At 33.3% G+C, this 72,089-nt stretch overlaps 1 protein-coding gene and 1 non-coding gene across 4 annotated transcripts; both read left to right on the top strand.

The window, feature by feature from the left end:
• The first annotated feature begins 15,119 nt into the window (after positions 1 to 15,119).
• Positions 15,120 to 20,054, top strand: LOC107903634 (transcription initiation factor TFIID subunit 15). 3 transcript variants are annotated; one of them, XM_016829737.2, is made up of 8 exons: positions 15,120 to 15,636; positions 15,944 to 16,099; positions 16,189 to 16,535; positions 16,659 to 16,850; positions 17,225 to 17,308; positions 18,860 to 18,941; positions 19,029 to 19,155; positions 19,573 to 20,054. In XM_016829737.2, exons 2-8 carry the CDS (start codon positions 15,980 to 15,982, stop codon positions 19,770 to 19,772), a joined length of 1,152 nt encoding a protein of 383 aa, XP_016685226.1. In that variant the 5' UTR covers positions 15,120 to 15,636; positions 15,944 to 15,979; the 3' UTR covers positions 19,773 to 20,054. The 3 variants fall into 3 exon arrangements, with proteins under 3 accessions (XP_016685226.1, XP_016685227.1, XP_016685228.1); XM_016829738.2 differs by having other exon boundaries at positions 15,395 to 15,636; positions 15,927 to 16,099; XM_016829739.2 differs by having other exon boundaries at positions 15,395 to 15,636; positions 15,957 to 16,099.
• A 40,946-nt stretch (positions 20,055 to 61,000) lies between these two features.
• On the top strand, positions 61,001 to 61,107 carry LOC121207572 (small nucleolar RNA R71). The gene has a single exon (XR_005902654.1). It is a non-coding gene; the product is annotated as a small nucleolar RNA R71 (small nucleolar RNA).
• The last annotated feature ends 10,982 nt before the right edge of the window (positions 61,108 to 72,089 follow it).

Here is a 72,089-nt window from a genome sequence, read left to right on the forward strand (position 1 = left end):
ATAGCATAAGTCTTTGCAGGCGCTCTGCCCTCGGACCTTAGTGCAGCATCTCTTGGTGCACCTCTGTTGGTAGCCCCACTCCCAGGGTTTTTTTGTGGTCTACCCCTCAAAGGAGCACTACTATCTCTCACATCTTACTTTTTCTCTTTGTCATCTAGCTCGAGACAATCTCGGATGAAGTGGTCTAGTGACCCACATTTGAAACACCCTCTTTTTTTACCTCGAAACTTGCCGAAATGGCGCCTACCATATTGCGAACATTCTGGTCTATTTGGCCGAGCACTGCTAACACTCGTGACAGAAGTGGTCTGTGCTCTAGAAGTCGTGTTCTGCTGGTTCTTATTCCTATTCGAGAACCCCACCGAAGCATTCAATCAGGTAGTCGGTTCCTTAGATTTCTTAGATGAGGACTGATGTGATTTTTCCATCTGTCTTTTTCTTGAGTCACGCGATTTAATAGCTACTTTTCTCCTCTCTTTAACCAACTCTTCTGCTTTGCATGCCCTCTCAACGAGTACCACAAATTTCCTTAACTCTAAGATACTAACAAATACTTGGATATCCTCATTTAGACCATTCTTAAACCTCTTACACATGGTGGCTTTTATGGATACGCACTTCCGTGCATACTTGATGAGTTTCACAAACTCACATTGATATTTCACCACTGTCTTACTGCCTTTCTTCAACTCTAGAAATCTCTTCCTTTTCTGGTCTATAAACCTCTAGTTAATGTACTTATTTCAGAACTCTTCCTGGAAGAATTCCCAAGTTACTCTCTCTCGGTACAACTGACACGAGAGTATTCCACTATTGGTAGGCCGAGTCTCGTAGGAGTAACACCGCACACTTCACGCACTCTTCATGTGTGCACGACAGTTCATCAAATACCCTGATGGTATTCTCTAACCAAAACTCTGCTCTCTCCGGGTCGTCATCTATGTTAGCTTGGAATTCCTCTGCCCCATGCTTCCATATCTTGTCTACCGGAGGCTTCTCCCTCCTAAACACGTCCGCTCCTAGCGGAGCTACAAGAGCATACTGAGGAATCGGAGAAGGTGGGGGAGGTGGAGTGTTCGGTTTCGCACGAACAAACTCCGTTTACCAAGCATCCATCATTCGGAGGTAGGCTTATCTAGCCTCTCTGCCTTGGCCCATAGTCACGGGCTCACTCTCAACTGGCGTAGTCCCTTCAGCGGGAGCCGATGCATTACTTTCCACATCATCCGCTGTAGCTCTATTCGGATCCATTTACTATATAAAAATACAATTTATAATCGTCAAGAGTCGTCACACTATCAATATACAATTATGGTATGTATTAGCAAGACTCGTACTCATGCTAGGTTAGTCTAAGAACCGACTAAACCATAGCTCTGAAACCACTAAATGTAACACCTCACACTCGTACCCTACACTAGGACAGAATACGAGGTGTTACCTAACTCGGTCACATACATTCATACGTTTCTTAGTCATCAAAATTTAGTCAAATTTAAAAATTTCCACTCTAAATTGAAAACTCCATAATAAAGCTATTAGGCTTTAAACGTTCGTTTAAGATCATTCAGGAATAATTCGGGTCTTACCACGAACCTTGAAAAATGTCACTAGCCACAAGGGCACACACCTGTGTGGGAGGGGCAACACGCCCGTGTGACCAATTCGACATGGTCGTTCTGTTGGCCCATGTGACTCACACGACCAAAGCAATACAGGGACACGCTCGTGTCTCTCACACGTGTGGAATTAATTCTAAATTCACACCTACAAGGGTTTTTATACGGCTTGGCACATGTCCGTGTCCCTGCCCCGTGTCCTTTACACGGCCATGACACTTCCGTGTCTTAGCCCGTGTGCAAAAACCTGGACATTCTATTTCTGATGTCAGTGATTCTCAAGGGTCACACGGCCAAGGCACACGTCCGTGTGCTAGGCCGTGCTTTTCACATAGTTGAGACACACGGCTGTGTCTTTGCCCGTACTACCATGCATATTGACTTGCAAATTTTATGTACAGAGGACACACGGCCGGATTACAAGCCCACGTGGCAGACCGTGTGTCACACACGTTCGTATGCCTACCCGTGTGGATAAAATATGGCTATTTACCAAGCCTTTTTGCCACCCTTATTTACATAACCTGCATAAAATCAATCTATACCAAAACAATGGCAGATCACATAGCCAAACTAACCACGATGGACAACATTTTATTTGTGCGTTTTACTCATCCATGAAAATAATATCTTCTCTATAAATATCAAAATGAACATTGACCATTATCCATGGTCTCATACAAAATAAATATATTTACCCCAAGCCAACACATTTTGCTATTTCTCAATGACACAAAACATTAAATTCTAGCCCTATACATGCCATACACAAAAAATAAGAAATCTAACTATACCGAGTGCTTCGAACGATAGTGTGATCATGGCCTCCGACGTCTGTTGATCCTCGAGCTATTTAGGCGACACTATAAGAAAATAGAGAAGAGAGGGAGTAAGCATAAAGTTTAGTAAGAAGTCTGCAAACACACAGCAATGACTATACCATTCATCAACATGCTCTTAATATAAATAGGCATAAACACAACTTACTCATCACAATACAATACTCATCATATAATATATATATATTGAACTCATGTCTCACATAGGCTGAATAGGTACCTGTATCACTCACAACACGGTTATACTTTTCTCTTGATTTTAAATTGTAACTCTCACCGTTGAACCATTCAGAACACTAACGGATATTCAATGAGCCTCAACATGGGGTAGTATGTCGATGCCATGTCCCAGACATGGTCTTACACTAGCTCAACTCGTAGTCGATGCATGTCCCAGACATGTCTTACACTAGCTCACAATAACCCATACGTCATGGCATGAATATCCGATTTATTTCTTATGGTTCAAATGGGAATTCTACTATCTAAATTATCATCTTACATTCACATTTTCAAAATCATGTAATTCATGCTAAATTAACTCATCACATATAATGACAATGTAGTTGTATTATTTGCATACAACTTACCTCGGTTACAAAATATGGTGTCTAGTCGGTCTAATCAATTTGCTTGGCCTTCCTCCGGTCTAAGTTTGAAGTTTGAACTTCTTGGTCTATAATAACTAAAATTCAAAAATTTAATCACTTTATCGATCTAGGCACTCAATAATCTATACTTGGGTAAAATGACCATTTTGCCCCTAGACTTTTACAAAACGACTATTTTACCCCTAGGTCCGAAAATCGATTTTTATATACTTTCCTCATATGAAAAGCCTAGCCGAACCCCTTTTTCTCTTATAGCAAATCCAAAATTTCCACTATCTTAGACATTTATCATCAAATTTTCAACTTATGCAATATAGTCTCTATTAGGGTTTTCATGAGAAATCCCTTCACAAAAGTTGTTTATTACACATCTAATACTCACATTCTACCATAAAATTTTAGAAAAATACACATATTCTTTCATGGAAAAACCTTAAAATCTTAACCATTTTGTAAAATAGTCCCTTTAATAGAAAGCTTATGTTTCAAGGGGTCCAAAAATGTAAAAAAATCATAACAAAGAGTATGTAAATCACTTACTTGCAAGAGGAACAAGTTGCTAAAATTTTTGAAGTTCAAAACCCTTTAAAATGGCTAAAAAATCGGTGGTAGTGAAGAAGATGAAAATGTGATATCATCTTTTTCTTATTTTATTTCTATTTTAGTCAAATTAGCCACTAAACCCACCAAATTCAAACTTTTCGACCAAATTGTCTCCAATGGCTGGAAATGCACTATCTTAGGGTATAATTGTCTTTTAAAGACCCCTAATTTAGGTTCTCTAGCTATTTGGCACCTTTAGCTATTAAAATAGGACTTTTGCATTTTATGCGATTTAGTCCTTTTTCGAAATTAAGCCCTCAAACGCTAAAATTACTTTACCAAATTTTTCATACACCCTTATAATCATGCTATAACTTCCAAAAAATTAATAAAATAATTTTTCCAACTTTAAATTTGTGGTCTCAAATCCACTGTTCCGACTAAGCCCAAAATTAGGTTGTTACATACAAACTATACTGCCACAGTAAACGAAAATACAAGTGTATGTTTGACACTTTTCCAAGATATAGCTCCTCCAAGTAATAGATAAATATAGCTTGATGTAGATTTGTTACTATCTTGGCATCTAGTGAAATCAAAATCAAAATACCCTATGACCTCCAAAAGATCTAATATCTTATAAGTAAGCATGTAATCTTTTGTTCTCTAAAGATATCTCATAACCCTTTTGGTTGCTATCCAATGGTCTATACCAGGGTTACTTAAATATCTACCTAGCATCCCAATAATGTACGCAATGTCTGGACCCGTACATACTTGAGCATACATTAAACTCCCAACAGCTGATGCATAGGGAATCATTTGCATTTCCTGAATTTCAAGGTTACTTTTAGGGCATTGAGTAAGACTAAATTTGTCTCCTTTAGCGATAGAGGTGTCACTTGGTTTACAACTCTGTATGACAAACCTTTTGAGTATTTTATCAATATAGCTCTTTTGTGATAATCCAAGAATACCTCGAGATCGATCTCGATGTATCTGAATTCCTAAAACAAAAGAGGCGTCCTCAAGATCTTTCATCTCAAAATGCTTAGATAAAAATCTCTTGGTTTCATGCAATAAGCCTATATCATTAGCAGCAAGCAAAATGTCATCAACATATAAAACCAGAAATATGTACTTCCTCCTATTGAATTTGTGATACACGCAATCATCAACAATATTCATCTCAAAATCGAATGAAATAATTATTTGATGAAACTTGTGGTACCATTGACGAGAAGCTTGTTTGAGTCCATAGATGGATTTTTTCAATTTGTAAACCATATTCTTTGAGTCTTCCGACTCAAAATTTTCTGGTTTCACCATATAAATTTTTTCTTCAATGTTGTTATTAAGAAATTCAATCTTAACATCCATCTGATGTAACTCAAGATCAAAATGAGCAACAAGCGCCATGATTATCCTTAAGGAGTCTTTCGATGAAACTGGAGAGAAAGTCTCTGTACAATCAATACCTTCTTTCTGAGTATATCCTTTAGCTACAAGACGCGCCTTATATCTCTCCACATTACCATTGCATCCCTCTTGGTTTTAAATATTCATTTACAACCAATTGGTTTTACACCTTCAGGTAATGGGACAAGTTCCTAAACTTTATTGTCTTGCACAGATTTATACTCACCTTTCATGGTATCAATCCACTTTTAAGAATTAGAACTTTTCATGGCTTGATGAAAGTTGATTGGATCATCTTCCATCATTCCATTATCATCCTCATGTTCTTAGAGAAATATAATATAATCATTTGGAATAGCATTTCTCATTTCTCTTGTGGACCTCTTTAATGACACTTATTCTTGAGATTGTTGAGTTTGTTCTTCTGGAACAATTACCTCATTTTGAATGGGGAGTGGTTTAACATTGTCTTGTAGAGGTTCTGGATTCACTTCTTGATCAATGATAGGTATAAGAACCTGAACATCATCAAAAGTGATAGTAAGAACTGAGTTAGAATCCAATTCCTCCTCAAAAGCAATGTCTCTAACCTTATTTTTCCCCCCAAACTCAACATCCTAAAAAATGTTGCAGTTCCCGTCTCAAAAATATTTCTTATTATGGGATCATAAAATTTATAGCCCGTAGATCGCTCAGAATAGCCAATAAAGTAGTTGCTTACTATTTTGGAGTCCAATTTCTTTTCATGTGGTTTATAAGGCCTTGCTTCAGCTAGATATCCCCAAATGTGAAAGTGCTTTAAACTAGGTTTTTGACTTGTCCAAACTCATAAGGTGTTTTTGCAACTGCTTTATTAGGTATTGTAACGCCTCAATTTTCGGGAATTCTGTGAATGTTGGCAAAATTTCATGCTTTGATTTTGTCATTTGTGAGTGAAATTATGAAATAGGACCTATGTGAAAATGTTTGAAAATGCTATAGGCTAATTTGTAGTGGCCAAATAAATAGTAGTGCAAAATAGGAGGATTTGCATGTCAAACCTCCCATTTTATAAGAAGTGGCCGGCCATCATGTTGTTGAAGACAATATGTGCACTTGATATCCATAATTTATGGTACAAATTGATAAAAAATTGATAATGGGTTAGGTAAATGTTCCATGTTGGGCATGATAAGCATTATGAGCATTTTTTTTATTGACATTATGGCATAGGTATGGCACAAATAATATAGGTTATTTTGTGTCATAAAATGTTGGGTAATAAAATAACAAAAGGATGAAAAGAACAAAGTTTTGTCCATCTTTGTTCATCATAGCCGAAAGTCAGAGAAGAGAAAGGAGAGGAGAAAGCTCTTGAGTATTCGGTCACTAGGAGGAGGAAAATTGAAGGTAAGTTCTTGGTACCTTGCTTCTATTTTGAGGTTCATGAGTTCTTCTTGATTCTATCTTAACTCTTGAAGCATATTTTGGTTTTTAGTTGTGTTGTGAGCATTTAGTCATGAATTAAAATGAAGGAAATGGTTGTTGTTTCATGTTCTTTTGATGAAAAATGGAAGATAGGTGAAGTTGAGCCAAACAAATGAGCATGCATGTGCCTTAGATGCTAAAGGGAAAAATCTGCTAACATGTTGTGCTTTAAAATAATGAAATGGAGATTATACTTAAGTAAAACCATAGATATGTGATGATTGATTGGTGATATACATGTTTAAATAACATGCATGCAAGTTATGTGTGAAAGAGTGATTTGGTAATAAATCTGCTTGGGACAGCAGCAGTAACGTGACTTTGGAAAATCACCATAAATTGTGAGACATCTAGAAGGTGAATAAATTATTTAATTAAAGATTAATGAGTCTAGTTTCAAATGAAATAAATGAGAACATATTTTGAATTCTGTACAATGAGAAATTTGATTCGTAATGAAGAGTAGTCAGATTAGTCAAACAGTGAAACATGGGAAACTTTAAGAAAAATCTGGTATTGATTGGCCAAACCAAAATTCTGAAAATTTTATGGATAGAAGATATATGAGTCTATTTTCAGGGAAAATTAACGGCACTTGATTTGGAGTTTCGTAGCTCCAGTTATAAATGATTTAGTGACTGTTGCTCAGGAAGATAGCTTGCAGTGAAATTATGATTATGTGGTAAACATTGACAAAAATTTGTTAATGAGTTGCTTTTTGATTTCTTATAAGCTTACTATGATCTGTAGGTGTGGTTGGCCGAATATTGTAAGGGGTTAATACGTAGTTCGTATTTGAATAGTTAGATTAACGTGTTAGTAATCCAATTGTAGGCAGTTCGTGTGTGGATCTCGTCAGCATATCGTCGCAAACAGGTGTGTAACTAACACCCTCTTATAGACTAGATCGGCAAAAGCCGAAAAGCCGGTATTTTGAGATCTTGCGAGTGTGCTAATGCGCATGAGATTAATAGTTTGATGTATATGGTAAATTAAAGTGATAAGACTGCAGAGTGCGCGATTCCGTGCATTTCGATGTTTTTGGGCTTAATGGGCCAAAAACGGGACAATGGGCCAACGGGCCCAAGTTGGTAAGAAAACGCTGTAAGTGTTTCTGATCGTAAGTAAATGGCTATGTTATGTATGAAAACCTTAAGAATAGTGAAATTACTTGAACACCCCTATGTATGCAAAATTACCGTTATACCCCTAGGGTTATATTATAGAGGAAGCGTCCTGGTGGCTATGCCACAAATATCTGATCTGGTGGCTCTGCCACATATATCTGTCCTGGTGGCTATGCCACAATTATCTGATCTGGTGGCTCTGCCATATATATCTGTTCTGGTGGCTCTGCCACAATATCTGTATCTGGTGACTTCGTCACAATATCTGGCAGCCTCGCTGCGATTTTTGTGGTGTGTAGCGGTTGGGTGGGTCGAGTAGTCTCCCCACATGGTGTAAGGCTGGTACGGGGGTGTTATGGATGAATCTAGGTTGGGTTTCTGCATAAACACGTAATATCTGTTCTGTTCTGTTATGGGCCTATGGGCTTTATTCTGAATTCTGTTCTGGGCTAAGGCCAACTTATTCTATTTCTGTAGTTTGAGCTAATATAGGCTATGGTTGGGTTAATTTACACACTGAGTTTTCCCAAACTCACCCCTTTTATTTCCATCCACGCAGGTAATCCCCAACCATAGTGGGCTTGGAGCTGTGAGGGAATTCAGAGTGGCCACCCGTTCTAAAAGTTTGATTTTCTTCTGGTGAACTGGATATCCTTTTATTTACGTTTGAGGTTTTGAGTTTTTTTTTAAATGTAATAAGGCCGCTTAATTATTCTTGATGGTTTTAATATGTGTTACTAAGATAAGTATTACTTATTTTAACTGTTGAAGTTGGAAAGCTTTAGGGCGCGTTTTCAAAAACAACAATTGATTTCAAAATACCACGATAACAAACAAAGCTTCCGCAATGAAAGTATTTTCCAAAATTAATCACTTTTCCTAAAAAGGACTTAATCAAATCGGTTTCCTAGAAATATACATGAAGTTAAGGTGTGGCAATGGCGGTGTGCATGTCTAGGATTGGATCCGAAGGGAGCTTGGTACTTAAGCAGTCCGATGGACTCACCTCCTCTTTTCCGATTTCCTACCTGGTGCACAGCTTCCATTCACTTTAACCTATACTGAAATTATCTTTTAAAACACTAAGTTTTTCTGGATCAACAATATAAAATGTTTTGAACACTTCGATGTGGCATGTCAGATCCGGCCATAACATCTGGGCCGGGTTTGGGATGTTACAGGTATTCTATTCAAAATGTAAGCTGCTGTCTTTAATGCTTCTCCTTATAGGGACCTAGGCAAGGTAGAATGAGCAATCATGCTCCTTATCATATCCTTAAAAGTTCTGTTTCGTCTTTCAGCTACTCCATTCATACTAGGTGATCCTGGCATGGTGTACTGTGGGAAAACACTACATTCCTCTAGGAATTTTGCAAATGGTCCTGGACATTGTTCACCTGAGCCATCATATCTACCATAGTACTCACCACCATGATCAAATTTGACTTTTTAATCCTTTTGTTGAGTTATTTCTCAACTTCAGCTTTATAAGCTTTGAACATGTCCAAAGACTGAGGTTTCTCATGAATGAGATATAGGTACCCATAACATGAGTAATCGTCTATGAATGTTCTGAAATATTGTTGACCATTCCCGGATGCCATAAGAAATGACCCATAACTATCTGTATGAATTAATTCTAAGACTTTTGAATATCTGTTGGCACCCAATCTCTTGGTTTTGGTCTGTTTTCCCTTAATGCAATTGACACAGACATCAAAGTTTGTGAAGTCAAGGGACTCTAAAATACCATCAGACACAAGGCGTTCAACTCTAACTTTTGAGATATGACCTAAGCGCTTATGCCATAATGATGCTGAATTTTTCTTATTTAATTTGCGTTTAATACCACGTGATTCCACGTGCAAGGTTTCATTATAGGATGCAACTATTTCTAGCAAATAAAGTTTGTTATAAGTATTTAAATAGCCAATTCCAATAATATTTGAATTTAAAGACAAATTAAATTGATTGTTTCTGAATGAACAATAATATCAAAATTCCGTCTAAATGACGGTACAATAAAAGTATCTTTTAAATCCAAATAAAAAACAGTTCCTAATAACAACCTAAAATGCCCAATTGCTTCCACTTCTACCTATTTTCCATTGCCCACAAAGATGTGTCTTTCACCATCACTTAGCTTTCAGTAACTCAGGCAACCCTGCATAGAAACACTTATGTGAGTAGTAGCACCAGAATCTATCCACCAAGTGTTTCTAGGTACTGAAGCTAAATTAATCTCAAAACAGACCAAATTAAGAATTATACCTTTCTTTGCACGCCAAACATGATATTTGGTACAATCTTTCTTTACATGTCCAGACTTGTTACAAAAGAAACAACTCTCCATAGCATATTGTTGTTTCTTTTGAGCTGGACCCTTAGTAGCTTCATTCTGATGTTTTCATTTCTTGCCATTGTCTTTAGAGGCATTGGCCAAATGAGCACTTTCAGACTTATCATGCTTCAACCTTTCTTCCTCTTGCACACAATGAGAAATGAGCTCATTTAGGGTCTATTTCTCCTTTTGACTGTTATAACTAATTTTAAATTGATTAAATTGTGCAGGAAGTGATACCAAAACCATAAGAATGAGCAATTTCTCAGAAAGCTCGATCTTAAGTGCCTTAAGTCTTGAAGCAATATGGAACATCTCCATAATGTACTCCCTTACATTTCCTTAACCCGTCTTCTTCATAGACATCAAAGAAGTCAAAAGTGATGTCATCTCAACCTTATCGTTTTTCAATTTCATCAAGGAAACCTTTGCCCTAAGTAATCTCTTCAGATTCTGTGCCCCTAAAGGGTTCTGGAATACTGTGTTTCATGATCATTAGACTCATGCGATTTGAACGATCCCACCTTTCAACATCCCTCTAACATCAGGGGTGCTTTTCGCAGTGAGAGGTGCAGGTTGTTCTTCCCTTAGTGCAAGGTCTATATCCATACAGTCAAGCACTATAAGTAAGTGTCTTTTCCATTCCTTAAAATTAGTCCCATTAAGCATGGGTATAGAACTTATATTAGCAGATATTGTGGCAGCAAGAAGATGAATTAGCTGAATATAGAACAAAAATAAGTTTAAATCAATATTCATAAGTAAACAATAAATTCAAGATAATGGCTAATCCCATCTCAAGATACCAAACACAACATTAATGTCAAGTCTTTAGACAGTAATATTAATAGTAAGCAGCACTCTTGTTGTAGCAATCAAACACTGACAATAAATTATGTCAAACAATGAATTAATCTTTGGACTAACTTATTGCTTATATAAAATGCCTTATAATTGTCACACATTTATCACCACAGATGTCATTCAAATTTTGCCAATATTAACTTACCTTTGGGTCAATTAACAAACGCAGGAATCACAAAAACATATAATCATCTTAATATTTCAAATAAACTAATCTACACAAAAGAGGTCACTTTAGCGACATTTTGTTTCAACTAATTTATTTAAAATATTAGACATTCTTAATTAAAAGCCAAAATCTAAATTTATTTGTTTCAAAATATTTACCTTAATTTCATATTTCAATCAAATTAAAAGATAACCATATATATTTATATAATTTTCCAAAACTAACTTGCATTAAACCAATTAAAGCATGCATATATTATATATTTATATAAAATAAAATATATATTAAAGAATTAAGCAATGCGTATATGTTAACCCTTTTTTTTAACATCAAAATAAATTCCTTATACCATTAAAAAAATAATAAAAATAGAATGCTTTCAAAGAAAAGGCACAAAGTGACAGAAACATGATTTTGCAAATACAGTAGCACAAATCATGAATAAAGAAAACAATTGAATCGCAAGAAAAAGATTAAAATGCAAAAACTTTTGTAATTGAATTCATCAATTCAAAATTCATTCAAATTAAAAAAATTAAAACAAAACCCTAAAATTTTATGATGAATTCAAGATAATCAAGAACTTAAAAAAATTACTTTAATATAAACCTTCAAAGATCAATATATAAACCCATAAAATTTCATGAATATATTATTCAAAAGAAGAACCTTAATCAATTTTCAATGATTCGATATGACGAGGCTCAGATATCACTTGTTAGATTTGTAAAATAAATCTAAAAATAAAACTAAATAAACCAGGATCTATCATGTCAAATCATCAAGAATAAATCAAGAACAAAACTAGATGCGGAAGCGTACCAGAATCCTTGGATTTCTTAAAGTTTTACCGGATCTTGGAGATTTGATCTTCCAAATTAGAACATAAGAAATTCAGAGAATATTTGCTCTATCTTTCCTAATGATGGGATATTAGAAAAGATATCTTGTGTACAATTTAGGGACCATAACCCTAATATTTATAACATTGGCATATTAGTTCTAATCAATTTCTAATTAGCCCATCATTAATTAGAATTTGATTAGAACTCAATTACTAGAGTATCTACACATATTTGACCCATACTTTATTAATAATTAAAGCCTAATAAAATTCTAACCAAATTAGATCACTTTCAATTTGGGCTAACTTATCATGATAGTAAATAATAACATGTAATTACCCTTATTATATATGTGATGTCCATATTTTCCAACATGAAACTCATTTGCACACCAAGTATAGGTGGGGGGCAAATAGAACATTAAAAATAGTGACTTGATACAAGCTTTGGAGCCTTGTGCTATTGATTCGTTTTTTTGTTCAAGTTATTGTTCGTGTTCCATTTATGTGTTTGAGATATTTCTTACCAAAATTTCACACTAACAATATCAGGGGCGAAGCCAGGGGGGATGGCATGGGCCCAGGCCCCCTTAAAATGTAAATTTGCTCTTTTGACTCTTAAAATTTTTTTAAATTTTAATTTAGTAAAGGTAAAATTACACTTTGGCCCCCCTAAAATTATAAAAATTCGATTTAATCCTTTACAAATTATAAAGATATAAACTATAAAAAAATTAAAATTTTATTCGGCCCCCCCTAAAAATTTGTTTTGGCTTCACCCCTGAACAATATATGAGAAAAGATTGTATGAAACTGTGATTCCAAGTCATCCCTATCCCTTTCTAATAAGAGTATGACAAATCCGATTTTTTCTCTTGATTTTAAGCTTTTTCCTTTGATTTTCAGCTTTTTCCTCTGAAAAAATTCAAATCCAATTAAAAATGCTAAAAATCAAGAGAAAAAAATATGATTTGTCATACATCTATTAGAAAAGGATAAGGATAACCTAAAATCATAGTTTCACATAATCCCTTCTCAACAATATATATTTGATTTGGGTTATCCCTAATAAAAACATTAAAATGGTTGTATTAATTAAGAATGGCATTGAGAAAATCCTACATACTAACGATCAAAATTGGCAAGATAAAACAGCAAAGAAGATTTGATTAGTGATTTTATCATGATCTGCCTTGGAAATTATTATCCCAACATTACAAAATAACATCATCTTCTTATTTCTTAGATCAAGTAGCAGAAGCGGCTTTCAGTGCTTTCTGTCGGACAACCTTAAGAACCTCATACAGTTTGTGGTTGGGAGCCATTGTCTCTTTCACCAAAGCTAAATGGCTAAGCTTTGTCACCCAAGAGTGTAGCAGTGGGTCTTCTCCGAGTCTACCATTTTAATCCCAAGGACCTCTTCCATGGCAACATGGAAGCTAAACACTGAACATATTACAAAGTCAAGGTATCCCACGTTGTTGTCATCTGGGAAAATGTCCTTCACTCCCTCCTCCAACACCTTTATTGTCTCCAACATCTTGTTTATGTCTTTTTCTTGTTCTTCTCCATCAGATTTCAAAACTTTAACCATTGTCTCAAACAACTACACCCAATAAAATATGAAATTAATTAAAATGATAGTGAACATTCATCGTCTTTAAAGATATTTGTGTATATTCGTACCTGCGACTAATGAATGAAGGTAGCCCAGAAGCGAAGTTGTCTCTTTTTGTAGGGATCAGCAGGCAAATTTGGGGGGCCATTTTTCTAAGTTTCATCAACGTATTCAATGATGACAAGCGACTCAACAATGGGATTTCCATTGTGAAGAAGTATTGGAAGCCTTTGGTGAATAGGATTGTGCTTGAACACCAATGGACTTTTGTTAAACATATCTTCTTCAACATACTCGTAGGATATGCCTTTAAGGTTGAGTGCCAGCTCTACCCTTTTTGTGTATGGACTCGCCCATATTCCCAGTAGCAGCACTTTGTTCTGCTTCTCCATCCCACACCTTCTTTAGTTGGACATGGCGTCCATGTGAACAACTCTACTTATTCAGTCCACCTCCCTCTTGCGTTGAACATAGAAATTAAAAAGAAAGTCAACTTGCTGAATAGAATAACGAGTTTATTTAGCCAGTATAATGTGAACTAGATCCAATCTACGTTTCTTCACAAGACTTCATAATCTCGTTGATGTAGGGATTAATCAATTATCTTGGTTATAAACAATGATGTTTAATCTGTCCAGTCAGATCAGTACCAACAGGAGTACCGATTCAGGTAATGGTTTTGAACCGATTAGATCAAGTACGATTCAGGTAATGGTTTTGAACCGATTAGATCAAGTACCATTAAACTATTTTTTTTAAAAATTTAATGATTTCTTAATCAAGTTGGTCAGACCAAAAAACCGATGAACTGATTGATTAAACCATCGGTCTCGTTCTAAAAATATTAGTTATAAGTTATTATATATTTTAGAGGTAAAAGACTAAAAACTGTGTAATTAATGCAATGGAGGAGCACTTAATTTAACCGAACTTATAGACTTAAAATTTTCTTGATCTCTCTCATATTTTAAAAATTTTCTTGAACTCTCTCATATTTTTTGAAAACTATTTATATTATCTTTAGGTCAATATTTGATAGTTTTACATACTTTTCTATTTATTAAAATTATATATATTCATTTTACCTTTTTAACATATTATAATATTATATATTATTATAGATTTAATTTTTTATGTAAGATAAATTACATAATATTTATAATATATTAAAAATTTAGAAAATATACTGAGATTAAACTCAAATTTTCAATGCCATTTTTAAAATCTAGCCCCTACTCAACTTGTCAAATTTTGTACTAGCCTTTAAAATTAGATTAAATTATATCAACAGTCACTTAACTTTGGTTTCAATAATAAAATAGTCATTTAATTTTTAACTCAGGCACCAAACTTCAGAAAAATAACAAGTCAGTCACTAAGGGTCGACTACGACAGTTAATAACAAAATAGATGATTGATTTGTCACTTTTTGATAACGTTAGTGATTAATTTTTTTTTTTAAGTTTAAAGATTGAATTGAAAATTGAGTGATAGGAACCAAAATTGAGTAATTATTTGTGTAATTTAACCTTACAATTACTAGCAATGCAAATGATGACTAAGTCGATTTATGGAATTTCAGCTTTTGTTCCAACTCAAAAGGGGGCTCATGGACTCCCCTTAAAATAGTTAGAAGAGCGAAATTAGTGTGATGTGGTGATTATCTAAAATACTTCTATATCCATAAAAGTTTTGAATTTGCATTAATAGCTCCAAAGAGTATTTTCAGATAAAAGATTTAGTTTCTTTTAATTCTAACAAATTTATCTATTCAGCAATTGTAATATTATTGATGGTTATTTTAGTTAATTCAATATATTATTTGAAATTTAAATTTAAGTTTTTTAATTGTATATAAATTTGATTTCAATATTTACTTTAATATTGGAGTTTTTTCAATTTAAAATTTAATTTTTTTTTATGAATTTTAGTGTTGAATTTAGTATTCAAATATTTATATTTCTTTATTAGAGCATATGTTAAAAAATAGCCGCACCGGAGCGAGAGACGCCACTCTCGGCAGCACCCGTTATAACAAAACGAAGCCCTATCCACAAGTCGCATCGTGAGGAGGAAGACAAAAGAAACCGCCGGTTTCGCTGTCGACGAAATCACCGCTGTCATCACTTTCGCATATTTGATCTTCCAGCACCGCCGCCTGCGCCTCTACTACCAGTGAGAATACCTTGTCTCCTTTCCCTTAATTTCTACGCTTCAGATCTTTATCTATGTTTCCCGATTATCCTAAATTTTAGCGTTTTAAATTTATTTAGTTTAAAATTTCGATTTAGCTTCAATCTTTTCTTTTTCCTCTAAAAAATAAGAAAAAGAATTAAGGTGAGATCTCTCTGTGTTTATTTCATTGTAATATTAATAAAATTTTATAACATTTTCTGTTAATGTCACTATGCAGTATCTATTAAGCATTTTTTTTACATTTATTTCTAATTATAAATTTAGCGAAGCATTTAATTTTGTTTAGAACTTTCGAGAAGGATTTTGATGAGGTGAAGAAACTATGGCAAGCAATTCAGGAAGAGGATACTCAACTAATGGTTCCATCTATGTTTGTAATTTGCCTGAGGGAACTGATGAAAGTATGTTAGCCGAGTATTTTGGAACCATTGGCTTGCTAAAGGTATTCATAAAGCTTTGATGTAAAAACAAAATGTGTGCGGCTGTTTGTGTTATCTGCCACTTATTGTCGTATTTTTGCTGATTTTATAGAAAGATAAGCGAACTGGTCGACCTAAGGTATGGTTATACCGAGATAAAGTGACAAATGAGCCAAAAGGTGATGCGACGGTTACTTATGAGGATCCACATGCTGCGTTAGCTGCTGTTGAATGGTTTAATGACAAGGATTTCCATGGGAGCACAATTGGTGTTTTTATGGCAGAGAGTAAGAGTAGTAATGCTGGTGTAGATGTTCCAACTGCAGCTGCTGATGGTGGTGGATTTGAGGACGATGCAGCAAAGGACATGGATGGGGGTAGTGGAAGGGGTAGAGGTCGGGTTGATTCTTCAGGGAAGATGTGGCAACAGGAGGGAGATTGGCTCTGTCCGAATACAAGGTCTGTGATGTGATATTGGTGAGCTGCTTCTTCTTGCTCTTTTTATAACTTTTCCTTCCAGTTGTCTTTTCCTTTGATTGTTATGTCCATAATTCATATAATATATATTTTTTCTGGTTGCAGTTGTTCCAATGTCAATTTTTCATTTCGTGGTGTGTGCAACCGATGTGGAACTGCTCGACCTGCAGGTGCATCTGGTGGCGGAGGGGCTGGTGGTCGTGGGCGGGGTCGTGGTGCTCCTGATTCTGGAGGTCATGGCCGAGCAGTAGCTGCTACTGGTGGACTTTTTGGCCCAAATGATTGGCCTTTCCCTATGTATGACTTCTAATGCTCAAGTGAAATATTTATTTTTTCTGGTCCTTGTGTGGTCGTAGGGAAGTCAATATTTCCTTTTAGTTTTTCTGTTTATTTGGTATAAAGGAGAGCACTACTGCTTGAACCTGAGATCTCTACCCTAGCATGGCCCCTCTCTTGCTACTTGAGCTAAGCCAAAGGGATGTCTTTAATTTTTTGCTGTATTGTGCAAATTGGTTAGGAGCCACTAGGGATGGTTTTTATGGTGCTTTAAATGTTTTAACATTTCTAACTCTACCAATGTTAAGAAATGCTAGTGTGATTTTATATTTGAATGCAAAGTCATCTTTTGCGCAATGTTATTTATGTCAATTCTTTGAATTTCTGTTTAACAGGTGTGGTAACATCAACTGGGCTAAGCGTATGAAATGCAATATTTGCAACACTAATAAACCTGGTCACAATGAGGGTGGTGTGAGGTATTGATAAGTAATTGATATATTCGAATCTTAGATACAAATTAAGATCTCATGGATATTTTCATTGAAAAATTGATCTTTTGTCTTTGTATTGTTGATTTACTTTTCTAGGCTGGCTTTGTGTAGCTTGATCATTTGCTTCATTTCATTCTAAATGTAAGAGTATCCTTGAGGTGATTTTGACCTTTAATTCATATATGAATAAGTCATCAATCTTACAAGTGTGTCTTTTTTCTCTGATTTACCTTTTGGTTTTGGATGGGCATTTGTATTAACTCGTTTCCTCAATTTCTCTTTTTTCCATGATTTCTCTTTGGTATCTTTTTATCTTTTCTGAGCTATGGTGAGAAGGCTGAGAACCATGTTTCATTGACAGTATTGATATTGTTGCCTTTGCTATTGCCAATCAAGCATGAGACACCCGCTTTTGTTCTTCAACTTTGCCAGTACATATAAAGTTGCTAAAACGTGGCTTTGCTTACTGATCCTTTTTCCAAAAGAAACTTGTACCACACTCCCTTTACTGGAAGGAGATTGAAAATAAAAGAAAATTCCAATACACCAGCTAATTCTTCCATTTTCCTGTACTTCATCTCTTTCATAGTTTAACAATTCTTTTTGCATGATTAGAGGACACACAACGGCTTGGACCACAAACTATTCTTTCCTTTATCATTATTATTTTAAGTATTTCAGTGAAAAATATTTTTCGGACCAAAAATGGCTTGTGCTTTGAGTTTTGTTTGCTGTGCATCAATTTTGCTCCTTGATATGTAGTCAGGCAGTATTTTTCTATTTCTTTTTTTTTTTTCCTCTTGAACTCCTTTTACTACTTTCTTACTATTTATTTGAACCAAATGTCTTGGAACTCTGGTGTCCATCATTTTTCCTTAAATATGTTTGTCAATTATTTTGCTTTGCGATGATACTAAGGGCTTGATATGCTGGTTAGACCCTATTTTATTGGCTTGATTGGGTTTTGTTAGTACAACTGGTATTCAACTTTCTAAAGTTTGTTCCATCATTTTCTCCTTAGCTACCCATTACCGTTATTTGAACTTGTTGAAATTTGTTGTGCAACTGGCTATCTACTGAGCAAGAAGATTCCTAAATTTAGTTAGACATTCACTTCATGTGAGGGAAAACTGAAAATAAATGTAGTTTCCTCTTATTACCTGAATTGCATACATTCTCCTACACATTGCATTATTCCCTTTAAATGGTTTTACCTGATGCTGTACTGATGTTCTGGAGTAATTGCCATTACTGCATAGGCATTCTTGTTGTGTGCTTTCACGGTATTCTTCAACTTGTTAATTAAATTTATTATTAGAGCATTGGATTCATTTCCTCTTCTGTGTTCTTTTCTTTTAATTTTATTCACATCTCATTGATTTGACTCGTTTAATATGCTTTTCGTAGATGGAGTGAAATGCTAGTTTATTTATGTCATTTTACTACAGTATTACTGAGCTTTCACTCCTTCTACCCTTCAACTTTTTCTGCTATTTGCAAAGCATCTTACATTTGCTTTAAACCTGTGGTTAACAGAGGTGGACGTGCTGGTGGTTACAAAGAACTTGATGAAGAAGAGATAGAGGAAACAAGGCGACGTCGACGTGAGGCAGAAGAAGTCAAAATACATCTCTGTTATCATTACTTGAAGCTTAGTTCATTGAATATCTTAATTTGATGGTAATTATTTATGTGTTAATCTCAGGATAATGGTGAGGTGTATGATGAGTTTGGCAATCTCAAGAAAAAGTTCCGAGCAAAAACACAACAAGCTGAAGCTGCTCGAGTGCTACCAGGTTCATGTCGTGCTGGCTGGGAGGTTGATGAACTAGGTATTGGGTTCATTATGTTGACAACTACTTCATTTGGCATTGCATTGTTTTAGATACCGATTGTCATACATGTCAAGGTTATTTAATTAACTGGACAAACTGGAAATGAAAGATATAGGGTCCTCCTAGTTTAGGTTTCTAGGCTCCAGATTAGTTAGACTATATACATATGGGTGGTGACCACATTTCATATCATATTTAGCCCAGATAGGTACTCATTGAAAACTCTTTCATATAGGTGTAGTTCACTGTTATACAACCTAAAGAAAACAACTCTTTTTCTAAATTTTTACCCTGTAAAGAAAAGGTGTTTTTTTTTTCTCGATTTAAATAAAACAAGGTATTTACTTAAATCTTCTGCAGTGTTTTGATGTTTTGGAGTATCATAATGTTGTAGTAAAAGTGGGTATCTGGCAGGTGTAATTGACAGGAATGGAAGAGAAAGAAGCAGAGATAGAGAAAGTAGCAAGAATAGAGAGCATGAAGATAGGGAAAGACGCCGTAGTCGAAGTAAAGAGAGGGATAGGGGAAAGGATCGGAGTCGTGATTATAATTATGAGCGAGATAGAGAGTATCGGCGGGATAGAGACCGAGATCGGAGCAGGTACTTTGACTGAGAAAGGAAGAATCAGTGTGTTGGTAATGTGGGAAGTTGTTGAGTTGAATTGGCATCTCAAGAGTTTGGATTTAGTGTGAGTATGATACTGCAGGAGTTGAGATTTTGAAATTGTTAAACTTGATTTGCAGTGCTGTTTCTAAGCTTTTTCTGGTAGTCTTTTTAACAGAAGAATAGGAATTTAACGTTCTTGAAACTCGGGACTCTACTTTTATCTCTGTATTCAAATGTGTAAAATTTCAAACATTTCTTTATAACATCAAAATGGTTTTTATTACCGTGAGATGGTTTCTCAAGAAATATCAATTTTCTTTAAAGATGTGATTGATGATGTTTGTCATTTTAATAATAAATTAAAAATTATTCAAAAATTAAATGAAATATGTTTAATTCTAAAAATTAATTTAATTTTAATATTTACAGTTTTAATAACGTTACCTGAAATTTAAATTAAATGAGTTTAATTTTAATATTTAAAAAATAATTCATACATAAATGAAACGAACTTTTATTACAACTCAAAACAATTTGTAAATATGAGAATGCATTTTGAATATGTGAACATAGTTTGGAATATGAGTATTTTTTTAAAAATATTTATTTCATTTTAAAAAAGATATTATTTTGTGATAAATTAGTATCAAAAATACAATTTTGAAAAAAAAGAATAAAGAAAAAAAAAGATTTTCTTCCTTTCCAATACTTAACAAACACAAATACTATATTAGATTAGATTTATTATAATAGATATTACAATAAAGGCCTTGTTGTTACGAAACAATATTAAAATTCTATTATATCTACTCAAATAATTTTCATACCAATTTTTGCAATAATTGATATCAGAGCCTAGGTCACTCTCTCTTCTGTGATTAAATTGATAAAAAAAACGACATTCATAATTTATTACTTGTATAAATATGTGTAAATGGATGCATGTATCATATAATTGTTAGTATGCGAATTATTATTTCTACGCAGGTTTTTTAATTTTCTACAATTAGAAAATCTTGCGAGTTGAAAACAAATTAGGAATCTTATAATGAAAACTGAAACAAAGACATTGGACTAGGTGAACGGAAAAGTCGACAACCCTTAAGAAACTTTGGATTTTGCTTTGGCATGTTTTTTATTTATTATTTGATATTTGTTTAATATGAACATTTAAATTTTTAATGTGATCGAAATTTCAAACATCATGAAAAATTAGATTTTGAAAATAAGATCAAGTTCTTTAAGAATTGAAAAGTCGTACACTTTTCAAATCTCAAAGTTGAAATTTAGGGTTTAAAAAAATAAAATTTCCTTATTTGACCCAAATTTGAAACTTCCAATTTTGTGATTTTGGTATGTCTATTAAGTAGACATTTTTTTGGAGTTTTGAACTTAAGAATCATAGATTTTGTCAAAATCATATGTTAGGGCTTCCAAAATCGATTTTAAGGTTTTAAAAAACCCAAAAGTCAACTTCCAAGCATTCTTTCCCATTTGATTTTTTTTTAAAAAAAATTTAGTTTATGATGAAAATAAGTGTTGGTTGAAATCGGACGAATTTATTTGGATGAATGATGGCATGGTCAAGTACTTAGAAAATTTAAAAATCCAAAGTATGTTTTTGGATAAATTTTGTAATTTTTCGTTTTTCTTAGGACGGAACTATGAAATTCTTTGGCTTGTCAGAGTCAATTTTATTTTCAATTGTTAGATAGATATTTTTGATATCAAGTAAAAGTATTGTTCCAAGTAGTATAAAATATTGATCTCACAGAGAACTATTACTAATCGAAATGTCAATCACAAAATATTACTCTAGAATCTATCCAAATTAATCAATAATAAAATTAATTTAAAAGTAAACAAAAATAATCAATGCAAATTAAATCAAATAAACAATCAATAGTAAAATCCTAGGACTACAATTTCATCCACTGCGTTAGCTAATTGATCCATCTCCACCCAATTTATTCTAATAGAGTTTGTTATTAACTTGGGAACTAAATTTCCCTTAATTCTCTTCCGATCAATTAAAGAACTAATTTAATTTAACTATTGTGCTATATTCTTATGCCAATAATGTAGACCAAACTGATTAAGTATATTCCTATCCTAATTACGAATCACGGTTTGACCCATCTTATTAAGACAAAAAGTTATTCATTTTAGACGTAAAACGAAAAGTCATCTTCTAATTTCTTTAGGTAGCTGACTAGGCTATTATAAAAAAAGAATAAGAATGAATAAATAATCTAAACTCCATCAACAATTAAAAAAAGATGGAAATAGATAACATTCAATTAACTAAACATGAAATACATTGTAACCCTAGAAAAGAGATTTAGTTCATGGAGAATTTGAGAAAAATCTTTAAATTAAAACAATAACTAGGCATAATAAAAGGAAACAAGAATGAAGAACGATGGAGAAACTCCATCTTCTCATTGAAATTCATCAATTCTTGATGTGTGAAAGCTTGGGCAGCTCCTCTTTTTTCTTTTCTCCCTCCCCCCTTTTTGTGTAACGCCCCCGTACCCGAGACCATCGCTGGAGTCAAGCACGAAGTGTTACTAAACTTAATTCATCAATTAAACAACTTAAACAACTTATTACCAACCATGCATGACAACCAAACATATGCACATCACCAATATCAAACATAACATAAATAGCTAGATTTATAAGTCAGAATCATTAGCTCACTAAAGACCAATATATTTGGCCAAATAATAATAACACATGTTATAAAATTAGGTTCCTATACATGCCACTCACTTGATAAATCTAGCATATGTGTTTATACTGTCAAGGTGTTGGCTTGATAGTGTGATGCTGCCTCCGACGGTCTCCAACCCTGAGCTAACCTGACAACACTAAAAGAAATGGAAAGGAGGGGGTAAGCTTTATGCTTAGTAAGCTCACATGAAATAATAATAAGCAATTTACTAACATGCTTCCCACAATAAAACTAACTCATTTGTACATTTACACATGTTCTGGTTAAGCTGTTTTCTTGAGTAATAGTCACTAAATCATTTATATTTAGAGTTACGGAACTCCAAATTAAGATCCGTAAATTTTACCAAAAACTAAACTCATATATCTTTTCACCATAAAATTTTCAGAATTTTTAGTCCAGCCAATAAGTACAGTTTATTATTAAAAATCTCCCCTGTTTTTTTGTTTAACAGCTTCGATCTTTCTTCACTAAAATTTATTTATCTCATAGTAAAAAACTCAGATGATGTTCTCGTTTGTTTTTATTAAAAGTAGGCTCATCCAAGATTCTAGGAATATAAATTATACCCCAAAATTATTTTTCTATAATTTTTAACAATTTTTCCAAGTCAAAACAGGGGATCTTGAATTCATTCAGACACTATCTCACAAGAATTCAAATATCACATAATATGGAATTCTTTTGCTTCCCCTGTTTCTTTTATGTGAAAATAGACTTAATAAAATTTAATTACATATTTTATTTGAAATTTAATTCAACTTACACAATTTTTGGTAAATTTTCAAATTCATGTACTGTTGCTGTCCAACACTGTTTTACTACTAAAGTTCACTTTTGCACAATTTCACTTAATCCCTTCCATTTTACCGAGGTTCGCTCAAATATCGAGCATATTACTCATAAATTCAAATAAACATATACTTGCACTTGTTCATCACATAATCACTTTCACATTTATTTTCACTTAATCGATTTCCCGTTAAACTCATCGGAATAATAACAGATACACAATTGCTTGCACATTTTCTCATTTCCACACTTGTAGCCGAAGCTATCTGGTATGCATAGTAGCCTGCACTTAGTACTACACATGCGACCAATTATCTGATACACGTAGTAGCCTGCACTTAGTACTACACACGTGATCGAAGTTATCAGGTACGCATAGTAGCCTGCACTTAGTACAACACATGCGACCAATTATCTGGTACACGTAGTAGCCTGCATTTAGTACTACACACGTGACCTCACAATAGCTCATTGGTATCGTTTCTATTCCGAAGGTTCAACCGGGAAATTCCTCACTTTTTAACATTTTACTAAATTGTCCGTAATCAATTTAAATTCATAATTTACATCAAATAATCATTTGATAGGCAGCCACATTTCATATGATATCAAAATATATTAACATAAAAAGAATCGATAGATTATTTATATAAGAACTTACTTGAAGTGTCGATCTCACTATCCATAGTACCAATTGTCCATTCATAGTATAATAAGACACAACTCAAATAGAAAATTAGCTTTTAAGAATTTACATAACATAAATCACATATTTCATATATCACTTGTCATGTATCATCATTTTCTTGCACTTCATGTAACATTCTTTCATGTCATATTTCCACATCATAAACACCATTCCATCAACTTTTCCAATATATTAAATCATACAATATATGCAATAATAGTAAGAAATATAATTCAAACATAACATTGCATTATTATTATCATACGAACTTACCTCGATACAAAATATTAGCAATCGGGCCTATTCCTTGTAAACTTTGTTTTTCCCTCGATCACGACTTGAATCTCGTTTCTCTTGATCTATAATACCAAATTAATTTATTTAATACATACATTCATCAAAACAGCCTTTAATATGAACTTTGGAAAAATTACCATTTTGCCCCTAAACTTTTGCATAATTACACTTTTGCCCCTAGGCTTGGGAATTAAACTTCATCCCTTATTATTATGTTTTATGACATGCTGATCATTTTTCCCTTCTATGACAACATCAAATTCTCACTCTAACATGCACTTATGACTATTAGGTATTTTTACCGATTAAGCCCTTTTACTCGTTTTCACTAAAAACCGAGTAGCACAAGTTGTCTAAAATAATTTAAAACCTCATATTCTATCATAAAACACCAAAATACACAAATTTCAACTATGGGTATTTTTCCAAATACGAACCCTAGGTTGAATTATTGCTAGCATAAGCTTAATCAAGTTATTGGGATTCCAAAACCGTAAAGAACTTGAAAAACGGGGCTAGAACGGACTTACTATTGAGCTTGGAAAGCTTGAAAACCCTAACCATGGCTTCCCCCATGCTAATTTCGGCCTCCATATGGAGAAGATGACCATTTGTGTTATTTTTCCCATTTTATTTCATTTAATATACAAATGACCAAAATGCCCTTACTACTAAACTTTCAAAAAAATTCCATCCATGTCCAATTTTTGTCCACAAACTTCAAAATGGTCTAATTACCATTTAAGTACCTTTGATTTAAAAACTTATAACAATTACACACTTCTAACACGTAAAACTCAACTTTTGCACTTTTTACAATTTAGTCCTTTTGACCAAATTGAGTGCCCAAACGTCGAAATTTTTGAACGAAATTTTCACGAAATCATTCTGTGAAATCGTAGACCATAAAAATATAATAAAAATAAAATTTTCCTCGTCGAATTTGTGGTCCTGAAACCACTGTTCCGACTAAGCCCAAAATTAGGATGTTACATTTTGTTTCTTTTTTTCCCTTTTTTAACCCCTAAAAATTGTAACGGTTGAAAAACTATCAGGTATGTGTGCCACTCTAATGAAAAATCTTTCCATTGGAGCGAAAAGTTGTTTGTTTGCTTTCATTAGGGCAGAGACATTTTCCATTGGAACGGAAATATTCTTATGTCAAGCTATTATTTCACATGCTTTGTTGGACCTACATTGGATTAAAACACATCGAAGAATATTCCCATTTAACATTATAAATATATAGTTAACTTAAAACATCAATGAAATAAAATTCCAAAAATATAGCAAAATTAAATTATAAAATAAAGTAAAAATCCTAAAATCCTACTAAAATAAGGAATAGATAACTCTAAAAATATTAGAGTTATCACACCTCGAAGTTAGAGTTTTTCTAGTTCCTAGCAAAAGAAAAGGACACTCACTACTATCTACCCTACTTAGATTAGTTATTCCTAATTATTATAAGAAATTGCCTCAATACCTCATATCAAAATTAAGTTCAAGATCTGAAATTCTAAATTTCCTACTTGTAATATCTTGATTTTGGGCCTAGTCGGAATAGCGGTTTCGTGACCACAAAATTTGAGATAGAAATAATTATTTTATGATTATTTTGAGGTCTATGATATGATTTCATGATTGTGTGAAAATTTCATGAAGAAATTTTATGCATAAAGTGCTTAAATTGAAATTAGGGACTGAATCGAATAATTTGTAAAACTTGCATTCTAGAAGTTTCTAGTATGAAATTGTTTTGAAATATTAATTAGGAGGTCTTAAATAGAAATTTTACCAATTTCTAAGTCTATGGAAAAAAATTGGACATGGATGGAATTTTTGGAAAGTTTAGTAGTAAGGGTATTTTGGTCATTTAGGGGTAAAATGAATTAAAATACAAAATTAAAAGCCAATTTTGCTCATCTTTAACCCCATGGCCGAATATAGCAAGGAGAAACCATGGCTAAGGTTTTTCAAGCTTCCAAGCTCGATTGTAAGTCCGTTCTAGCCTCGTTTTTAATGATTTTTACGTTTTTGGAGTCCCGGTAGCTCGATTAAGCTTATGCTAGCAATAATTCAACCCAGGGTTCATATTTGGAAAAATACCCATAGGTGAAATTTGTGTATTTTGGTGTTTTATGATAGAATATGAGGTTTTAAATTATGTTAGACAACTTGTACTACTCGGTTTTAAGTGAAAACGAGCAAAAGGGCTTAATCGGTAAAAATACCTAATAGTCATAAGTACATGTTAGAGTGAGAATTTGATGTTTCCATAGAAGGGAAAAATGATCAGCATGTCATAAAACATAAGAAAATAGGCTGAAGTTTAATTTACGAGCTTTGGGGCAAAAGTGTAAATATGCAAAAGTGTATGGGCAAAACTGTAATTTTGCCAAAATATGATTTTGGGTCAATTTGAATAATGTGAGTCCTAATTAGACTATATTTTAAATGATAGAGCAAGGAAAACTGAAATTCGGGCTAAAATGGAAAAATACCAAGTTGTGGACGAAATGGTAAAAGTAGCCATTTTCGCATACGAGGTAAGTTCATGTGTAAATAATGTAGCATAATTGTTATTTTTAAGTTATTGATGTTAATTATATGATATGCTGATTTTTTTATCGTGAAATATTATGCTCTGTGGTTAATGTTGAGTAATATGCAAATTATGTTTACTACTTGATAAATATGAATTGCTACCGAGTATCGGTTCCGATATTCCATGGAAGACGGCAATGTGAGATCGAGGAAAAAAGCCCGTTTGAACCTTAGGAATAGATTAGGATACAAGTGACATGTCACTAGGATGGTTGAGCATCCGAACTCGTTGAGTTGAGTCCGAGTTCACTTATGGATGCGAATGTCCGAACTCGTTGAGTTGAGTCAGAGTTCGTGAAATGTAACTAGGCATCCGAACTCGTTGAGTTGAGTCCGAGTTCACTTATGGATGCGAACGCCCGAGCTCGTTGAGTTGAGTCCGAGTTCACTTAGGGGCGGGTTACATGATTTCTTAATTACATATGAGGCACTTATGTGCAAATTATCCGTGTATCCGAGTTGTATTCCGATGTGTTCAACGGGTGAAATTTCTAGTGAAATGAAAGAACACTTAAGATGCAAGTGACGTTTTAGTAAGTGTTGTGAAATGGACACTTTGGACAGGTATGTTCTTAACCCTCGAGTTGATAATAGATACAACAACGATAAGGTAGTAAGATGATGAATGATGTTTAGAAATATGATATATGTTTTGGTGATACCATGCTAAAGTTGTTTGGTATATTTGTATTGTTATGTTACTTGTTATTTACATATGAACTTACTAAGCATTTATGCTTACTCCCTCCTCTTTATTTACTGTAGTTTTGAACAAGCCAGCTCGGGAATCGGGACGGGTCGAAGGTTCGATCACACTATCCAAAGGACTTTCATCTGGGTAAATGGCTTGTAAAACTTAAGTATGGCATGTATAGCAATATATTTATTTTGTGTAAATAATTTTATGATATGGCCATGATTGGTTGAGAAAATGTTTGATATTGATAAGTCATGGTGATGGTTAAATTTAGATCATGTTTGATATCATGGAAGTTTAATAGGTTATCTAGTTCATAACAACTCATGAAAAGATGAAATTTGCCTTAAAACAGAATATTGCTCCAGCGATGACATGAATTTGAAAAATCACTAAAAATAGTATAAATGGAATTAAATGATGAGAAAGTTATGAAATTTAAGCTTAATGAGTCTATTTTCATATGGATAAAAAAACAGGCATATAAATTATACTTTATGAGATATTTGAAACCTTGTAAAAAAGGGCCAGAATGATTTCTGGATCCTCTGTTCTGACTTTAAAAATTCATAATAAATTGTACAAAAATAATTAGAAGTCATTCTTTATATTTACAAATTCCTTATTGAGTCTAGTTTTAATAGAAACAAACCTTGTAGTCATTGAAATTCTGTATAGAGATATATCTGATTCGTAATACACAGATGTTAGAGCAGTCGAACCCTGAAACAGGGGAGACTTTAATTAATAAACTGTACTAATTGCCCCAACCAAAAATTCTAGAAAAAATTAGTAAATAGATATATGAGTCTAGATTTAGGGAAAATTTACGGATCTTGATTTCTAGTTTCGTAACTCGAGATATGAATTTTCTTGTAACTGTGACGCGAGTAGCTAGAAAGCTGTGAATGTAGAAACAAAAGATTTGAAGTTCTTATTTTGATAAATTATGTTCGGTAACTCCTCAAGCTCGACTCCGGAGAAGGTTTCGGGCGCGGGGGCGTTACATTTAGTGGTATCAAAGCAGGTTTAGTCGGTTCTCGGACTAACCTAGCATGTATAAAAGTTTAGCTATACATGCCACTGATCTGTGATAGTGCGATGTCTTCCGACACGTATGAGTACCGTCTTATTTAGACAGGGTACTCTCCAACCGAGCTGCGCTGACCATGTTCAATGTTATGCGAAGGTATTTGAGTAATGTTATGATTATGATAAGTCTCGATTCAGAAAAGTATGAATAAAAGTTTATGATACATATGTGATAATATGTGAGATGAAAGTTCATGTTGTGATAAATATCCATATTTGCTTAATGCTCATACGATGTAGTGTATGTGGCTTACTTGATAAGATGAACGGAATAAATAGAAAGTAGTAGAGGTATGAATAAAGGTCATAATATCATGATACGAATGAAAATGTCCTTGTCTTGATTGGACGTTGAATGTTGATGAATGTTAATGATATACAATTTTTTATGAGATAAAGGATTATAATGAAATGAACTTATCTATGTTAAATTGTTGAACTGAATTATATGATTGTAATGATATGTACATGATGATGCACGAAATGAAAGTTGTGATTGTGATGCAAATATCTATGTTTGTTTGGCCTTATATGATGTCATGAGCATGAATTAATTTAATTAAATGAATGGATAAGTAAAGCTATCTAGAAAACATAGAATGTATGCATAAGTATATTGTCTAAATGGGACAATAGGAAAATTGGTGTAAGCCAACATGAATGAATGACATGATTTTGATGATGTTGCTATGATGATGGAAGTTGTGTCATATGTGTATGTATAAGAAAGTCGAGTCAGAGGTCCTACAACCCCTCCCCCTTACCAGAGTGGTACTTATAATGGAATTTCATGAGATTTGTATTGAATAAGTTTTTGGTTGAGAACCCAAAGAGTTCAGTGGTAGAATAATTATAAGTATGATCAGAGATTGAAAATGAGCTGATAAGTAAAGTCAGAGCCAGTAAAGTATCGGATTGACGTAAAGATTATTGGAGTTATGCACTGTCCCAGTTAGAAAAGGAATTCTCCTTGGTAAACCGAATTACTTAGGTGCAAAGTCGAGAAAAGTGTAAATCGAAATTTATTCAGAACTGGCCTTCTTTAGTGAATGGTTTAATATGAAATTTGTGACGGTAGAACTAGTTGGGGAAATGATAATTGAAATGTGAACTATCTGAGTGTGACAGTTATGACTGGACAGATTTAGCAGTCTCTTTTGAGATGTTCTACGTGTTTACCCGTTCTCAGAAATATTTCTATGGCTATTGATCTTTTGAAGAAATTCTTGTTATATGGGAATGTCTTTTAATCTTGGTGTTGGATGAAAGCATTGGTAGTCTGACTGGTTTATAATTTATATTGCTCTATTTCATCGGGTATTCTATTCCATTTCGTCTGATAAGAATATTATGATTCTGTTTCTTCTACTTGATGCTTCATCTGATATATATGTATGGGAAGATATATTGTTCTTGTTATATTTGATTCCAGTGGGATTAAATGATGTTTTCTTTTGGACTTTCTTTCTTTGAAGAATTATCGGGGTATTCTATATTTTCTCTATGAGTTTGGTTTTCGATTCTCCGGTATAGTATAGTATCTTGGATTTCTTTATTCGGTTTCCTTGTTATCTTTGTTCCATAATTTGTCAATTATGACTCATGTTCGAAGTGTGTTCTTCAGCTCGTGCTAATCATGTCAAATATGACTATACTTCTAATTTGATCTTGGTAATGTGGTGATTTTAGTATTGGGATTTTTTTTCTAATTTCTGTGTAAGGATTTGACATCAGTAAAGGCATAGGTGATAAAAGCGCGAGTTTCAGTCGGTATGGTGAATTATTTATTTGAAAGATTTCATGTGACAATTATGTCAAGATTATTTTTCTCAAGTCTGATAATATAATTTCATTTTTGTACTGATAAAAGAGTAAATAGTCTGAATGAGAAGTGTATATTTATTTGAAAGAGTTGGATATTAGTTAAAGTCACTACGAATGATAAGGTTTTCGTCTTGTGAAAGCTGAAAAGTTTATTACATGTTGACAAAGTTTGGATAGATGAGAATATTGGTAACCGAAGCGTCTGAACTAGACTAGTCTACATTGAGTAAAGACTTCCTGACTTTCAGTAATGTACTGTTGTATGAATTGTGATGTGTTTCAAGACAGTGAGGTAATGTGATAGTTTAGAGCTTTCGATGTTACATAAAATCAGAGTTGTTAAAGGGGTTAAAGCCGAGCATTGGAATCTGTCAAAATTATCCTTGCCAGTGTTGATATTGGGATGGAAATGAGAAGGATTATTCTTGAGGCCATATCAGAATTATTTCCATGGCGGAAAGAGGAAAATGTGATGTATCCTATTGTTAAATGTTTGGCGAGATCTATAAATCATATCGGTATTGAATGAATTCCTACTCATCAGATTCATGGAATTTCAGGTCTTTTTGATTGTTTAATTTCTTGGAAAGTCTCCATTAACCAAATTGAGATCTGGTTTTATGTCAAGATGACAAGGGAAACGGAGAAGGGTTGAAAATTTAAGAACAATTAAGAGATGAGCTCTTAAACTTTCAGAATATATGAGAAATTAATGAGATATATTGGAGGTACCGCCTGAGTGAAATTTCTTCAGCACCGAATATGAAATTGAGGAATCTAAGTGAAGACCACTTTTCTAGTAAGATTTTCGGGGACGAAAATCCCTAAAGGGGGGAAGAGTTGTAATATCCTGATTTTGGGCCTAGTCGGAATAGCGGTTTCGTGACCACAAAATCCTAGATAGAAATAATTATTTTATGATTATTTTGAGGTCTATGATATGATTGCATGATTGTGTGAAAATTTCATGAAGAAATTTTATGCATAAAGTGCTTAAATTGAAATTAGAGACTGAATCGAATAATTTGTAAAACTTGCATTCTAGAAGTTTCTAGTATGAAATTGTTTTGAAATATTAATTAGGAGGTCTTAAATAGAAATTTTACCAATTTCTAAGTCTATGGATAAAAATTAGACATGGATGGAATTTTTGGAAAATTTAGTAGTAAGGGCATTTTGGTCATTTAGGGGTAAAATGAATTAAAATACAAAATTAAAAGCCAATTTTGCTCATCTTCAACCCCATGGCCGAATATAGCAAGGAGAAACCATGGCTAGGGTTTTTCTAGCTTCCAAGCTCGATTTTAAGTCCGTTCTAGCCTCGTTTTTAATGATTTTTACATTTTTGGAGTCCCGGTAGCTCGATTAAGCTTATGCTAGCAATAATTCAACCTAGGGTTCATATTTGGAAAAATACCCATAGGTGAAATTTGTGTATTTTGGTGTTTTATGATAGAATATGAGGTTTTAAATTATGTTAGACAACTTGTACTACTCGGTTTTAAGTGAAAACGAGCAAAAGGGCTTAATCGGTAAAAATACCTAATAGTCATAAGTACATGTTAGAGTGAGAATTTGATGTTTCCATAGAAGGGAAAAATGATCAACATGTCATAAAACATAAGAAAATAGGCTGAAGTTTAATTTACGAGCTTTGGGGCAAAAGTGTAAATATGCAAAAGTTTAGGGGCAAAACTGTAATTTTGCCAAAATATGATTTTGGGTCAATTTGAATAATGTGAGTCCTAATTAGACTATATTTTAAATGATAGAGCAAGGAAAACTGAAATTTGGGCTAAAATGGAAAAATACCAAGTTGTGGATGAAACGGTAAAAGTAGCCATTTTCGCATACGAGGTAAGTTCATGTGTAAATAATGTAGCATAATTATAACACCCCAAACCCGGCTCAGACGTTACGACCGAATCCGGCGTGTCACATTAAAGTGTTTTTCGAAAACCATGTTTTCATGGAAAACCCTTCTTGATGTTTAGAAACTTTTACCGTTTAAACTTGAATAAAACCTTAGCCTTATTTTTTTTCCAAAATGTGATGCATTGTAATAATCAAAGCATTGTTAACAACCTTGTAAAATCTTATAGGAAACTTTGAAAACTTGTAAACCTTTGTAGTGGCAGAAACATGTTATTTTAAAAAAACAGTTAAGTATCGAAAAAAAATCAAACCTTCTTTGTCATGGCTTAAAGTGAATGGATACTACGCACCAGGTAGGATTCAAGAAAAGAGGAGGTGAGTCAATTAGACTGCTTAAGTACCTAGCTCTTCCATGATCCAATCCTAGACATGCATACATCCATTGCCACACTTTAAGCTTATTACTTGTCCACGAACAACAAATTAAGTTTAAGTCTAATTAAAATAATTATTTCCTTTGAAAACATTTACGTTGCGGAAGCTTTGCTCGGTTATCGTGATATTTTAAAAATAAGTAACTTTTATAAAACGCGCCCTAGAGCTAACCAATTTAATAACATAAAATATTAAAAATAATAAAAAGAGCGGCCTTATTACAACTTTAACCAGAATAAAAATAATCAAAATAATAAATGAAAAACTTATTTTAAAGAAAAGAAAACTTAATCTTCGTGGCCACTCTGAATCCCGCCCAGCTCCAAGTCCATCGATCTAAGGCTCACCTACAAAGATGGGAAAAAGGGGGGTGAGTTTGGAAAACTCAGTGTGTAAAGTATCCCAACCAGAGCCCAAATCAGTTCAAGCTTTACTGGGCCTAAGCCCTATTCAGAATTTAGTGTTAACTTGGCCTTAGCCCATATCAGTATTAATCTGGGCCATAGCCCCTTACAGTAACAGAGCATACTGGGCCTAGCCCATATTAGCACAATTGGACCCATTTCAATACAGTTGGCCCATAACAAAATAGCCTCATATGATTAATGCATGATAACCCCATCCAACCCTACACTTGCCTCCGTCCATCCCTACACTTCCTGTGGGGAATAAATCACCCACGCCATCCCTACACTTACAGTGTTAGCACCGATTGCGGTACTAACTATAATCCGCAGCAAAGCTGCTTATATCAGAATATGTGGCACAGCCACCAGAACGGGATCTTCCTCCATAACAAAACCCAACCCCATGCAACAGATATACATGTCATGGCATATAACAAACAGAATCAGAATATCATGTATTTCAGTCAAAATTAACCCTAGGGGTATAACGGTCATTTAGCACCTAGGGGTAAAACGATAATTTTCCTACTTAAGGGTATTCTAGTAATTTAAATATTTTAGGGTTTACAAACATATTCTAACCATTAACACATTAACAGAAGCACTTACCGAGCGTTTTTACCGAATTGGGCCCGTTGGCCCACTAACCCGTTTTCGGCCCATTAAGCCCAAATATACCGAAGTGCACGAAATTACTCACTCTGCAATCATACTGCTTGCGATTATCAAAATTAACAACCAAACCACCTCACAAGCGCTCGCACGCTCGCAAGTTCATAAATGCCGGCTTTTCGGCTTTTACCGATCTAGTCTATGAGTGGGTGTCGTTTACACACTTGATTTGTAACAGTACGCTGGCGCGATCCACTCACGAGTTGCCTTTCTGCCGAAATATGGATTAGATCTAGAGATCCAATCCGAATCAGTCTTCACACCCTTCACTGCACGCCCCCTTGTCCACGCTAATGCTTATACAATGAAAAAGAAAAAAAAGCACCAACACCCTTAGTCCAAACGTTAGCCACCCTTAAGGGGTTTCGGCTTTTATCTTAAACCATGAATAACTAACACAAGTGATTCGAATACTTACCAATCGTTGTTCTGCCCAAGAGAGTGCTCTTATCTATGATTCTAATCCCGATCTACCATAGTCAGAAGAGACAGGTTCAAGTAGCCAATGATTCGGCTTCCTACACCTCAGATATGAGTGTTTTCGGCTTTTGAAAGAAAAAGGGAAAAGGATAGAGATTCGGCTATAGCAAGATTCAACTTTTTGAGAAATAATGAAGAAAGGAAAATAAGGGAAAAGATAGAAAGAAAGGAGTATGGGTTCGGCTATGGAGAAAAGAAAATATGAATACAAGAGAGGGGAGAAGAGAGGAGAAACAATGAAGGTCGATCTCAAAAATAACCGTAGATATGAATGGCCCCCAACCTAAATCTATTAGTTACTTAAAAATACCCAAGACTAACACCAAAATTTTAAGAGTTTTTTCGGCATTTAATTGCTTATAGCCGAATTGGTACTCTGCCATAAATCTTATTTCGACATAAATTCCTTCCCAAATTTAAATTCCATACTTTTCTCCTAAATTTCAGCCCCCACCAATTTAAATCCTATCCAACTTCCTTGCACCATCAGCTGTAGTCCACCGCTTGACCGACTCAAGCCATGGCTAGGAGAGTTTCGGTCAAACTCTGACTCTCCCCCACGTGAGCAGCAAAAATCCAAGCCTTCCGTGCGCGAGGTGAGGCTTGAACCCTAAACCTCCGTCTGCCCTTGTGCCTTCGCCCGTGCTGCTGGCCACTGCACCATGCTTCTCTCTACTTATATACGGTCACAATTAATTATAAATCTTACCTCCTAAAGCTCCGGTTACTTGCGAAACAAAAAAGAAATTTTTGCCTGCTGTACATCTCGAACCTACGACCTCTTAACCACACACATACATTGCTTGCCACTGCCCCACAAGCTCTCCTTGTGTCAAACTTCATTCGCAACTTCCTTTAAGGCCTATTCCAACCGCAACCTTCCTTCTTAAAAAAAAACCCAATTTGCGCGCACCGTGCCTTGAACCCAGGCACTTCCCACGGCCTCCTAGCGTGCTTAGCCACTGGGCCAGATGCTTCTTTATGATAAAGCTCAGCCCAAGTTATTAATAAGGCCTACTTCCCAGATTCTCTTAAGAGGCAAAATTTGAAAATTTCGCTAAAGCTATGGGCCGAGCCTGGACTTTTTCCCATACTATAAGCCATTCATATTTTATTTAAAAACTAAAATAATAATAATAATAACCATAATAATGAAAATTTAAAATACGATAATAAATATTTTTCCTAATAATAATAATTATAATTTCCATAAATCAATAAAAATAGATACAGTAAAATTTTCTAATATGTTAATTTAAACACTAAATTAACAACAATAATTTTATAAATATATTTGTATCTAATAATTATAATGATAATAATTTTCATAATAATTAAAATATTAGTAATAACATAAATATTTTATCAATATATATATATTTTTTTAAACACTAGTAATATTTAAAACTTCTCAATATTCAGGTTTTCTTCTATCTGAATCCCAGACTCAAAGCCCAACTCTTCTAGGCCCAATTTTTGGGGCGTTACAATAATTGTTATTTTTAAGTTATTGATGTTAATTATATGATATGCTGATTTTTTTATCGTGAAATATTATGCTCTGTGGTTAATGTTGAGTAATATGCAAATTATGTTTACTACTTGATAAATATGAATTGCTACCGAGTATCGGTTCCGATATTCTACGGAAGACGGCAATGTGAGATCGAGGAAAAAAGCCCGTTTGAACCTTAGGAATGGATTAGGATACAAGTGACATGTCACTAGGATGGTTGAGCATCCGAACTCGTTGAGTTGAGTCCGAGTTCACTTATGGATGCGAATGTCCGAACTCGTTGAGTTGAGTCCGAGTTCGTGAAATGTAACTAGGCATCCGAACTCGTTGAGTTGAGTCCGAGTTCACTTACGGATGCGAACGCCCGAGCTCGTTGAGTTGAGTCTGAGTTCACTTAGGGGCGGGTTACATGATTTCTTGATTACATATGAGGCACTTATGTGCAAATTATCCGTGTATCCGAGTTGTATTCCGATGTGTTCAACGGGTGAAATTTCTAGTGAAATGAAAGAACACTTAAGATGCAAGTGACCTTTTGGTAAGTGTTGTGAAATGGACACTTTGGACAGGTATGTTCTTAACCCTCGGGTTGATAATAGATACAACAACAATAAGGTAGTAAGATGATGAATGATGTTTAGAAATATGATATATGTTTTGGTGATACCATGCTAAAGTTGTTTGGTATATTTGTATTGTTATGTTACTTGTTATTTACATATGAACTTACTAAGCATTTATGCTTACTCCCTCCTCTTTATTTACTGTAGTTTTGAACAAGCCAGCTCGGGAATCGGGACGGGTCGAAGGTTCGATCACACTATCCAAAGGACTTTCATCTGGGTAAATGGCTTGTAAAACTTAAGTATGGCATGTATAGCAATATATTTATTTTGTGTAAATAATTTTATGATATGGCCATGATTGGTTGAGAAAATGTTTGATATTGATAAGTCATGGTGATGGTTAAGTTTAGATCATGTTTGATATCATGGAAGTTTAATAGGTTATCTAGTTCATAACAACTCATGAAAAGATGAAATTTGCCTTAAAACAGAATATTGCTGCAGCGATGACATGAATTTGAAAAATCACTAAAAATAGTATAAATGGAATTAAATGATGAGAAAGTTATGAAATTTAAGCTTAATGAGTCTATTTTCATATGGATAAAAAAACAGGCATATAAATTATACTTTATGAGATATTTGAAACCTTGTAAAAAAGGGCCAGAATGATTTCTGAATCCTCTGTTCTGACTTTAAAAATTCATAATAAATTGTACAAAAATAATTAGAAGTCATTCTTTATATTTACAAATTCCTTATTGAGTCTAGTTTTAATAGAAACAAACCTTGTAGTCATTGAAATTCTGTATAGAGATATATCTGATTCGTAATACACAGATGTTAGAGCAGTCGAACCCTGAAACAGGGGAGACTTTAATTAATAAACTGTACTAATTGGCCCAACCAAAAATTCTAGAAAAAAATTAGTAAATAGATATATGAGTCTAGATTTAGGGAAAATTTACGGATCTTGATTTCTAGTTTCGTAACTCGAGATATGAATTTTCTTGTAACTGTGACGCGAGTAGCTAGAAAGCTGTGAATGTAGAAACAAAAGATTTGAAGTTCTTAATTTGATAAATTATGTTCGGTAACTCCTCAAGCTCGACTCCGGCGACGGTTTCGGGAATGGGGGCGTTACACTACTACAATTGATATTTATTATGTATCTGTGTGTATGAATGTTTCAAATCTAGCAATTAAGCCAAATCGAATTACAATGAGTTAAAAGTTATTGAAAAAAAGTCTCTTATGTCTACTTCTCAATCTATCTCTCCATTCATGCATGACAAAACTTAGTTAAAGGTTAAAAGGACTTTAGTTGGCTTGTACCGTATGTTAGAATTTGTAAAATATCTAAAATAAAACTTAATAAACCAGGATCTATCATGTCAAATCATTAAGAATAAATCAAGAACAAAACTAGATGCGGAAGCATACCTGAATCCATGAGTTCCTTGAAGTTTTACCAAATCTTGGGGATTTGATCTTCCAAATTAGCACACAAAAAATTCAGAGAATATCTGCTCTATCTTTCCTAATGATGAGATATTAGAAAAGAGATCTTTTTGTATAATTTGGAGACCATAACCCTAATATTTATAACCTTGGAATATTAGTTCTAATCAAATTCTAATTAGCCCATCATTAATTCGAATTTGATTAGAATTCAATTACTAGAGTATCTACACATATTTGACCCATACTTTATTTAAGAATTAAAGCCCAATAAAATTCTAACCAAATTATATCACTTTTAATTTGGGCTAACCTATCATGATAGTAAATAATAACATGTAATTACCCTTATTATATATGTGATGTCCATATTTTCCAACAATCTCCCTCTTGGACCACATATATATACTAATTACTCTATAATTACATGTTATTATATAACCTTATGAGCTCAAAATTTTACTATCCTATCCAAAACGTATTCCGAACAATCTTGTCTATTAATTATGTTAACATAGAACTAAGGCGACTTTCGTTACATATATCGTAACTAAATCCATCCATAATCGCGTATATTAACACAACCAAATGACATTGATCAAGTATGAGTATGTAGCATGGAAATTACATGCAATATGATCTAAACATGTCTATTTCCAACTGGTCTTTCTTAGTGAGATCAAACCTTACCAAAATCAAAGTGTGAATAAACCAAATAAACTTTAATTCTGCAGAAAATAAACTTAATATCTTTAAACTGAAATAACTGAAAATGTGTCTATAACATAAAAGCATTTAAAAATACAAACTCCCACTAAAATCAAATATCCTTTAAATGACATTACACCCATATGAGCGGTGTGCTCTTATAAAACCTTAGGTGTAGTTCCTTAGTAAGCGGATCAACAATCATGGAGTTTGTCCTAATATGCTTTATAGGCACCTAGCCACTTTGAACTTTTACCTTAACAACCAGTAACTTAAAGCCTGTGTTTTGACTTTGATGTACTCCTATTGCTATTGGAATAAAAGACTACAATTTGTTTTCACAATTTGCACCTTAGTGACAAAATATTGTATCAATATTCCATCAAAATCGGAGTTCTGTATACCTAATGATCTCTAACTGATTAGATCTCCGATATGTGAGCATGTAATCTTTTATTCTTTAAAAATACCTTATAAATGGTCCAAATCAGGGTTGCTTAAAATATCTGCCTAACATCCCAATAATGTACGCAATATTCCAATGTATACAAACTTGAATGTACATTAGACTTTCCATTGCTAAAATGTAAAAAACCTTATACATTTTTGTAATCTCAAAATCATTCTTAGGGCATTGGTTGAGTCTAGAGCTGATCATGGGCTGGGCGGCCCGGCCCGGCCCGAAGGCCCGCCCGAAAAATGGGAGGGTTTGGGTAAAAATATAGGCCCGAAAAATGAGCTTGGGCAAAAAAAGAGGCCCGTTTAAAAAATGGGCCGGGCCTTGGGTAAGAGTTTTTTGGCCCGGGCCGGCACGGCCCGGCCCGAATTATATATTAATATATATTTTTATTTTATTTTTAATTATTTTAAATTTTTAATATAACTATTTTTATTATATTGTTAATTTGTGTATTGTTTTAAGAATTGTTTTAGTATTATTTTTATTTGTTTTAATATTTATTTTTATGTTTTTAAATATATTTGATTTATTATATTTTTAAATTTTTTTATTTAATGAAATAAGAAAAAAAATTAATATGGGCCGGGCCGGGCCTGGCTCGGGCTTAGTAATTTTATTTTGGGTCAGGCTTGGGCAAAATTTTAGGCCCATATTTCGGGCCGGGCCGGGCCGGGCCCGGGCCTAGTAGACGAGCCTAAAATTTTATTTGGGCCCGGCCCGAACCCGGCCCGGCGCGGCCCATGATCACCTCTAGTTGAGTCTATACTTATTATTGACAAGCAATATGTCATTATATATAAAACCAAATAAAGAACCTTACCCCCACTAAACTTATGGTATATACGATTATCAACGAAATTCATCTCTAAATCGAATAAGATAATCATTTGGTAAAATTTGTAATATTACTAATGAGAAGTCTACTTAAGCCCATAGAATAAGTTATTTAATTTGCAAATCATTACCTTTGCATAATCAGACACAAAGTTTTCTAATTGCACCATATAAATGTATGATCAATGTTACCATTGAGAAACAATTAACTTAATATTCATCTGATGTAGCTTAAGGTCAAAATATTCCACTAAAGCCATTATAACCTTTTCTCTAGTGGGCTTGAGTTTGTTCTTCTGGAACAATTACCTTATATTAAATAGGGAGTTGTTCAACATTGTCTTATTGAGGCTCTAGATTCACTTCTTAATCGATGATAGGTATGAGAACCTAAACATCGTCAAAAGTGATAGTAGAAACTGAGTTGGAATTCAATTCATCCTTAAAAGCAATGTCTCTAACCTTATTTCTCCCTCCAAACTCAACACCCTAAAAGAATGTTGCAATTCTTATCTCAAAAATATTCCTAATTGTGGGATCATAAAACTCATAGCCATTAGATTGCTCAGAATTTCCTTAACGCTTATACTTTATAGACATCAAAGAAGTCAGAAGTGATGTCATTTCAACCTTATCGTTTTTAAAAAAATGTTTCTCAATTTTGTCAAGGAAACTTTGGCCTGAGTAATCTTTTTATATTCTTTGCCCCTAAAGGCTTCTGAAATGTTGTACTTCATGATCATTAGACTCATGCAATTTGAACGATCCCACCTTTCAAAATTCCGTTTAACATAAGGGGTGTTTTCCATAGTAAGAGGTGCCAGTTGTTCTTCCCTTAGTGCAATGTCTATGTTCATACAACCAAACACTATAAGTAAGTGCCTTTTCCATTCATTGAAATTAATCCTATTAAGAATGGATATAGAATTTATGTTAGCAGATATTGTGGCAGCAGAAGATGAATTAGCTGAATATAGAACAAAAAATAAAAATAAGCTCACATCAATATTCATAAGTAAACAATAAATTTAGGATAATGGCTAATCCCATCTCAAGATGCCAAACACAACATTAATATCAAGTCTTTGGATAGTAATATTAACAGTAAACAATACTTTTGTTGTAGCAATCAAACATTGACAATAAATTATGTCAAACAATTAATTAATCTTTGGACTAACTTATTACTTACATAAAATACCTTATAATTGTCACACATTTATCACCACAGATGTCGTTGAAATTCTACCAAATATTAACTTACCTTTGGGTCAATTAAAAAACACATGAATCAGAAAAACATATAATCATCTTGATAATTTTAATAAACTAATATACACAAAAGAGGTCACTTTGGCGGTATTTTGTGTCAACTAATCTATTTAAAATATTAGACATCCTTAATTAAAATCCAAAGCCAAAATCTGAATTTATTTGTTTCTAAATATTTTTCTTAATTTCATCTTTCAATCAAATTAAAAGATAATAGTATAAATCAGTATATATATTTACCCCAAAACAACATACAGTGATGTTGGCAAATATAATAATAGCTAAATAAATCAAAATAACCTCACATAAGAATTTAAATTTAAACTAAAATAATTTGAATAAAGGAAAACCTCATATCAAGATATTAGACACTCCATTAATATTTCATCTTTGGACAAAATATTAACTTGTAAGTGATATCTTGGTGGAGTAATCAAACATTGACAATAAGAACATGTCGAGCAATAAATCTTCCTTTGGGCCGATTTATTACTCACATGTAAAACCGAATAATCGTCACATGTTTATTACCATAGTTGCACATGTAATATTATTAACCTTCATTTGGGCCAATCAATATTAACATAACTTAAGTTACATGCACACAAACTTTTATATTTTAAAACAAAATAATTTATACAAAAAAGAAAATCACTTTAGTGACTTTTGCTTCAATTAAGTTATTTTAAAAAATATATAAACATACCAATATTCAAATTAAAAATTTCCTCAATAGTCAAATGTCAAAACTATTTTTTTATTGCTTTATAGACTCCGAAATAACCCAAAATAAGGTTGTCTAAATAACACAATAAAAAAACCCCCAAAAAACCTTAATCTTTAACTGATATATATATTTTAACCATATATGTCAAAACCGAATGGAAATAATTTAGTGATTCAATGCCAAATAATTAACGAGCACATGCATTCATAATTTTAGCATAGACAAAACACCAAAGCAATTCACGTATATATGTATATCTAAAATCAAATAGAAAAAAAACTTACCCTACATATATCACATAAATGTATTTATGATTAAACAGAGATTCAAATGAATACTTGAAATAAAAACTTCAAGTTAATATATCTCATAAATAAAACCGTAATAGTTGACATACCCCATAATTTATACCATAGACTAATATATATATGTTTATATCTTAGCAGCAAAGAAAATTGGAATTCATTGACTAATATTAATAACTTAAAAATAAGCCATTATGCCAAGAAAAGGAATCAAAATAGGCGACACAATTGGTAAATTTCAACAGCAACTTTGATGCAAAACATTAAACATTAAAGATTAATTTATCTTGCACCAAAGAACCTATAAAATTGAATATATAACCATAAAAAAATTAACTTCAATGATATCCATCAAAACTTAATTTCACCAATTAAACTATAAAAGATATCTTATTTAATAATGGTTATAAACACCTATTCACGCCAACTATAATCATGCATTAATCCTCAAAATCATTGATATGCATATAATATATATACACACAATTAAAATAATATAAAAATAATATTGGCTTGCCTTACATATTTCATGTAAACTCAAATTTATATTCATGACTAAAGACATTATCATAAAACTTTTTTATACGCACAAATACTTAAAAAAATCCTTAACCACTAAATATAAAAAATAATCTCAAATTATATAAAAGCCTTTATATGCACAACTTGTAACACCCCCAAACCCGGCCCAGACGTTATGACCGGATCCGACATGCCACATCGAAGCGTTCAAAACATTTTATATTGTTGATTCAGAAAAAAAAACTTACTTAGTGTTTTAAAAGATAATTTCATTATAGGTTAAAGTGAATGGAAGCTGTGCACCAGGTAGGAAACCGGAAAAGAGGTGGTGAGTCCATCGGACTGCTTAAGTACCAAGCTCCCTTCGGATCCAATCCTAGACATGCATACCGCCATTGCCACACCTTAACGTCATGGATATTTCTAGGAAACCAATTTGATTAAGTCATTTTTAGGAAAAGTGATTAATATTGGAAAATACTTTCATTGCGGAAGCTTTGCTTGTTGTCGTGTTATTTTGAAATCAATTGTTGTTTTTGAAAACGCGCCCTAAAGCTATCCAATTTCAACAGTTAAAATAAGTAATACCTATCTTAGTAATACATATTAAAACCATAAAAAATAATTAAGCGGCCGTATTACATTTAAAAACCCAAAACTTCAAACGTAAATAAAAGGATGTCCAGTTCACCAGAAGAAAATCAAACTTTCAGAACGGGTGGCCACTCCGAATTCCCTCACAGCTCCAAGCCCACTATGGTTGGGGATTACCTGCGTGGATGAAAATAAAAGGGGTGAGTTTGGGGAAACTTAGTGTGTAAAATAACCCAACCATAGCCTATATCAGCTCAAACCACAGAAATAAAATAAGTTGGCCTTAGCCCAGAACAGAATTCAGAATAAAGCCCATAGGCCCATAATAGAACAGAATAGATATTACATGTTTATGCAGAAACCCAACCCAGATTCATCCATAACACCCCCGTACCAGCCTTACACCATGTGGGGAGACTACTCGACCCACCCAACCGCTACACACCACAGAAATCGCAGCGAGGCTGCCAGATATTGTGACGAAGTCAGTAGATATAGATATTGTGGCAGAGCCACCAGAACAGATATATGTGGCAGAGCCACCAGATCAGATAATTGTGGCATAACCACCAGGACAGATATATATGGCAGAGCCACCAGATCAGATAATTGTGGCATAGCCACCAGGACGCTTCCTCCATAATATAACCCATGTCCCCATGCAACAGATATATAATCATGGCATACATCATATAGAATCAGATCGTCATGCTTTTCAGTCAAAAGTAACCCTAAGGGTATAATGGTAATTTTGTACCTAGGGGTATAACAGTAATTTTCCATACATAGGGGTATTCAAGTAATTTAACTATTCTTAAGGTTTTCATGCATATCATAGCCATTTAGATACGATCAGAAATACTTACCGCATTTTCTTACCGACTTGGGCCCGTTGGCCTATTATCCCGTTTTTGGCCCATTAAGCCCAAAAACATCGAAATGCACGGAATCGTGCACTCTGCAGTCTTATCACTTTAATTTACCATATACATCAAACTATTAATCTCACGAGCATTCGTACACTCGCAAGTTCTCAAAATACCGGCTTTTCAGCATTTCGGCTTTTCGGCTTGTGCCGATCTAGTCTATAAGAGGGTGTTAGTTATACACCTGTTTGCGACGATATGCTGACGAGATCCACACACGAACCGCCTACAATTGGATTACTAACACGTTAATCTAACTATTCAAATACAAACTACGTATTAACCCCTTACAATATTCGACCAACCACACCTACAGATCATAGTAAGCTTATAAGAAAACAATAAGCAACTCATTAACAAATTTTTGTCAATGTTTACCACATAATCATAATTTCACTGCAAGCTGTCTTCCTGAGCAACAGTCACTAAATTATTTATAACTAGAGCTACGAAACTCCAAATCAAGTGCCGTTAATTTTCCCTGAAAATAGACTCATATATATTCTATCCATAAAATTTTCAGAATTTTTGGTATGGCCAATCAATACCAGATTTTTCTTAAAGTTTCCCATGTTTCACTGTTTGACTAATCTGACCACTCTTCATTACGAATCAAATTTCTCATTGTACAGAATTCAAAATATGTTCTCGTTTATTTCATTTGAAACTAGACTCATTAAGATTTAATTACATAATTTATGCAGCTTCTAACTCATCTCCCAAAATTTATGGTGATTTTCCAAAGTCATGTTACTGCTGCTGTCCCAAGCAGATTTATTACCAAATCACTCTTTCACACCTAACTTGCATGCTTGTTATTTAAACATGTATATCACCAATCAATCATCACATATCTATGATTTTACTTAAGTATAATCTCCATTTCATCATTTTAAAGCACAACATGTTAGCCGATTTTTCCCCTTAGCATCTAAGGCACATGCATGCTCATTTGTTTGGCTCAACTTCACCTATCTTCCATTTTTCATCAAAAGAACATGAAACAACAACCATTTCCTTCATTTTAATTCATGACTAAATGCTCACAACACAACTAAAAACCAAAATATGCTTCAAGAGTTAAGGTAGAATCAAGAAGAACTCCTGAACATCAAGATAGAAGCAAACTACCATGAACTTACCTTCAATTTTCTTCCCCAAGTGACCGAACATTCCAGAGCTTTCTCCTCTCCTTTCTCTTCTCTAACTTTCGGCTATGATGAACAAAGATGGACAAAACTTTGTTCTTTTCACCCCTTTTTCTTTTAATAAAATTTCATATTTCATCCATTTAATTCTTTAATACAAAAGACATGAAATGCCCATCATGGAACATTTACCTAAACCATTATCATGGAACATTTACCTAACCCATTATCATGGAATATTTACCTAATCTATTATCATGGAACGTTTACCTAACCCATTATCAACTTGTACCATGAATTATGGATATCAAGTGCTCATATTGTCTACAACAACATGATGGCTGACCACTTCATGTAAAATGGGAGGTTTGTCATGCAAATCCTCCTATTTTGCACTCCTATTTATTTTGCCACTTCAATTTAGCCTATAGCATTTCCAAACATTTTCACATAGGTTCTATTTCATAATTTCACTCCCTTTTTCTTATGGAACAAAAATTAACTAAAATTGCCGGGTTCTATCTTAAGCTTGGGCCTTCTAAGGCCCACTAACATAATTAAACCTATGCCAACATTCACAGAATTCCCAAAAATTGGGGCGTTACACAACTACTTATGAAAATTCATAGCCATCATATTAAAAAAAAATCCCAAATATTTGAATTTTAGTTGGGTTCCATAAGGACTAAAACTTATATAAAATAATTATAACAAAAACCAAAAGTAATCATTGGTATATATGAATTAAATTCAATGGTGAATATAATTAATCATGAATAAAGACAAAAGATAATAATTCCATATATATATTCAACCACAAACAGAAAAATTAAAACAAATAGTGCGAAAAAAAATCTTATCAACATTTATTTATTCGATTATCAACTGAATTAACTTTCAAAACCAATTATACACCCCAATTAGAATTCTTCAATTGCAAAAAGTTGTAAGTCTGTAACTTTAATTTAATAATGACTTTAACCAAAATTTATAAAATTATTGTGTGAAAGAAGATAAAGAAATTTCACAAGTCAATTTTTATTAATTGATTATAAATAAATAAACCTTCATCTTTTGAATAGCATATGCAAATATTAAAATATATTTATAAAACCCTAAAACTTTATTTAAAGAATCAAAACCCAAATATTTATTAGGAATCTCAAAGATTCAACATAATATAGAATTAAAATATCAAATCCATAAAATTAAAAAAGAAAAATGAATCAATCCAAAAATAATAAAGAATCAATTCATTCTCAATGATTCAATATGACAAAGCTCGGATGCCACTTGTTAGAATTTGTAAAATAAATTTGAAATAAAACTTAATAAACTGGGATCTATCATGTCAAATCATCAAGAATAAATCAAGAACAAAACTAGATGTGGAAGTGTACCTGAATCCATGAATTCCTTGAAGTTTTACCGAATCTTGGGGATTTGATCTTCAAATTAACACAGAAGAAATTCAAAGAATATCTATTCTCTCTTTCCTAATGATGGGATATTAGAAAAGATATATTGTTGTATAACTTGGGGACCATAGCCCTAATATTTATAACCTTGGAATATTAGTTCTAATCAAATTCTAATTAGCCCATCATTAATTCAAATTTGATTAGAATTCAATTACTAGAGTATCTACACATATTTGACCCATACTTTATTTAATAATTAAAGCCCAATCAAATTTTAACCAAATTAGATCACTTTTAATTTGGGCTAACCTATCATGATAGTAAATAATAACATGTAATTACCCTTATTATAAATGTGATGTCCATATTTTCCAACAGTGTAAGCTCGAGCTAACGTATGGATGAAGAGTCAATTTAGGCTCAAACTCTAAGCACTAGTTACTTATGGATCAAATATAAGCTAAATGTACATTCCCCACTTCTCCATATTAAGCACTTAACTCATGTTCAACTTCATCTTTTACGCTCACCTCCTTGTCTTTCCATTCCTCAAAGACAAAACAAGATATAAAGGTAACATAACTAACACAAAACTCCACAAGAAAACTAAATAGATGAATTACTCAACTAAAGAAACAATGAAACACCTCACTTTTGCTTTTTTTTTAATGATAACATAAGTGCTTTCATTCATTCATTTTTTTTCAATTTTCCTTTTTTTTTCAATTTTTAACTTTAAAAAAACATAAACAAAGAAAATAAAATAAAGACACAAAAAAATCATGTTTTATCCTCTCTCTTTCATTGAAAATATCCATGTTGATGTTTTATCTATCCCAATCAATACTTTAAGTTATAAAGATATACCCATTAAGAGCTAACACTTAAAGTAAACGAACAAAGGAATGAGAACAGTTCAACATTAAGGCTTAATTTTGGTTAGGCTATAAGTCAAACATTACTTATAAAGGGTGAAAGCATAAAGAAAAAGGTATATAAGGCTCAAAAAAGGGTACTAGAGGTATTTATATATGTATAGTTAGATTGAAAGGCACAAATGATCCAAGCAATGCTTAAATCATTCCTTCAACTATGTCTCACCTATGATTTCACCTCAAGAAGAAATCTGAAAAATTTTAGGCTCAATTTCCATGACATTTACAAACACATGTAATTTTACTAGTAAGCTACTAGATTGAAATATGTGTTCAAAATTATAGGGTAATAAATGTTGGATTTAGTGGCCCGAGTGTAGTGTATTTGTTTGTAAACTTGTAATTTTTTTTGAATAGATTAGTTAATAAAACAAATTCATTGATTACATTAACATACTTTGTATAATTTTCCTCATATGGTTTTTGCACGTAAAGTAAAATGGAAGCAAATGTTGCACATTGGTTGTCTAACGTTTAGACTAATATTAAGCGATATTATATGGTCGGATTGTAATACGAAAAAATAACTTATATTAGTCGATGAACCTAAACATGTTCTTAGTCTAATCGGAAATGAACAAACCAATTGAAAGACTAACATGTTGTCTATCAAGTCCAATTATGGAGATGCTTTGTCTTAGGCATTGGAGTCCCAAAAGGCAGAGACATAAATGTGACTGACTAGACTAACAGTACATCGGACAGGACCCAAGAAGAATAGATTTTGAATCCGTTTAGGGAATTATTCACTTATGATGTTCATAGTGTGACATACCTAAATCCTGAGAGGATGACAAACTATGTATGTGTGACTCGTGCATTTTGATGTAAGTAAAAGCCTGAGTTCGAATAGATAAGGAATCAAAAGCTAGTGCATTAGGTGTATGACTTTTGTAGTATGTAGCGCCATTCACAATAGTGAAATTTATAGCCTGAGACATGGGTAAATGATATCCTCTCATTGGCATTACATGGTTGATGAAAAGTAAACGTGACCATGGGTTGTTCGTCTTTGTGATGAATGACTTGATTACTATTTGATAATAATTGACTTTTCATGAAGGAAGATGTAATGGTTACCATGAGATAAAATAGGATCATATTGGGAGAACGAATATTATCCCAAAGAGATTAAGGATATCCTATGAGGGTAACACATTTATGACAAGGTCATTGGACGAGCACTAATCAAGTTGCTTTCATAATGGTATGCCATTGGGGAGAGCTCAGTCACAATACTATAGTGGAATGACTTCGTGACTAAATGAGTTTACAATTAATAGGTGAAAACGTAGAGCTTAATTATAAATCATTTGAGCCTCAATTGCATATGTTCATTTGGTCCCTCCGATAGCTCCTTGAAACTAGAAATAAATTGCATGCTAAATCAAATGAACAGAAATGAACATAAATGATGAAATGGAGAAATAGAAAACATTTGGAAATGATTAAGGTTTTCTCTAAAATGAAAATGGAGAAATGAAATTATTTGGACATGAATGTGGTTTTCTCCAAATTGAAAATGAAAATGAAAATGACTTGAGGAATGGATTTATTTTTTTCGAAATAAATAAAGTTTGAATATGGAAATAAATCATTTGATCATAGTGAACTGTTGAATGTGGCGATATTAAATATATTTTCTTATAGATTTTTTACAATAAATTCGTCATGATTTTAATGTAATTAGAATTGGGTTGAGAAATTATTTAATTGGAAATATATTGAAGTTTTTTTTTTGGAAATAGAAAAACAAATATTGGGTTGGATAAATTATAAGTATCGGTTTAAAAGCACATAAACTACTTGTAATTGGACTTGATATGGAAGAGGCCCAAAAGCCCCTTATGTAACAAAGGGGGATGGCAAACCCTAGTATCATTAACTAGGGTTTTAGCCCACTACAGTCTAGTTGAACTAGAATTTCATTTTTCTAGTTGAAACAAACTTCTACAATTCAACAAGAGTTCTACTTTCTCTCCCTATAAATAGATGACACCGGTAAAGCTATAAACACAACTTTCTGATATCATTATTTCGTTCAAAAATAAAGAGACTTTTATTCTCTAATAATTAAATAAATTTTTTGGAATAGATATTTTCTTGGTTTCTATTTGAGAAGAGATTTTTTCTTTTCACATAAAGAGAAGAAAACTATTTCTAGTTCTGTGTTTGATTTGAATTGTTCGAGCCCACATTTGAAGCAGTTAGTGGTACTAGAATAGTGGAGAAGATCGTTTGGTTGAAACCTGGGAATGACAATGGTTTGTCTATCCAAAAACACAGGTGCGAATTCAGGCTAGTGTTTATTGCTATAAATATCACAAACCGGGTTGATTTTCAAAATTTTAATTTTTTGTTGTGTAAGAAAACCGTTTTTGAACAGGATTTTTTCCAACAATCAATTGCAAGAAAATAACATAGAATTTGCATAATGTGAAACTATCTTTTAATTTGAAAGTATTGATGCTTGGTGTATCATCATCGAACTAGAACTAACCAATCTTTTTTTTACTAAACATGCAAACTAACTAAAAACCAAAGGACACAACTAGACACTAAAAAATATGCATAAAATGATGACTATATCTATCCCTTAAACTTAAATAACACATTGTCCTCAATGTGAAAGACACGGTCATAATAAGAAACTTCCAAAATAAATATCACAACTAAAGGTACGAAGAGAAGGAAAAATAACTCCCCTAATCATCAACATAGACCTCATCCTCGTGAGGAAGCAAATGACCATCGAGTCCGAAATGAGATGGATTTAGAGTGGGGAAAGTAGCCATATCCTCTCCTGTCGCATGAGCTAAATGGTTGCTGCTCACACGGTCACTAGACGAGATCTGTTATGGTGATGCTGCTTGTGCAACTGCTGTAGTGGGGCTAGCTCTTAGAGGTTTCATTGTGGCTCCTTTACCAACACTTGTAATAGTTATTTTAGGTCATTTCTGCATTTAACGAGTCTGGTATCTAGCAATTATATAATTAAATATTACATTTTTGGTAGTAGTTGGTTAGAATTAAAAACTAATAAAAACAAGTGTTTTTACATAATTTCTGCTATGTCAATGACCCGTAAGGCCAACTCGGGCCTCGTGAGTGACTAATAAGCTAATTAAGTGTGTATGATACTATTTGAGGTCCAAAAATGCAAGGATTAATGACTGGGCTATGAGACAACGAGCCCAACACACTAATAACGCTACCAAAGGCCTAGAATGTAGTTGGCATTGTGACGAGGAACTACCTCTTGTCACAATGACGTGATGAGGAAAGGAGAAGACGTTGCATGGTGTTGAAGTTGGGATGAGAAGCATTACCAGGTTCCGACGACGCGACTTGGTGTCGAAGAAAATGGTTGATTTCTTTGGATGACACAATTGGGAAATTTTCATATTTGGACCCTAGCTTTTAGAAGAATATGTTATTCATTGGTATTTAAGTGTATCTCGGGATGCTTGGTTACCAAGTAGGTCGTTGCCTATATAAGCAACCTTAGGGTCACCAAGATTGTAAGCAGTTTTAGACCTAGACAAATTTCTATTCAGTTTTAGTTTTCTTTTATTTTTATGTTCGTGTAGTCAGAACTTTTTTATTCCGATGTGAAGACAATTGAAAGTGAATATTGCTCCGGATCTGCACTTCAATATAATTATCAATGAGCATTCTCCTATCTTTTTCTTTATTCTTTTATTTATGCTTTGTTAACTTGACCAATTAACTGTTGTATGAATATTAGAATAATTTCTTGTGTTTATTTCATATCTTGCATAAATCGTTTATTGAACTAATTAATTAATCAAGTCTATTAATTAACAACAACATAAGGGTTCATAATAGGATTAGTTCGTATAATTAATGTGTTGTTAAACTGTTAGGCTTGACAACCCTAATAAGTAATTATAAGAGAGACGAGATCGGGAGATAAGTCAAACCGAGTACATTGTAGTTATCCTAGCGGAGAAAGTGAGTATCTGCCAATTAATTAATTAGTGGAACCGGAAGGTAATACTAGTTAATTAATGGCTAATTCAATTAGAACCTGAATTATGAAATTAGTTAATCTTCTTAATTAGAGATTTAATTGATCATAAGCTAGATTCTCTCATTGTAGACATTAGGAATAGGAAAGTTTAGTAGGTTAGTTTAGGTTAGTTAATTTAATCATTTTAATAAATATTTTAATCTATATTCACACTACTAATTTGTGACTCGATTAAATTAATATTTATTTTTTGTTAATTAATTTAATATTAATTTCTCTAACCTACAATCCTTTGGGTATGATCCTCGGAGTACTTACCAGTATTTCGTCATACTAAACTAAATTTCAATTTGATCCATACTCTTGCAAACACCATTGATTTAATTCAATATATTTTTGATGTGATATTTAACTATAAACGATAACACATTTATAGATGGTTAGTGATTGCCTCTCTCCCTCGCTCTCACAAACGAGGGAGAGATGTAAATCAACACTGAGATTATAATGAATATAAATATTGCAGCTTTACTGCAAGTGTGACAGGTCAGTTGTAATATTTGTAGTGTTACAATGGAATATTAGAGTATTCCAAGGACTGAACGTAATAGAATCATGGATTGAACAATTTCTAAATAACGTGCGTGCAAAATAAAGAGTCTAACCAGTTAATCACAAAAAATTATATTACAACAAATCATAAAGTCAAGAGAAATTAAACTAACCTACAATCTAGCTAACAAGGACTAAATTGTAAAACGTGTGAAATTACGAAATTAACAATTAAATAACAAGCGGTGGCTAGTTGATCTCAATGTGATTCACTAATACTTAAATTAGGGATCCAAATCACTTAAACTCCCAAAATGACTTTATTTTATCTCTCGGTATCAATTTTACCAAGTTAGAAAAATTAATCCGGATTATCTCTCGATCTCACCAGTTGACCTGGGACTAATGGATTGGTGCCCAACAAGATCTCCTTTCGGTCTAACTTGCCTAGATATTCCCTTAGGGTCATCGATCCTAAGTTTTTAGGTTCATTCAAATTAGTTCAATTTATTACAATTTGGTCTCTCGTCCAAAAATAAGCTCACCACATCTCCATCAACCTACCCCCTTTAAAGATTTAGTTACTCATGCTGAAAATAAAACTAATAAACAAGGAAATGAAAAGAATGGAAGCCTTTAAAGAAAAGCTTAAGAAAAAGGGTAAAAACTGGGATTTTTATGCAATAAAACTTAAAGGACATGTGAAGAGAAGCATTCAACAAGAAGATCTAAAGCAAGAAATGTAAAAAGAACAAAATTTAATAGATTTAAAATAAAGGAAACTAAAATACATTAAACTAAAGCTAGAAATGTCATTACAACCAAGGTATAGGGACTGAAAGTTCAAACAAACCTAAGCTACAATGATAACTAATTTAACTAACTATAAGAACATTAAGAACAAGAAAAAAGTGCAGTAAAATAAAAACTCTAAAACTAAGAAAGAGGATGAGAAAATATAAACCCTAGAAAAAGTGTAGAAAACTAAACAAAAAACCTAAAGAAAACTAAGGCTAAGCTAAGATAATGTGGCCTCCTATTCTCTCAGCCAAATTTTGGTAGATATAAGCAGCTATTCTGACCCTATTCTTGTGCCCAAAATACCATTGAACAAGTCTTCAATGGTTGGTACTTTGGGTGGACAAGGACTACCCTTTGTGTCAATTTTTGTCCCCTCACGATGTTGGTATCGCGTTACCAAGGAATAAGATATCACGATACCTCTGACAGTCTTAAATTTTAGGTGATTCTCGGCAGGTGGATATCGCAATACGCAAAGTGGATATCACGATACCCAAAGTGGCCTCTATTCTTGGGTCTATTGGAGGTATTGTGATTCCAAGGTTTAGAAGAAAACCCCAAAGTAAATAAAATAAAATAAAATAAAGAAGATAATAAAAATAAATAATAAATAAAATAAAATAAAATAAATTTAATTACCACAAGTCACTCTCTTATTAGTTGTCATGCCCACTCCCACGGATATATTTCTTGCCCCCCCAAAAAACTTTCTGCCTCGGTTTTCTCCACTAGAAATAGATTTCATTCCAATAGAAAACTTAGCAAAATTTCTGCCTAGTTTCACTCCAAAAGAAACAAATTCCACTCCAATCGATAACTAGAAAACTAATTTCACTCCAATAGAAACAGATTCCATTCCAAAAAAAAATTTAATAAACTCTCTACCTAGTTTGACTCCAATAGAAACAGGTTCTGCTCCAACGTAAAACTAGCGAACTAAGTTTGCTCCAACGAAAACATATTCCATTCCAACAGAAAACTTAGTAAACTCTCTACCTAGTTTCGCTCCAACAAACATAGATTTCGCTCTAATGGAACGAGTTTATAATTTCTTGTCTTTGTAGTCATGCTTCAACTTATTGTAATAGAATTACATTATCAATAACCTTCATATCTTCATAAAATCAAACTAAAAAAAAAAGAATAAGATAAAACTAAAAATAAAATAAAATTGTTAGCCAATCTAAAAAAATTAGAAAAAATAAAGGAAAATAGAATAGAGTAAATAATTATTAGAAAAAAAACCCTAAAGACTTAGGTTGCCTCCCAGGAAGCGCTTTAGTTATATTTATGGCACGAATCTCTTAGATTTTAAGCTTTCGAAGCTTGATGATGACGTCTCGATGATCTACACTGCCTCTCCAACAATATTTAGTCTTTGTTGAAGAAGTTTTACTGCTTGGTAAAGAAACATCTCTAAAACCTGAAACAATTTTTGACAGATAAAATTTCAACTTTACAAGACTTATCTTAAGTCGTGATTTAAATAAGAATACCACCTTAGCTCAATTCATTTTCGAGAAAACCTTTTTCCATGTCACTGCTTCACCTTATTATATCACTTTTGTAATGGCTATTTAAAAGAGGACTTCAAATCCTTCAAAGATATCAAGTGTAAACTTAATGATTAAAACTTTGACATTGGTCTCGCATACTTTGGAATATAATCAAAAGTGCTCATAAATTCCTTAAGCACTCAATCTTTTCTTTTAAGTTTAGAAACCAAAGTAGTTTGCACAAATCAACTAGATAAACACTCTCAGAGAATCAAAATTAACTTTGTCTATCACACTGATTGAGAAGCTTTCTTTTCTATTATTTTAATGTTTCAAAGAAGAGAAAATTTTGAAAGTTAGCTGCTCATATTGACCCTCATGGTAAATTTACCTTCTTCAACATCAATTAGTGCTCTTTTGGTTGCAAGTAATGGTCTACCAAGGATAAGTGGTGTAACACCCCTAACCCGTATCCGTCATCGGGATAGGGTTACGGGAATGCTATAGCAAGTTAATAGAAATAAACAGGTAAAATCATGAACATTACAATATAATTTCTCAAATACCATATAGTAGTTAAATTACAATAATAACTTACATTTACGAGGCTTAAATCGAGCTTAAGGGACTAAAGAAATAATCTTAAAACCCTTAGGGACTAAATTGAAACAAGTCAGGAAATTTTAGGAAAATATGAAAAATTTCAAAAACAGGGGACACATGGCCGTGTGACATAACCCAAGCCATGTGAATATTCAAAGTTGGAACACACGACCGTGTCCCAGCCCATGTATTAAACTGTGTAACTCACTGACTTAGATCACACGACCGTGTTATAAGTCGTGTACTAACTGTGTGACTCACTGACTTGATACACATGGCCGTGACACGGGCTATGCCTCAGATCGTGTATAGCACACGACCGTGTGGTAGCCTGTGTCCTAGGCTGTATGCACCAAAACAAACATTAAAACTCAAGTTTACCATTTCAAGATTTCTTGGACACTAAGCAATCCATCTACCAGCCATTATACCTATTCAAAATGACATTAAACATTTTCATAACATGCTAAATCAACCATCTTAAGTGCCTAACCAATGTACCCTCAATGGTACCACAAGTATACACACTTATACAATAATATAAATCATCAACCATTCATCCGTTCAAAACATATAATCTTATCAATTTTAAGCTAAATACCTAACCTTATAACTTGCTAAGTTAAGATCAAACATGTACCATAATTATTCCTAGAAATGCTTACCAAAAACTTAACCACAATTTCACAAAATAAACTATATTCACCACCAAACCTAGCAACCATGTAACTATCATCACATTATAAGACAACATTGATTAAAAGATGAACTATTTACATGCTTTATAGATATATGTATACATATCAAACGAGGTCATCGAGATAACGACCTATCACATGCCATATAATCTGAAATAAATGTTCAAAAACTATCAAAATCAGATGGATAGTGTGACTTGAGTACTGATCTGATCGCCCGTCTCACGAAAAGATATCTACAAGAAAATGAAAGTAACACAAGTAAGCTTATTGAAGCTTAGTAAGTTTGACGGACAGAAACAATAAATCTTACCGAAGTAACTATAACAATTTAATCAAATATAATTCAACAACAAATGTTTCCTGTCATCCACAATTACAAACTTATGAATTACATAGTTCAATTCAAAGCTCAACTAATAATTTTTGGAAAACATAAATGTCCACAATAGAGTCAATTCAAGATGTCAAGTACATGTCATACCATTCAAAGTTATTAAATAAGTTATAATACAATAATTTATGACATGATGAACGACTTATAGATACGAGTACACAAGTAATCCAATTCATAAGAGCTAATCCAACCAATAACACACCAAATGCTCCTGAGAGCTAATCCAATCAATAACACGCCTCGACACTAAGTGCCTAGCCCGTAGGCTATACATCTGCCTCTATAAGACACCAGAACAGGATAGTATAACATGAGGGCTTGCAACAAATGTTGAACCTCAGTATACTCGAGAAATATATATAAAGCACACCACATCAACCTTCACTCTAACCCCGCATAACATGCTATCATTCAGTTGTACTCTATTTTGCGTTCATCCGACCCAAGTACCGAAATTCAATAACATTTTCCAAACAACTTTACATCATCAATAGACCAATTAATATTCACTATTTCATATCTTATCATCATAGAATTCATATAGATATTAAATTAAAAATCGAACGAACTTATTTGGACTGAATTGTAATAGTTGCAAAAGTTCAAGGACTATTCTAAAATTTTCTCTTTTCCACGTAAGTCAATAGGGTCTTGATCTAAAAAAATTTCGCAATTATTAGCTTACATTTCATGTTCTAATTTATTCTACAATTTATACCCTTTTATTTTCAAAATTTACACAATTTCCCCTAACTTTTAACATTTATGCAATTTAGTCCCTTAACCCGAAAATCATCAAATTAACCATTTCTAAAAACTCAGCATACCAATCGAATGTTCAAGGCTTCTAAATAGTCCACAAAACACCTTTCACCAATTAACCATGTGATTTTAACATTTTAACATTTTAATCTTTTAATTAAAAACTAACTAAAATCACTTTACAAAACAACCAAAAATCACAATCAAAGCTTTAAGCACATAATTATCACCAAAAATAATCAAGATTCATCAATGGCAACTTCTAAAATTTGTAACAAATTCAAAAATGGAGGTACGAGCTAGTTGGACCTAATTGTAACGATCATAAAAATATAATAATTACAAGAAATAGGTAAAGAAATCAATCACATACAATGTGTTGAACTTGGTCGATTCTCAAAGCTTAAACATGGAGGTTCAATTTTAGCATGAAAATGAAGGAAGCATATGATAGATCTCATGTTTTGTTTTTGTTTATTTATTACTTATTTACCTTTTTAACCTTTAAAATCAATAAAGATTTCTTTAAATACCATACTAGCTAGTCCACTTAATTTATATAAGGTCTATTTACCTATTTAAAACCCTCTAATCTTGATATTATGCTCAATTAACACATTTAACTCAATAACGATTAACCTTTTTGTAGTTTTTACGATTTAGTCCCTTTTCTTTAATTAACTATATAAACGATAAAATTTCTTGACCAAATTTTAATACGACCCTAATGACTCTGTATATATTCTATAAATAATATTTATGAGTTGACACAACAGAAATTTGTAGTCCCGAAACTACTATTTTGTTACCACTAAAAAACGAGCTGTTACAAGTGGAGTCTTTCTATCTTTCTCAATATCTAGAATAATAAAGTCTGCTGGGAAAATAAACTTGTCCACTGTCACTAGTACATCCTCGACCACCCCTTTAGGGTAACATAAAGTTTTATCAACCATTGCAACATGAATAAGGTAGGCATGATATCCTTCAAATCCAATTTTTGAGCTATGGATGGTGAAATCAAATTAATGCTTTCTCCCAAATCACAGAGTGCCTTACTAAAAGCATGGGAACCAATGGCACATGGAATATTGAAACTCCTAGGATCCTTTAACTTAAGAGGTAGCTTTTTTTGAATTATGGCACTACACTCCATAGTAAGTTTTATTTTCTCATAATTGCCTAAGTTTTATTTTCTCATAATCGCCTAGCTGTCTTTTCTTCAAACAGAATTTCTCATAAATTTCAAATAGCTAGGAATCTATTCTAAAGCTTCAACAAGAGGAATATTAATGAATAAATTTTTAAATACCTTAAGAAATTTTTGAAATTGTTTATTGACCATGCCACGACGTACGTACACCAAGTAGAGAATTAGCACAAAATGTAAGAAATTAAAAGTGACTTTTACTGCAAGTGTGATAGGTCAATTTCAATATTTATAAGTGTTACAATGGAACACTTCGAGTATTCCAAGGATAGAACCTAAGGATTTCCAAATTGGTAAATGTGTTTATCAAGCAAGTTAAGCAATTACTAATCTATTGAGTAAAAAATTATCAGTGCAAATTCAAATATAAATTGTTTATAAACTAAATTTAAACTATAAATTAAACAAACTAGGCTAAAGTTTCTTCCTATTATTTTAGATAATGTAAATGATTAAAATGATGGTCGATTGATTCATTAATCGCAACTAAGCTAGTAAACCTATACCAATTTTATTTTTAGCCACTTTTAGCTAGGAATCTTCTCTTGGTCTCATTCTAGATTGAAAGATACCACCTAAGCTCTCCTTTCGATCTCACTATTCAACACAATTATATCAAACTATCTAATGATAAACTCTCCTTTCGGTCTCATTTATGTATATTTTCCACTAGAGGCATCAATTCTAGCATGTGAAGCATTTCGATATAAAAGAAAAACCAAACAATCAAACATAGACATTAACTTAATTTAACAATCAATTAACCAACTAACCAACAAGCAATATCAGCACATAATAAAGCTTAACACCCAAATAGACATTTTATCAAATAGTTGATATGCATAATTTAAAGGTAAGGGTAAGAAATACTCATTTAGATGTCGAATCAATGGCACGCAAAAGTTTGATCCATCTCTATTTACAAAAGTCTTTAACAAGAAAGAAGAAATAAAATAACAAAAAATAAAAACTATTCTAAAAAGAAAGGGAAAACCTAATTTAAAAATAAGAAGAAAAGAAAATAAACCTAATCAAAAAATATAGAAAGTAAAGAAAATATTAAACCTCCAAAATCTACCCCGAAAAGCTTATAAATTAGTATTTATAGTCCAATAGAATTTAACCTAACAAAGACAATTATGCCCTCACTTAAAATCTAACTTAAGCCTTGTTGGACTACAAAATGCCTTTCAAAATTTTGGCCTCGTTAGAGTCAGTGTCGCGGCAGTAGCAAATTACTCAAGGGATGCTTTTGGGTTTCAATATCACGACAACAACCCTTTGGTGTTGCAATATCTTCCTTAGGCAACTTGACTTCTTCATTTGCGGGGACTGTGGACGGTGTTGCACCTTAAGAGTTGTTGTCATGACATTAACACCTTATTGTCATGACTTCAAAGACAATCCTATTAGATATGCAATTTTGTGAATCCCATCTCCTCAATTGATGGTAAAGACATCGGTGCCGTGACATCAACATCTTGGTGTCGCAACTTTGGCTATAGTTTAGGCTTTTCTCATCTTTTTCGCATAAAACAACTATTTGAAATAAGCTTAACTCAAAGATCACATTCCTAATGGCATAAACTTGTCATTTTATTCTGAAAAGCATAAAAATGCAATAAAAACTAAAATTAAGTGTAAAATATAATAATCACAGAAAAATAATAAAATACGTTATAAAGTACTAGAGAATAAGCTCTTTAAGTGTTTAAAGAGCTTAATTTGATACATATAAATACGAGAGATTATTTATCCAAATTGTTCCTTTGCAATCTTTGTAGGAATGGTAGAAGAGGATATTTCAATTTAATTGACTCCATTGATGGCTTCGTTGTTTTTGTCTCATGGTGAGCCTGTTCTTTAGGGCTGTTTTCAAACTCAACAATACTCTCACCAGTGAGTTGAATAAGCAATTGATTATCTGAATTTTTCTCAACTAAAGGAGAAGCACTGCGTATCTCCTTACCACTTCTAAGGGTGATCACCTTCCAATGCTCCTTTTGATTATTAGCACTAGGAGGAGGTTGAGTGTCTAATGGTAATGTTATCTAAGGCCTACTATGAATAACTTGAACTAACTAACCTATTTGAGTTTTAAGAGTCTTCATCCTAGCATCAGATGTTTGTTTGAATTGTTAAAGTAACTCTTCAATAGCCAACTTCTTCTCCACTGCCTGTGGTTGTTGCAGATATGGTCTTTTAAGCTGATTTTGAGAAAAACTTGGAGGTTTAACTAGCTTAAACTTGTGAAGAACTACCTTGATTATTTTCCAAGTAAAATTGGGGTGAGATCTCCATCCTGGGTTATATGTATTGAAATAAGGGTTATTTTGCTATCTTCCTTGATTTCCAACATATCCAACCAGTTCTGATTCAATTGTGCACTGCCAAGAATGATGATTATCCCCGTACTGATCACAAATGGCATAAATTGGTTGCTTCCTACTAACCCTAATTTTCTCATTCATGTCTTATCTCAAAGTAGCTATTTCAACTACAAGGGTAGTCATCACATTAACATTTACTATTCAAATCGGTTTCTTTTGACTTGCCCCATTTATGCATAAATTCCATTGCGGATTATTTTCTGTGTCTTTAGTTATCTTGGCAACCTCTTCAAGTGACTTCCTTAATAATGCCCCATTAGCCGCTACATCCAAATTACCTCTAATGGAGTCCCTCAACTTAGGATAAAAAGTCCAAATCAACTGCCAATCTAGCACTTAGTGGTGAGGATATTTCTTTTGCATATCCTTAAATATTTCCCATGCCTCATGTAAAGTTTCCTCTTCATATTGCTAGAAACTAGTAATTTCGTTATGCAAATTTTCTATCCTTATTGGAAGAAAGAACTTAGGCTAAATATTTTCCATAACTTGATCTCAAGTTGTAATCGACTCATTCAACAAGCTATCTAACTAGTCTGCAACTTGTCTAGTTAAAGAAAATGGGAACAATATTAATTTTATAGCTTCTACTGAAATGCCATTAAATTTAAAAGTCTTGTATAGTTTAATGAACTTTCGCAGATGTTGGTTGGGATCTTCAGGAGAGAAACCAAAAAAATAGTTAGCTTTGACCATCTGAATGTGTAACATCCCGAATTAGGGCCTAGTTAGAACAGTGGTTTCGAGACCACAAATTTAAAGTTAGAAATAATTATTTTATAATTCTCATGATATTTATATTATGAATGCATGTTTGTGTGAAAGTTTCATGAAAAAATTCTATGCATAAAATGTCTAATTACATTTTAGGGACCAAATTGAATAAAGTGCAAAACTTGCATTCTAGAAGCTTTAAGCATGCAGTTGCTTTAGATTATGAATTAGAGGGCCCTAATTAGCAATTTGACCAATTTCTAAAATTTTGGACAAAAATGGACATGCATAGGAAAAATGTAAAAGAGAAACCCTAAGGGCATTTTGGTCATTTGGTAATTAAAAGAATAAAAATGGAAAATCAAAGCAAAAATGTGTCCATCTTCTTCAAGTGTTGGCTGATTTTCTCAATAGCCATAGCTAAGGTATTGTTCAACATTTCCAAGCTTGATTGTAAGTGCTCCCTAGCCCTGTTTTTAACGTTCTTTGTATTTTTGAAGTCCTTGAAGCATGATCTACCCATTTCTAGCTATATTATAAGCTAGGGTTCATGTATGAAATTTGAATCATGTGTAACCTGCATGTATTTTGATGATTAATGAAGGAATATGAATGTTTGATGCATGATAAACATATTTTACTTGGTGATTTTAGTGAAAACACCTAAATAAGGGACTTGTTTGTAAAAGTGTAAAAGAGAATAGTAATAATGTGAAATAAGAGAAATATGGGCTCATATAAGCTTATTAAAGGCACGGCTAGGCTTGGGTAACCAAGAAAATGCATGCATTACATTTTACGAGTCTTGGGACCAAAGTGCAAATACGTGAAAGTTTAGAGATCAAAATTTAAAATTTGAAAAGTATGATTTATGGACCCATTTGAACAATGTGAATATTAAATAAGTAAAATTTGGTTTTATAGATCAAGAAAAATGTGAACCGGGACTTGATCAAGGAAAGAATAAAGTACACGACGATTAGGCTCAATTATCATCATTTTGTACTGAGGTAAGTACATATGCAAATAATATGGTGTTGTAGTATGTTTTAATGCTTTAATATATTGTAATAAATGTTTTATTGTAATTACGAGTTATATGCTTGTTCATTTTTATGAAAGCATGAATGTTATTATGGTCGTTATCCACGACGTTACGAGCAAGTACGATGGAGATAATATATAAAGTGAGGAAAAATCCCATTTGAACTGTAGGAATAGTTTAGGATACAAGTGACATGTCACTAACAACTAAGATGTCCGAACTTGTTGAGTGGTCTGAGTTCGTGAGATATGTGGCATCCGAGCTCGTTGAGAGGTCCGAGTTCATAATGGATACGATTCATGTAACATTCGAGCTCATGGAGAGGTTCTAGTTCATTATGGATGTGTTACATGTTATGAGGTATCTTTGGCTACATTTGTATATGTGCACTTATGTACAAGGTTTCTGCGTATCCAATAGTATTTTGAGAGTTCAAAGGGTAATGTATTGAACGTACTGAGAGTCCCGAGAAGGACATATGAAAGAGGTATGGTTATGGATGCTTTACAATGAGTACAGGTATGTATGCCAAACCTATGAGTAATGCCTTAATAAAGATCGATTTACAACGAGTAAGTATATATATATGTGTATGATGAGTAAGTAAAAAGGTTTGAATGATGAATAATCTTTATGTATATGTTGCTATGTTTCTGCATGTTGATTCCTTACTACCATTTCATATTATTTGTATGTGTACTTACTAAGCTTTAGTGCTTACTCCCCTCTCTTTTCATCCTTTGTAGTTCCGCCAAGCTAGCTCGGGGATCGGAAGCTGTCGGAGTATTCGATCACACTATCAAAAGACTATTGGGTATAGTGAAATTATTATTTTGAGTATGGCATGTATAGGAAACTTGGTCATTTTGTGATATGTGTCACGCTATTTGGCCAAATTGTGAAGGCTTATGATAATGATGATTCATTTTGTATTGGCCATGTGATATGGCTCATATTTGATCATTTGGGGTTGTAATCTAATTACCATGCATGCATGTGCTAGTGTTTTGATGGTAGGATATGTTATTGCTTTGTGAGTGCAGGATAATGAAGTGAAATGTTGTTGATCAGTGAATGTATGGTAAAGTATGAATTGGGTGCTAAAGGATAAGGGATGACCTAATGGCTCAAAATGACTATATGTATGAATGCTCAATTTGAAGTTATGGTAGCAAGTTTAATATTGCATGAAATTGGTGTTGAATGCCTTTAAATGGTACAACAAATGAATATGAAATAGAATGGCATTATGAAGATGTGAGAGTGCCATGGTGGGGAATATTTGAGTGCTTGAATATGTCATGTTGCATGTTATAAAGTATGTTTGAATGTATGAGTGATTGTGGGTGACTATTGGCTTGGAAAATAGCCTTTAAGTGGTCCACACAGGTAGATACACGGGCGCGTGTCTAGACCATGCGTGACACACGGTTTTCCCCATGGGCGTGTTGAATGATCGTGTGTCCCCTGCACTTAAAATTCCTAAGTCAGTATGCATGGTAGTAAACATACAGGTAGAGACATGGCCGTGTGTCTCAGCCGTGTAGAGGACATTGCCTACCGCACGGGTGTGTGCCTTGGCCGTGTGCCCCTAAGTGAACATTGACGTCATAAATAGAATGTCCAGGTTTTTGGACACAAGTGATGACACGGGCGTGTCCAGGTCGTGTGAGGGACACGGGCCGGGGACATGGGCGTGTGCTCGGCCATGTGAAAACCCCTGTAGGTTCGAAATGAAAAATAAATTCTAAAAATTCAACACTAGTATGGGACATGGGAGTTTCCCAAAGCACAAGGCCGTGTGCATTACCTCCACAAGGGCGTGTGAGGCTTAAACCTAGAAATTTTCTTAAAGTTCCTGGTTTAGTTCTGGATTTCTTTTAATGTAGGTTTTGGACCTCGTAGGTCCATCATAAGGATAATATGATCTTGTTTGATCAGTTTTAATTTGGAATGAAATTTTGTGACTGAATTTTGCATGTTTGTGAATGTTTAAGTCCGGTAACGCATCAAACCCTGTCCAAATATCGGATATGGGTAAGGGGTGTTACAGAATGACTATTGGTTTAATAAAAAATTTGTTCGCTTCCACTTTCGAAAATCGAATACTAGTTCGAAGCCCTTCAACATACAGTATGGCGTTGTCTCTGATAGACCTAGGAGAAGGAGGAACTTGTGCGTTATTCTGCTTATTAACATTGTTAATCCAATTAGGATTAGCCATTATTGACTCTACAAATTCAACCTCAGAATTGATTCTTAAACATCCGAGTTTTCGTAGAGTTATCTTAATTTCGAAATCATCTAGTAGCAAATATGGATTTTGACTTCTGCGCATGCAAAAGCCAAAGGCACATGAAAATAAATAAAATAAATTTGAGCTAGGTGAAAAGTCAATAATTTGATGTTAACTAAATTAGCAATTGACTCCTTGAAAATAGTGCCAAAAATTTGTTGATTGAAAATCACATACACATGTATACGAATTGTTTCAAGTAGTATAAAATATCGATCCCACATAGAGCTATTACTAATCAAAACACCAATCAACAAATATTACTCTAGAACCTTTCTAAATTAATCGATAATAAATTTTTCTAACTAATTTAAAAGTAGCAAAAATAATTAATTCAAATTAAATCAAATAAATAATCAATAGTAAAATCCTAATACTATAATTTCATCCAATGCATTAGCTAATTGGTCCATCTCCACCCAATTTATCCTAATAGAGTTTATTATTAACGTGGGGAACTAAAATTCTCTTAATTCTCTTCTAAGCAATTAAAGTAATCAGGTATATTTCTATCCTAATTATGAATCATAGATTGGCCCATCTTATTAAAGACCAATGGGTTATTCATTTTAGACCTAAAATGAAAAGTCATCTTCTGATTTCTTTAGGTTTTGTCAAGATTATAGCTGGCTAGAGTATTATCAAAAAAGAACAAGAATGAATAAATAATCTAAAATCCATCAACAATAAAAAGAGACGGAAATAGGTAACATTCAATTAACTAAGCATGAAATCTATTGTAACCCTATAAAAGAGATTTGGTTCATAGAGAATTTGGGAAACAGCTTCAACTTAAAACAATAACTAGACATTAGAAAAGGAAGCAAGAAGGAAGAACAATGGAGAAACTCTATCTTCTGTTGAAATCTGTCAATTTTTTATGCGTGAAATCTTGGGCGGCTACTCCTTATTTTTCTATTCTCCTCCCCCCTTTTGGTTTATTTTTCCCTTTTATAACTCATAAAAATAGTAAATTTTAAAAAACTATTAGGTATATGCGTTGCTTTAATGAAAAATATTTTCGCTAGAGCGGAAATTCGTTTTTTTGCTTTTGTTACGGCATAGACATTTTCCATTGGAAAAAAAAAATCTACTCATGTCAAGCTATTCTTTCCCATGCTTTGCCAGACCTACATTTGATAAGAACACATCGAAAATTTGTCTGCTTTGACACTACAAATATATAATTAATTTAAAACATCAATGGAATAAAATTCATAAAATCTAACAAAATTGAATTATAAAATAAATTAAAAATGCTAATATCCTACTAAACTAAGGAACAAATAACTCTAAGATATTAGAGTTACCAACATCTGTATGATTTACAAGGCAAAGCTAGAAATTATTTTGAGAGGGGGTTGGAATCATGTTGCATATATTTACGATAGTAAAAAGGCAATTTCACCATATTAATAGCCAATATCTTTATAATTTTTAAAGGATTAAATCATATTTTTTCATTTTGGGGGTCAAAGTACAATTTCACCATTTTTAATTTAAAATTTTATAAATTATAAAATGACTAAAAGAGAAATTTTCCATTTTAGGGGGGCTAGGCCCTGCCAACTCCCTTGGCTTCACCCTTGATGATTGAATGATGAATGAAATTCATAAGCATGTAATGCATATTTGAGAAACATGTCATTTAGATTATGAAGAATGCCAATCAATCTTATATGTGCATTTTATCATTCATCCATGTAACAAAAATTAAAAATCTTGCATGTTTTTAAAATATTGAGTAGGAAAGGGTCCCTACACAAGATCGAAAACTTCTATTAATGGTCCATAAATTTCGCATAATAATACTTCAAGCTGGTTTTACCTTGGCCCTACCCTATGGTAAGTCTTAGTATATGGGTTCACCAGGTGGGATTTCCTTTAAGGGGACAACTAGTTGTATAAGATTCTCCTTGGAATTTTCCCACGATGACTCATCATAAGAACATATTATGATGGATGTTGAGTTAACGGTTATACGCTCAAGATTATTTTAATTAAATAACTTTCTACAAAGCTTTATTCAAGTTAAAATAATGGCTAAAATTGAAACGATTATTAATATGTATGGAGATTTTTTATTAGATTCACATATTAATTGGATGGAATCCATGTTCTTACAAGCTATTTATAATTTCCCTACGATTACATAATTTAATGGGTGTGAGAATTATCATGGCAACTGGTTACATTTTTTTCTAAGGTTTAATGTAAGAAACATGCATATTGTTTGTTGCGAAATTCAATGACATATTTGTTTATTACAAAGACAATTAATATGTGCAAATTTTATTTTTCAGTTTGAAATGACATCAGTTCCCCCCATTAATATTCTTACCAAAAACAAACTGAAAGAGAACAATTATAATGAATGGAACTTAAACTTGCACATCGTTATCAAATGTAAGAAACACAGGTTTGTTCTTGGCGAAGCATGCCCTTTAGAGGCCAACGCGAGGCAAGTCCCATTGGAAAGACTGATGAAATAACTCGTCATTTTATCCTTGCAAGAGGTAGCAACACTCTGGAAAAGCAACATGAAAGCTATATAACTACTAAAGAGATCATGGATAATCTGGAGGATATGTTTAGAGGCCAAGTTGTCTTGGCTCAACAATTCATGATAACCAACTTAGTGAACTCTAAGATAAAGCTAGGTACTCCAGTTAAAGAAATATGCTTACACTTACGGGGTTCTTTGCTGAAGTAGAAGGCAATGTGGTTGAATTGGATTATAATGCCTAGATTGTGATGGTGCTTAAAACTCTATATAAATACTTTGCAAGCTTTAAAGTCGCTTATTGTTAGGATCTAGTGCTCTTAGTTTAGTATATTCGTCAAATGATACTAGTAATTTTTTGAAAAGGTTGGTTTGAATAAAATTCCATTATATATTAATATCATTTCAATATGTCCTCGATGGTTTTTTCACGTAAAGCAAAATGTAAGCAAATCTTGACTCGTTGATTATCTCATGTTTAACTAAAATTAAGTTGCATTATGTCGTAAGATCATAATATGAGAAGACAACTTATAATAGTAGATAATTTAAGCAAATTGTAGTCTAATCAAAACTGAACAAATTAATTGAAAGATTATTATGTCGTCTATCAAGTCCAATTGGAGACTTGTTTTGTATTGAGTATCAGTGTAGATGACTCCTAGGAGATAAAGACATTGATGTCATTGTCTGGACTGGTAATACATTAGACAGGACCTAAGTTGAATTTATCCTAAATTTGTTTATGGATTTATTCACTTGTAACATTCATAGTGTGACATACCTTAATCTTGAGTGGATGATAGACTATGTATGTGTGACTTGTATACTTTGATGTAAATGAAAAAGTTCAAACAGATAAAGAATGGAAAGCTAGTATATTAGATATACGTTTTCTGCATGATGTAGCATCATTCCACAATAGTGGAATGACTGCCGCTAAATGTGCAGACGTTTGGACTAGAACTACTGCAATAAAAAGATATAAATTTAAAACAACTGTAACACCCCCTAACCCCGAACCGTCGCCGGAACAAAGTTACGAGGCATTACCAGTCGTATCAGACAACTTATGAATAATTCAAAAATAAAATAACATTCATAGCATAATTTAATTACTAAATCCCTATATTGAACTATTCAAATCTAAATCATACATTTAAGTGAAACGGGACTCGTTTAAGTACTCCAATTTTTTTATTATTTATTTTATTTTATTTTATCATAAATTTCGATAGCATTTTTGCTTATTTTTACATAAAACCCCCTGCAATTAAACCATATTCATTTCAAACATAACTAATTCAACCAATTTATTTCACACATTTATTTTCTATCTTAAATACTTTCTAATCAACTTAATCAATATAATATCAATTTAAAATTATCATTGTACGAATTAAATTGAAATGGATAAACTTTTTCATTATAATTCTTAGACTTGCAATACTAATATTTTAAACCATTTATATTCAAAACATAATAACCTTTATACACATCCTATGTACATGCCACATTACCAAAAGAAAATATACATCACCAAAAGTTTGTTGAAGTCGGGTCTGACTTTGGATGCTGGTTCAGTTCTTGACTTCTACAACTTGCACACGGAAACAACCGTATGCCTCAAATTCCAGATCATAATCTTTTAGAAGTTCTATCCATCGACACTGCCTCAAATTCAACTCTTTCTGTGATAGAAGATACTTGAGACTTTTATGATCTGTATAAATGTAACATTTTTCACCGTATAAATAATGTCTCCATATTTTCAAAGCAAAGATCACGGCTGCTAATTCCAGATCATGTGTCGGATAATTACGTTCATGTGGTTTCAATTTTCGAGAAGCATAAGCTATGACTTTCCCATTTTGCATAAGTACACACCCGAGCCCATTTAAAGAAGCATCGCTATACACCATAAAATTTTTTCCAGATTCTGGTAAAGTCAAAACTGGTGCCTCTTTCAACATCTGCTTCAATTTCATAAAACTTTCTTGACATTGATCATTCCAGACAAACGGAACATTCTTTTGCAATAATTTTGTCATCGGTAAAGCTATTTTTGAAAATCCATTCACAAACCTTCGATAATACCCAGCTAATCCAAGAAAACTACGTACCTCTGATACATTTCTGGGAGTCTTCCAATGGACAATTGCTTCAATCTTCTTTGGATCCACTCTAATTCCATCTGCTGAGACCACATGACCAAGAAATACCACCTCTGATAACCAAAATTCGCATTTACTCAATTTCCAATACAACTGTTTCTCTCATAACGTTTGCAAAACAATTCGGAGATGCTGCTCGTGTTCAGATTCGGACTTTGAATATACCAAAATGTGATCAATAAAAACTACCACGAATTGATCCAAGTATGGCTGAAAAATTCGATTCATAAGATCCATAAAAGCAGCTGGGGCATTTGTTAACCCAAATGACATCACTAAGAACTCGTAATGACCATATCTTGTACGAAATGCTGTCTTCGGTACATCACTTTCTTTCACCTTTAACTGATAGTAGCCCGATCTTAAATCAATCTTTGAAAATACTGAAGCTCCTTTCAATTGATCAAATAAATCATCAATACGTGGTAATGGATATTTATTTTTGATTGTCACCTTGTTCAATTGCTGATAATAATACATAATCGCATCGAACCATCTTTCTTTTTAACAAATAACACTGGAGCTCCCTAAGGTGAGGTACTAGGTCGTATAAAACCTCGTTCCAGTAAATGTTGCAGTTGTACCTCCAACTCCTTCAATTCAGTAGGTGACATACGATATGGAGGTATCGACACTGGATCTGTACCCGGGTATACTTCAATTGCAAATATTACTTCTCTGTTAGGTGGCAATCTCGGTAACTCTTCAGGGAATACATCTGGAAATTCACATACAGTTCTAATCTGACTACGCTGACTTCTGACTGAATCAAAATTAATAACATATGCCAGATATGTTGTACAACCCTGATGAAGCAACTTATTAACTTTAATCACTGATATGATTCGAGCTAACCCACTGGTACGAATTCCATTTACCTCTACACTATCACCATCTTCAGTCTGAATGCTGAATTTCTTTTTATAACAGTCCAAAATTACCCCATGTTCAGCTAACCAGTCCATACCCAGTATAACATCAAAATCCCCGAAAGGCATTATTAATAAATCCACCGAAAAAGTTTTATCATATATCATTAGCGGGCATCTCGGGCACACTTGATTAACTAATATTGTTTGCCCCAATAGACTTGATACTTCTATTGAGACTTTAGACATTTCTGTTTTTAATTTCCCCAACTCTACTAATTTTGAATTAATATATGAGTGTGAAGATCCAGGGTCAATCAAAGCATAAATAGGCTCAGAATACAATAAAAGTATACCTATCACCATATCGTGAGCATTGCCTTCTTCCCGGGTTCTAACTACATAAGCTCTAGCTGGAGCTCTGGCTTCAGATTGCTGTGTAGCTATATCACTGCTTCTACCAACTCCTCCTCTCCTTGAAACAGAACCTCCTCTAGATATTCCTCTACCTCTGGCAGTCGATACCGATCTCTGAAATGTGGCAGGTGTACTACTCTGAGTTCTCGGATAATCTTTAACAAAGTGTTTAGTAGAGCCACAGTGAAAACATCCTCCGATTTTCTTCCAGCATTCACCAAAATGTCTTTTCCCACAATAATCGCATTCAGGATTTTCACTTTCCCGGGGCAGAGCTTTTACACTACCAGTAGAGACAGTAATCTGTTTTTCTCTGCTTCTGTCACCCCTATCAGACCGAAAGCTTGATCTCCAACCACTTCTTGATTCTTTGAATCTCTTCGGTAATGGATTAGAACTGGTAGTTCCCATACGTTTCCCAGCTGATTTACCCATTTCTGACTTTTTATCCAGGCCTAGTACTTGTTCTATCATTTTTGCTCGCTCAACCAGATCAACAAGTTCAGTAATTCTGAGACTTACCAATTGAATCTTGATTTTATCTCGCAGTCCTCGTAGAAATCATTTACAACTATCAGCCTCGGTTGGAACATATTTTGATGTATACCTGCTCAATCTAGAGAACTCTCGCTCATAATCCAGTACTGACATATTCCCCTATTTCAGCACTAAAAACTCTTGCTTTTTGTCTTCGATGTACAATTACCCAATATACATCTTCTGAAATTCTTTTTGAAGCAAGTCCCAGGTTACCTGATCATCCGACAAATGTCTAACCATAGATTCCCACCAGAGATAGACTTCTCCTTGTAACAGTGATACAACACATATCAGACTCTCTCGGGGGGTGCAGTCTAATTGTTGCAAAACTCTTTTTGTTGTTTCCATCCAATTTTCAGCAGCGGATGGATCAACTCCTTTTAATCCTTGAAATTCTGTGGCACCATATTTTCGTAGCTCTTTAATCGGGACCTGTCTGACAGTAGGTACAGATGTAGTAGCAGGTATAGTTCTCACTATATACTGTAATGCATCAGCTATATCTCTTAACAGTTGTGAGGCATCTCTTTCTCTTCCTACGTTAGGAGGTTGATTATCTAACGGATTCACACTAGGTGTAGAAGATTCAGTTTCTTCAAATTCTCGACTTCCAGTATACATTTCCTGTTCAATATTATCCATTCTTTCATCTGACATTTTATCTATAAAACAAAATCAAATAAATATATTAGCATCCAAAAACCTGACTCAGTTTCGACTTAAATGTGGCATGTACTTCTAGACTAATTTACGAGCTTGATTTAGTCCAAGAATCGGCTAAACCTTAGCTCTGAAACCAACAATTGTAACACCCCCTAATCCCGAACCGTCGCCTGAACAAAGTTACGAGGCATTACCAGTCGTA

The sequence above is a fragment of the Gossypium hirsutum genome, chromosome A01 (genome assembly GCF_007990345.1).
Source record: "Gossypium hirsutum isolate 1008001.06 chromosome A01, Gossypium_hirsutum_v2.1, whole genome shotgun sequence".
NCBI classification, from domain to species: Eukaryota; Viridiplantae; Streptophyta; class Magnoliopsida; order Malvales; family Malvaceae; genus Gossypium; species Gossypium hirsutum.

Bases quoted from the DNA above. Each gene is read 5' to 3' on its own strand.
- LOC107903634 (XM_016829737.2), top strand. From the start codon at position 15,980: ATGGCAAGCAATTCAGGAAGAGGATACTCAACTAATGGTTCCATCTAT. The intron at 16,851-17,224 runs GTATGACTTCTA...TCTGTTTAACAG, and splicing joins AATGATTGGCCTTTCCCTAT to GTGTGGTAACATCAACTGGG. The intron at 19,156-19,572 runs GTATTGGGTTCA...GGTATCTGGCAG, and splicing joins CTGGGAGGTTGATGAACTAG to GTGTAATTGACAGGAATGGA.